Raw genomic sequence first — 72,089 nt, 5'->3', positions numbered from 1 at the left:
TTCACCGTAAACTGTAGAACCACGTCTAATGTTGTCTGCGTGACTAAACGAATACCGCAATGTTTTCACAAGCAGAGCCATTATGACTACATAGGGACAGAAAATTATTTATACTCGACAAATTCTTAATTAATCTCTCAGTTGAAATAACGGTGCTTAATATCTTATTATAAATTCATTATACAAAGAAAACTTTCTATAATCAGCAACTTTAATAACATCAATAATAATAATCGATATCTACAATATAATAAAGCCGTATACGTGTGTTTAATTTAAAAACAGTTAAAATATGTTGGCAAGCAATTTTCAATTATTATCAAAACGTAACTATTTTAGGAATGCCTACGTTTCGGTTTAGGAGGAAAGCATTGGTTCACAGAATTTTGAATACCGAAAAAGCTAGTTAGATTAACTAAAATGTGTTTAAATGAGTCCCAAAATAAAGTCCGAATAGCAGAATCCTTGCCCATAAGCCTTAACGCCGATAATGGCCTGAAACAACTAGATACGTTGTCGCTGTTATTATTCAACTTTGTTTTGGAGTACACTATAAGAAAAATCAATGATAGCAACTAGGGCCAAGAATTGAATTGTATTCACTAGATTATGGCGTATTCCGATGTAAATCTAATAGGGGATGATAACAGAACAATAGAAGGAAGTACAGAAGACTTAGGCGCAGATGGAAAGACAATATTAAGATGGATATTGCAGAAATACAAAGTAGATGCTGGATCAAGTTGGCTAAGGACAGAAGTCAGCGGAGAGTTTTTGTGAACGTAGCATTGAACCTCTGGGTTGCACAAGCCATAGAGTGAGTTAGTTAGTTTTACTTGTTGTAGAAATGCTGCATTTCACATTAAACTACAATTATGTACTCCTTTTGAATGGAATAAAAATGAAAGTGAATATATTAATATTCGGTGACAATAGCAGACTGACTCTATACTTTGAAATGAAAGTTATACATTTTATAATTAATCTTTCTCGCATTTGGCAATGATTTTTAGTCCAGCTGTGTGCTAGAGTTCTCAAGTGGTTATAAGCACAAACGTTTTCTTCCCAGGAGACCCGGGTTAGGTTTCTGGTGGGTGCTCACGTAGTTCAGAAAGCACGTTAAGCTATAGGTCCACGTGTCATATAGCCTCCCTGGTGAATGGCATGGTAAACTTCAATCATACAAACCAGTCCAACAGGGTGCAATGTGGGAATCGTAACAGTTTTCTTTGGAAGTGAATCCAGAAAATTTCTTATTTCTTCAAGTAGTCTGAATATAGTTGGAAAAAATACTTAAATTTAAAAAAATAACGAAAAAGTTGAGGACCAACATATATAATACGTTTATAATTGGATACGTAGACAACGCGACACAAGACGAATATGTTCCATTAGTCGATGAGATTCTATTATTATTATTATTATTATTATTATTATTATTATTATTATTATTATTATTATTATTATTATTATTATTATTAGTAGTAGTAGTAGTAGTAGTAGTAGTAGTAATACGTTACGTTGCGAAAGTGTTAGAAGTATGTTAATTACTATAGACAGAAGCTATGTCTCTACTTATGGAAAATAACATTATACAGTTAAGTCTATGAAAAATGAGAGATGCATTTCCTTACCTCGTATTGAAGATTGTCAGTGCTATTTGAATGTTGACCAAGACAACCAAATGATAACTGAGAATTGATATAATTGAATTTTCTTATAAACAATTAGCCACACTTATCGTAGGAAGTGGAAACATTTTAGGATGTGGCGAAGTTTCCTGTTTCGCATGATTTCAAAGGATCTTTCAGTATTTCTTTTATTTTCCTGTTTATGTATAATGTGCAATTTAATCCGGTAACTACACACTTGAGTCTGTAACACTCGGGCAATATTTTAAACATATACAATTAATTAATATTATCACGCTGATGCATGACAGAATGGAAATTCAGTTTCTAGTCTCTACTACAACAAACATTATTCATAATGTCTGTAACTGATAAAATATTTACAAATTTGGCTCGTTCAGTGCGCAAGGGAATTTTGGATATATTTCACATCTAGGATCTCTATCTTAAGCTCCTTTCCTAACTTAAACGATGTTTGTTCAGATATTGAAAATTACTCTGATATTTAAAAAAGAAAATAAACAACTTTCCGATTTGTTGTACTTAAATGAACCGTATGTCTCATCCTCACAACTTTGGTAATTGGATTTAATTTCCTCATGCTCTGAACGCTTCATAACTGCTGGAATGTTGCGGTCAGCGTGTCTACTTACATATGACTACTGCAATGGAATTGGGTTATATGGAATGGACCAAAATAACAAATCAACTTTGGCAATTATCTTCTACTCCACAAATTCCCATTGCTGTTCTAGAAAGAGCTAACTATTTATTATGTCCATGCATTAATACATATCTAGTCAGATAGTGTTATTAATGACTCCTATAATCTTTCATTTAGAAAATTTGTGTAATTAAAGTAGCTAAAATTCGGTTGCTGGTAACAGAATTACTTTTCCAATATACAGAGTGGACTATTTATGTTGATATACACTTGTAACTCTAAACTAATGGACGCAAAACACTGAAATTTTATACCATGTAAATATTGGCAGAGGGACATTCTTTTGCACTCTTTGTGATACCATAAGATTAACATTGTTGCTATCACTATTCACAGTTTATTATTATTATTTTTTTTTTTACTTAAATCTACGTCTTGTCAATAAGTATTTCAAATATACATGTTTAACCAAAACTTATCATTCTTAAATTTATCATTCAATGTTTCAAACTGAGGGCGCTACAAAATCACAACCATTCACATTTTGAAAGCCTCTTCAACAGTAATAACGGAAATATGGTAGAGGGGGATTATGGACATTCAAAGTGCTTTAGTTTCTACTACTGATGATGATATGGAGGATTCCAAATGGATGTAACCAAAGTTACAAACCAGTGAAATTTTGATTTTTTTCTGCCTTTATTTCGCTAAACTGCTAAGAAAAATACCTTTTTAACTGCTTCAATAATTTCTAATAGATAGGAAGATCACAATGTTGTTTACAGCAATTTGATATGATTCCGAAGATATGCTAAAAACTGCTTAAGTTTGTAACACAAAATTATGTAATTCCACCTAAGGGCTCTATGGAGGTCCCATGTTCACTCTGTCCTTACGCCAGTTCACGGTGTAACTGAATTGCCACAATCATGTAGTATATTGGATATACCCACACCGACAACTGGTCTTCGCCTCATCTTCATTCGCATTCAACACAGGCGTGAGGACTAATTGAACACAGATCTCCACGAAAAGCGACATAACTTTCATGGGTACTTTTATAATAACCATTTGGTGGCTCAACGTTCGTACTTCGAACTTATTCAGTGTCAGTGTGTGTGAATATTTCGCAGAAGCAAAGGCCCAGGGACTGAACGTCAATAGTTATCAGATACTGTCTACGTCAAAACTCCCACAGCCAAAACTTCCACACTCAAGGAATGTCAAGACGTCCACACAATCGGTCATAACTCCCACGCAAATGGACAAATCTCCCAAATGCACGAACGGTCAAAACTCCCACAGCCAAGACTCCTACACTCAAGAAATGTCAAAACGCCTACAGAATCGGTCATAACTCCCACACAAATTGACAAAACAAGATTTGTCCATTTGTATGGGGGTTATGACCGTTTGTGTGGGCGTCTTGCCCTTTTCTGAGTGTGGGAGTTCTTGCTGTGGGAATTTTGACCTGCTCCCATCAGATATACCTTAAATACTAACTAACGTTAATAGTTGAATTTTATGTACACTTTCTCCAAACGTTGTTTACTTCAAGTATTATGGAATCATTTCTCGATCTCCAGTTTAGCTATAACTGAGATCACATTACATCGGTCCAACTGAGTGACACATGACTTACATATTTATAGTTTTTCTTTGTTTTTATACCTAAATTAGCTATCTTCTCAAGTGAGAAAGCTCTTGGAATATCTCACGATACTAACTCAACGACAAAATTCAAAGTTTGTTAGGATAGAGCGTGATCCAATACATCTGTTAATATATATATGAAATGACATTCAGGCAAGTAAGTGTGCTCAGAAATATCATTTCTTGTATAAAACTAGCACGGATCACTTAATTCATGCACTGCATCTACTGAAATGCAACGACTTCATTGTATGTTATAACAATTGTCATAATAGTACGTAATAATTGAAGCATGTAGTATTATTACATACTAAATATATTCTTGAACCTGTTTATCTGTTCATCCATTACATTTTAACTTTCGTAAAAAAAAAAAAAAAAAAAAAAACAAACAAAAAAAAACAAAACAAACAAACAAAAAAAACGATTTTAATGAAACTTGAGGAGTGCTTTGTCCATTTCACTCTTAAGAATTAAGTGGTTTGCTTAGGAATGAAATATTGTAACAGAGTTATTGAACCTTTATTAAATATGAATATTTTGTAGTATTTTAATTTATGTCACTGTTTAAGGTTGAAGTCTGTTAAGAATGCCGTAAATTTATTTTTCAAAACTATTTGACTCGTAAATATAACATGATTTCTGTAAGGCTTGAGAATTATCCCATCCCTCTTGGTTAAAATTGAAATTAATCCAAGGCAACAAAAAGAATTTACCTGTCTTTCTAATGAATGACGTTTAATATTTTCCCTAAAAGCTATCAATTTTTTGTAAAATATAACAAGTTTTTTTCATATTTTTTCTTGCTTTGTTGAAATTGGAAGTCATAAATTTAGCTATATTGTATCCAGCTTCAATACTGCATCCCAATAAACAATTTTAAAATCAGATTGAATAATAGTTTGGGGACAACGATTGAAGAACGGGACTGTTCTAAACGTTTGGTCATGTTAAATGAATTCCAAGTTCATCGTAGATAGCATAATGCAAAACCAAATTTACTTGTTATAATATTTGATCTTCTGGTATAACACTTAGAGGAAATGCCACATTGTTACGAGACGTTTTATTGTAAGGTAGACGTGATTTCTAAAGAGTAGATATACAGACATTTATTGAAATAGGGTACACATCTAAACGGAACGAAACTTACATGGTTATTATGGAATGGAGTTATTGTTAGATTTCAAAATAGTTGTATTCTTCGTAGGATGGAAGCATACGGTCTATGGACTGTTTCCAAAGAAGCGTTACATCACTCTTCATTCAACGGATCCCTCATTTCCATCGCAGAAGCTGAAAGATGATATCTGCCCCGACATTTGAGCTCCAGTATGAACGACAAGTGTTAAATAATGTTGACGTTTGAGGATAAGGGGGGAAAGAAAGTTTACTAAGGGAGATATTGTGTTTCAGTTCAGAACGAATTTTAATGAAACAATGCGTCAACAGCCTTAAAAGTTGGAATTGGTGCTTTGTCATCTTGGAAAATTGCGCCATAGACTCGAAACAATATCTGGTCCAAACGATGCACGTGGTCTCCAAGAATGTCCACATAGTCACTGGTAGCGATGTATAATATGACCGTAATCGCAGGAGCCACGGCGAAATACCAACAATTACCGCTCAAAATATTACAGAACCGCCGCCGTATTTCACGGTAGGGATAGACAGTTTGAAGCACAAAGTTCTTGGTTGCATCGATCATTTCTGTCAAATTAAACACTGCCTATTCTTTGAAATAAAGTGAAAGATGATTTACCGAACATTATTATGTGGTTCTATTCTTCGATAGACTACTTTGCATCTTCATCGAGCTTAAGCATCTGGAGATTGATGGTTTGGAATATTCAACAAGATAACGTATTATTTGATTATAAAATTAGAATCAGGTTGTGATTTTCTTATTAGCACAATGTTGACTTTACAGTTTAATCTGTCGCGTCCTTTGTTTGGTCCTTAGTGATATTTCTCTTCAATATTCGGTGTTTCTTATAATTGAGGCATCTGTTTTATCTAGTATTACTCTTCGTTGGTGTTACTTTGTTACGAGTTCTACAGGTCATTACCTAGATTACTATTTGTAGCGATACGCTTAACATGCTGTTTTCCTTAAATATGCTTACACCAGCGAAGCATATAACCACAATTTGACCTCTTTCAATTGGCATCTTCATCGACCTCAACGTCCAACATACGTCTTCTACTCTGCCTAATGTAGTGAAGACATTCACATCACTCACGACTAACAACGGCTAGACTATGCAAATTATTAGTGTTTCCACCTTATACATCTTACAACCTTTATGTGTTTACAGTATATTATTTGCATACAAACCACATGGCTATAGACTCCCTCACTGAAATCATATTATATATTTTTCACAGAGGGCATGTTAGCATGTTATTCGACCAAGAAGTTTGCTTTACCACAGTCGTACTTAAATGGTAATTTTACGTTCTTAGAGATTTGATATGGTATTCGTTATGCTTATTTCGATGAATGGGGCCAGTGGGAAGTAACAGCATGATAACGTTTAAAGGTGACCAGCAAAACAACACGAGCGTCATCTTCGCAGTTTCTGCCTCTGTAAAAGATCACTTTCATGGCAATTAATGCTGTGTCAGGCCTTCCTGTAGAAATTTCAAAATAAGGAGCGTTAAGTAAACTCTGTCGGTGATCATGGTTGAATTCAATTCGTTAGCAACTCTGAATCGTCAGGAGTTTATCATTGGATTGTTTTACAAAGAAGCTTTTCTTTGTATCCGGATGATTCCTTCGATAAATACAACTTTTAGATAGTTGAATTGGTTCTAAATACGAGGATCATACTGAAAGTCGTGAGCAACATGTTTTCACAACCGTAATCTTTAGTTGTAAGTGAAACCGAGTATATGATCTCAATCTACAGACCTTTCTTTCTTTCTTTCCAGATGTTGAGGCTGTTTGTTGCTAGCACGTGACTACAGGCAGAATTTCCAAAATGGTGGGCAGCGATGTTTCGTTTTGACAGCGTGCTGTGATTGAATTCCTTTCTAAAGAGGACCAATCTGCTTCTGAAATTCAACGCAGACTGCAGCGTGCCTATGGAGATGTGTGCCAGCAGTGTTAGGAGGTGTGTGAAACATTTTAAGGATGGAAACATGAGTATCGAAGATGAGCCTCACAGCGGGCGTCCTCGAACTAACAAGGGACATCTCCCAATTGTCGGGCTCCGATTTCAATGAAATTCTTTTTGCTGATAGAGGACATTTATGTATTATTTGTGATGACAGAAATTTCTGCCATGGTGCATGTTTTCTATTTTTTATAATTTTTAAGAATTGTGATGTGCTTATTAGAGATTATTGTAAAAGTCCCTTACTACCCTTTGTAAACGGAGTGTTAATGAAAGAACAAACATGTAGATACATATAAGGCATAGGGAGAAGTCGTATGGTAGGTATGACCTTGGCGGCAACCATCTTTAATTAAGGTCAAGTTTTCTAAATGGGAATAGGGTAATATGATATATAATTCCGGGCTTACAGGCATATTAATTGTTTATACTTACTACGTGCGTAAATCCCTTACCTCCGCTTCTAACCGTTCGTTCAGAAAGATTGCTGGATGCTTATCCCAAAACTATTCATGAACTGACAAATTGCAACTCTTAAAAAAATGTAATAAGTTTAGAAAACATGAGCCATGGCAACAATTGCAAAGTGCCAGTTGGAATTTTAAAACATGCGGTAAAAATTAGGAGTGTTACAAATTTGAAAGATCGAATAATGGACGTTTGGTGCACATTAGAAGCAGGCCCGTATCCAGGGAGGGACAAGAGGGGGCCGCCCCCCTAAATTTTTCTTGGCCCCCCTAAAATTTTCATGGAAGGCTTACAAAAAAAACTCGATTAATTCGATGTGTAAACACTAAGAATAAAGTGCTGTATAAAAGAGATTATTCCAAGAATTTTTTCCATTTTAACTATTTGATGAACACTTCTAAACATATTTTAACGGAGTTAAAGTAAAGTTTATCAGTCTTCTCGAATGTCGATATGAAATGACAATACATATTGAAGCAACTTTTTACGAGAAGAAGGAATATGTTCATAATACTTCATGCCACAGTTGTAATAGCGATCTGGAAGGTAAGAGACGAAGTGTGAAGTGCTTGCTGCAAGCCAAATCATAAAAACAGGAGCAAGAACACAGCGTTTATCTTTTGTCGATTGCAGTAACGGTGGTAGGTTATTGTTATTCTATTGTGTAGTTGTAGTACATACATGCATTGCAAAATCCTCGTGAACAGCAAACCTTAAATTAACTATGGAACAATTAGTTGTGAATTGAATTAAGAGCTCCGAGTTCCGTTAAAGGCGATTGATTCTAGTAGGGTCCAAATTATTGTGGTGTTATATGTTAAACAAGAACTGTGGTGGAACATTCACCGAATAAGTAATGGTTGCAAAGACTTTCATGTGTTTGTAGAAGAATAAAGTTAAGCTAAATTACCTTAATTAGATGAGTAACTGAGCAATTGAACATATTTAACGTTTAAGAATTAAATTCCGGGTTGGGGACCCAGGACTAGTAAAAATTTGCAAGATTTAGAGGATGAATTAAGTAGCAAAATGTTTTGTATTGTACTTGAGGTGGGGGATCCCGTGGAAGTAGCTAGTTTTCATATAAAAACGTTGTAAATTGGAACTATTTCTTAGTCGCGTACGCGTAATAATATGGTAATTTAACACGAAAGAAGCAGTGATGCTTTTACTCGATACTAGATTGGTGTAGCGTTTTACTTACATTGAGAAAAATCCGTTCTCCGGACAATGATATATTGTACAAATATAGGGAATCCTCTTGCTTACTACAAAAATCAGAACGGAGCATACGTTATCCATATGCTACATATGCACTGCCCTTAGGTGTTACATCATGCCGTTGCAAGATGTTTGATGTCTAACAGTACATACATATATGTATTTATCTTCGTCAGCTATATGTTATATACGTCCGTTTGTATGTGAGATCCTGACCACCTATATTGTTTTATACGGAAAGTATGGATGGATGGAGCACTTATACAGAAAGTATTATAAAAAATGCGTTTTCAGTTATACGATTCCTGTACGTTAAGTCCAGAAACTACAGAATTTAAAAACGTAATCTACGATATTACGTATGCCACATACATTTTTTCTCATTGTAGCTTTGAATAACATTATAGTATTTTTAAGCTGTTTTGGTATGTGTCTTCTTGGTATAGTGTGCAGGTGGTTCATTTATATAAAACGATTTTAATATAAGATTTTAAACAAGAACTTAGTATAAATATTAAAAAAAATACAACTGTAATTGTAAACAAGTGAATTACTTCAAAGTTACCCGTCTACCTAATTTTCAACAAAAACCATAATAAAATCTACAATCATCAATTTCTACTTAAACTTTACTCATTTTATGTTCTGTTAAGTTACTTCGAGGGTGTGAGTACGGGGAGGAACCACAATTACATATGGAAATTATTTGTTAACCTAAAGGGGAGACTGGCGCGCCGCGCGGAGCAAGACTGTGTGTAGTTAATGGCGAGTGCGGAGTTGAGAGGGAAGAACGAGCGAAGCGAGAAGCCGAAGTAAGGCGGGATAACGCACTACTAGGTTACTTAGGTTAGGTTATGTCTACTTCGCACTTACCATAGTACGTACTTAGGTTTGCAGAGCTCTCCTATCTCAAGCAGAAACTCGTGAACGATTGTTGGTGGTCTTTGTTCTTTCATTCATTAAGCCATGAATATTCAAAAGATTAACACTTGTCCGGGCAAGATATTTTTGTAACGTAGACGGGCAACTGGGGCCTAACCAACTCTATTACCCTTACTAACTCGATATGTTCATGACTTTAACTTCGACAAAAGATAGAAGAATTCAGAATTTTGTGTCATCGAAATATTTATGGTTATTGAGAAATTGAAAACAAAAAATATATGAAGCTACTGGGCCTGGGAGGCCCCGCTTGCTCGGATAACACCATGTTTTACAAATACTAGTACTGCAATTCACATCCAGCGCAAAGAACCTGTACACTTGCAGGCATATTTACTCGAAAATTATCCACAATCCAACCGTTCTGAACCTAGAGACAAGTAATTCCCTCTACTTGCGAATTGGTCCCGTCTTTATAACCGCTCATTAAAAGGTATTACACATAAATTACGCTTTACTTACATGTTATCAAGCACACAAGCAATCAAATTATCAAATTCTTCTAGGTAAATTTTCAAAATTTTGATAAAAACGGAAGGGCAACTTCACAAGTTAATCCTAAACAAGAACCTAAGTAAAGTTGAATTTCCTTATTTCACAGTAGATCATCTCTCGTTCATGATCTTAATTTTAGTATTACATGTGGAACTATTAAAATATTTATATTTTAATTCTAATTCGTGTAGTCAGTAATAAACATTTAATACCCATTTAATAAAACGTGTATTGCTATTCATATGTGTGTAGAGGGGATAATAGAATTAAGTAGAAGCAAAATACTTAAACATTCAAGAGCAGATATGATGAATTGCTGATGTTACTATTTGATGAACTATAATATGGTTGGCTCGCCCCCCCCCAACTTCTACCGGGCCTCCTCTATATTTTTGGGCTGGCTACGGGCCTGATTAGAAACAGTCCTAAATTCATACTGGCTAACTATAGAACAAAAATAAGCATGTCATTGGCAATTTGGAAAAATTTACTATTAAAATGAGGTGTCACATGCTATGGTTTTCATTTTTCAAACTTCACATTAATTAAAAATGGCGGATTTCAAAATGGCTCCCGTCAAGGATACCCTTACCATATCACTTCCCTCTAGGCATAATATGTATTACCGAAGCTTTTATCCATTTATTATCATTAATACACGAGTTAGAAGCAGAGGTAAGGGACTTAAGCACGTAGTAAGTATAAACAATTAATATGCTTTTTAACTTTTCCAAAATGAGCGAATCTTAAAAGTAACTTCACCATTGTCTTTCTGATTAAATTCTAGCCAGAAATTGTGTATCATATTACCCTATTCCTATTTAAAAAACTTGACCTTAATTCAAAATGGCGGATTTCAACATGGCTGCCGCCAAGGTCATACCTACCATACGACTTCCCCCTAGGGCTTATATGTATCTACATGGTTGTTCTTTCATTAACACTCCGTTTACAAAGGGTAGTAAGGGACTTTTACAATAATCTCTAATAAGCACATCACAATTCTTAAAAAAATATAAAAATATAGAAAACATGAACCATGGCAAAAAATTTCTGTCATCACAAATAAAAGATACATGTCCTGTATCAGCAAAAAAAAAAAAAAAAAAATCATTGAAATCGGAGCCGAACTATTCGGTGATGTCCCATGTAAAGCTGCCAGATTTGTAAAATCAAAAAGGAAGACATTTTGACTTTTAAAAAGCCACTAAAAAATTGCTTTTACCGAAATTAAAGTTTTGTTCCAGATTATATCAAACAGCATATTTTAAAGAAAAAGGAAAAATATTATAGAAATTAATACATTATTAAAGTAATCTAATAGAAAAAGTACAAAATAATGACTTAGTAGCAGGCAGCAATACTAATGATACTTTAAGTCATGGTATGTAATAAAGTCGTGGTACTAACAACTGAATTGTCCTATTTCCATTCTGGCAATATTTTATACATCTTGAAACTTTGTTGACCTGTTTCATAAATTAGTCTCCAAACTCGAAAACTAGGACAAAAGCGCGTCTGGTTTGGGTACAAAGCCGGACATCAATTTTTATGTCCAAAAGCCGGATGGTCTGGCTAAAAGCCGGACGTCTGGCAACCCTACCTCGAACTGCCTTCACGGTACGCGACAAGGTAAGGGTTGATGAGCTGATTAGGGGAGATAGGCGTATCACTGTGAATGAAATCGCTGCAAAACTTGGTGTTGGACGTACTGCGGTGCAGGAAATTATTCACAGGTTAGGTTATCGGAAGGTTTGTGCCCGTTGGGTCCCACGTTTATTAACGGAAGACCATAAACATCAGAGACTAACCATAGCCCAAATCCTTCTTCAGAGAATTCGACATGAAAGTGATGACTTTCTGACGAATACTGTGACTGGAGATGAAATCTGGTTCCATCATTATGAACCTGAAACAAAACGACAGAGTATGGAATGGCACCACTTGAATTCGCCACCGAAGAAGAAAGGAGAGACACTGCAATCGGTAGGGAAAGTTATATAGAACGTCTTCTGCGATGCACAGGGTTGCATTCTGGTTGACTTTCTTGAGCATGGGCAAACCATAAATTCTGCCCGCTACATCCAGACACTTTTGAAGCTCTGTCGTTCTTTGCCTGACAAACGTCCAAGAAAGAAGATCATGCATCAACAGGATAATGCGCGTTCACTTACTGCACGTGCCACTATGGAGCAGATCAGGAGATTTCGGTGGGAGACACTTCCACATCCTCCCTACAGTCCCAACATGGCACTCTCCGATTACCATCTTCTCGGTTTTGAGAAGGAAAAGATGCAAGGCCATCGCTACTAGACACTAGAGGATATTCGGATTGCAGAACGATGGGAAACAAGTGAAAAAAAAATAAAAAAATAAAAAACGGAGACTATATGGAAAAGTGAAAGAAAGGTCTGTAGATTGAGATGATATATTTGATTTGATGTACAAATAAAGATTACAGTTGTGAAAAAGTGTTGCTCACGACTTTCAGTATGCTCCTCTTACAAAAAGTTGGTAAATGTGGTACATACTATCTAAATTTAAGGTACTATTCTATCTCCGGTTCCTAAATGTTACAATATAAATCTTAACCATTCCGATTGGTTCTTATTATTAACATTTCAACATTACAACTTTAAATTACCGTAATTTCAATCTATAAATAAAAAATATAAAAAATGAGTTTAGTAAATGTATGTAGGGTGTTTCAAAACAACACCGAGAGCATTTCGGAGGTGATTCCTGACACCAACATAAGACAAAAAGTATAGACCAACCTGGGTGCACAAATGCTTCCTTTCGGAGTTTTAGGATGCCGAAAACATGAAAAAAATGAACCTGTCCATAGCTCCAATACTATGATACCTACCGTTGTCGGGTCAAGACTTCACTTAGGAACTAGTACGTATCCTACCCAAACACCTATGTTTCAGAATCCTGCGGTACTTCCGCAAGAGTTTTTAAACAGAGAGTTTTGCTACGTGCATATAATTTGAAATACTTAGCAGCTACCTCTATAAAATCTGTTACGGGAGTATCACAGGATTCTGAAGCTTGGATATTTGGATAGGGTACATACTAGTTCCTAAATGAAGTCTTGTCCCGACACTGGTATGTCCCATAGTATTGGAGCTATGGATCTTTCAAAGTTCATTTTTTCATGTTTTCGGCAGCCTATAACTCCGAAAAGAAGCATTTGTGCACCCAGGCTGGTCTATACATTTTGTCTTATTTTGCTGTCAGGAATTACCTCCCAAACGTTGCCGGTGTTGTTTTGAAACACCCTATATATATAGCTATCACATAATATAATTATATGATTTATTTCATTATGTAATATAATTATTTTATATATAGTTTTCTGAGCATTGTCGGCAACTGTGAGATTAAGCCCATCACGTGTGAGGAATGACGTCCGTCGTCGAGCATACTGTCCTGGAAAGGAGGAAGGAAGGATGTGTCCCGCGGTTATGCCAGTTAGGCTAAAGGAGACGGTGATGATGAGTGATGAATGAAATGGTGGAATGAAGAAAGTGGGAGGAAACGGGAGAACCCCGAGCAAACCCACGCACACGGTGTTTGTCCACCACAAAGTTCACTTATCGGGGGCTGGGATCGAACCCGGGACCCCAAGCACCAGAGGTGAACGCTCTACCACTGAGCCACCGCGGCCCCCTGTATGTTAGGTACTATTACGGCATATGACTGGTGTGAATAAGGAATAGCTATTCTGGAAAAATTCTCACCCAGCATAATTAACCTGAAAATGATGTTACATATTAACGACCGAGCGTCTCCATCGGGAATCGAATCCGGAACCGCTCGAACCCAGCATTAGCGAGTACGCTACGCGGGGTCACAGTATATAGATTAAGGTTCCTTTCTATCTTTAATATAGTATATATGATATTATATAGGAGAAGGACTTTATTTGATTGCATAACTCATTTACTTATGACAGATCATACCTAATGCATAATGTATTACCAAATAAAATGCATGATGTGTTGAATTTATTGGAAAATTTTTAGCTGGAGCTATGAAAGCATGTTTTAATGTTTGAACCTAAGGATGGCAAGTGAAACGCCATTTCGAAACAACTCTCGTAGTAGTATTTCCCTGCTCAAATCTTAACAAAAGCTCAGTGAGAATGGCCGGCAGCAGGGTTTTACACGCAGGGATTTCCCGATAGAGAAACAAGAAAACTAACTGTTCAAATATTGCGCCGGGATTTTTGTTGACTATATCATTATCGTAATTTGTTTCCATAAATAAATACGATTATGTCATAGACGGGATGTGGTGGTACACTTATCCCGTTGTTTATGTGTCATTATGAGATGCAGGAACTCGATATCAGTTTATTTGTTTAACCAACGATCTTCATAAAAGAAAGGAAATGGTATCGAGATGAAAAGAATACTGTTCCTTGTTTAGAAGGATTCCCTTCTTTTCAACATGTTTTGGTTAACGACAAATTTATTCAAAATTATAAACGTTAGGAGTATCCAAGAAAATAAATGTAAAGAAAATAAAGATTATATTCCACAAACAAGAACCATGAAATGAAGCAGTAAAGATAGAGATAAACCAAACTTTCAATTATAATCGGTCGCGTAGAGAATTTGATTTTGTTTTGAGTTTAGCGTCCCATTCAGCAGCGAGCTATATGAGACGTGGATGTATAGCTTAACGTGGGATCCCAATCAAATGAGCTCCCACCCGAATCCCGGTCTTCCACATCAAAAGCGCGTATGCTTAACCGCTTAGCTGCGTCGAATCATTTTTAGTGATGAATAAATTTCAAACAGAAGAGTCCAGTTTCAACTGGTTTTCAGTTACCCGGAGGCTACTCTAGGAAAAAGTGATACAAAAATCAACTTATCTAATGATGAGAAAATAGAATCGGCGAAAAAGTAAAGACACAGCGTGTGTCAACCTCATTTAAAGTTTTCGAAATGCTATAAAATTTTAATAAAATCTACTGAACGTGAGTCAAATGTAGAATAATAAATAACGTCGTCATTGCCAGATATTCCAGTAGGACCACTAGGCGCTGTCCTACTTGGAGTATATGTTAGACGAAACTTTAATAAGCAATAGAAAACAATGGAAATGTTGAATAACAATAATAATAATAATAAATAATAATAATAATAATAATAATAATAATAATAATAATAATAATAATAATAAGACATGATTCAAGAGTAAACTACTAACAAAATGATAACTCTAGAAGTATCTAGAAGATGATCACTCTCTTTAACAACTTCTTGGCTTTTTCATTGGTGGTCACAAATGCTGCGATGTACTGTATATATATATATATATATATATATATATATATATATATATATATATATATATATATATATACATCTTTAAGATATACAAGTATTACAGATGAACTACATCTAGTGCAAAGGAAAAATGAAATGAAAGCTTTAAGTCCCACACTTATGCCGGTTAGGCTAAAGGAGACGGTGATTATGAGAAATGAATGAAATGGTAGAATGAAGAAAGTGGGAGAAAACGATTGAACCCCAAGAAACTCACGTGCACGGTGTTTGTCCACCACAAAATCCACACGGCGCGAGCAGAGATCGAACCAGGGACCCCGATCACCGGAGGTGAATGCTCTACCACTGAACACCGCGCCCCCGTATTGCAAAGGAATAAGTGTCTATCAAGGGGACTCCTAGATCAAATTGAAATTCAATTCTAAAACTACACTTCCTTGCCTTCAGCTCATATAAAATGTTTTTTTTTTTTTTCCTAATTGGGATGTAACTAGTCAATTCCGCTTTGTGAGCACTCTTTAAAGAGAATTGAACGGTACGTGTACTATGGAAAATGCTACTAGATATATATTTAAGGAAATCCATTTAATATATTAGAATATAATAGAATGATTGACAAATGATAAAAAACTAAAAGGGCTCAATTTATGTTTTATGTCTAAATGAAAATTTCACTGGCATTCGTCTTATAGTAATGTACGGTATAAAACTGGTAACACTTTTCAATAGGGATCCAGAAGTAATGGTATCCAAACATGTAGAATCAGCAAACCTGCGAAGTTAAGCTAGAATTCGCATTTTGTTACAATGACAACCAATTCTAAACCTTCCACTTCCCAGCTTCGCACAACGCCTTAAATGAAGCCTTTATCGTATACCTCTAAAGGTTTGGATCTAAAGTAGTGGAGGGATTAATGGTGTTAGTAGTATTAAGAACTAAATGATTGATTTTATGTAACGAGTATTCGGTGGCAAAAGAATGGCTCAAAGTCAATATGAGAACTACTATATATTTTGAATATTATTGTATTTTTATAATAATAATAATAATAATAATAATAATAATAATAATAATAATAATAATAATAATAATATAAAAATATAAATAAACAATTTCATTCTTTTCAGAAATGGTATGATTTGGCGAATCAATCGCGTCAATATAAGACTGCCACTTTTTTTATAAATGCATTTTTCTTTATATAATTCGAACAATTTTCGTATCCTCATGGACTTCGAAGAAAAAAAATAAGACTCTGCTCTACGTACTATGGATTCTGTATCCCAAAGAATTGATTCATTTCTGCAATTATTCCTCTACCATTCAGACTTAGTATGAGTGTATTTCTGGGCATTTTTCGTTACGTGTTTCTACACATGTGAATCACCCTGCCAAATCTGTTGTTCTCTGCCGACACTCTAGATGTCTTTCTACAACATTTGAGTACAAATTCGCTACTTAATACTCAGAACGTCACTGTTGGCCAGCATCCGTACCTGGCGATTATGCAACCACACACAACAGGCATGAAGGTGTCCGCCATTTTGTATTTGTTCCAGATATCGACTTAATACAAACGAATTATTTTTACCTGGTAGAAACCCTATCAATTCATATCCATTTAGACCAATATTTTCATTTGGCAGATTATCCGGGGCTCCCTTTGGGGAATCCCTTGCGCGTGCCTGATAGGATTGTGAAACATGCAAAATTCAATACAGCAGCTATGACTTCTTTTGTGAATTTTTTACCCGCCCTCTTCACCTTGGATAGTTTCCGAACTATTGGAGTCCGAAAGTCATTTTCTCACGCTTTCGGCACCTTGTAGATCCGAAACTATGTACGATAGCTGAAAGTTCAAGAGAACTTTTTTTCTTGTCTCAGTGGCAGGAGTTACCTCGCAAGAGTTTGTAACACTTATTTTGCTACACCCGATATGTAATAAAAAGTATAGCAATTAACCATTATTGCAGTTTAATCGAATTTTTGTTGAACCGAAGCACTATTAGTCATATCAAATTTAGTTGTAAAGGAGTACAGTGTATTTATTCAGAAAATAGGTTTACAGATGCTTTTCAGTAATATATAATGGAAAGTCAGTCACAGAGAAAATATGGATATACAACTCGAAGATTTCTATAACTGCATTCACTTTTCAGGAATATCTATTTTATAAGGTATCTTAATATAAAAGATTGTATTTGATTTTTGTTCAAATGATAAAGTGTAGAGTTTATAAGAAGATATAATTTCCGAGGGTACTTCTATGTTAGTGTATATTACAATACAAATCTTTCACAGAAGAGTATTGCTGCTGTTAAAATGTACTTCACGAAAATTATTGAAATTTATCGTTATTCGTTACTGAGTTCTGGATGGGATATTATTCACAGCATATAAAGACTATAATAGAATAACATGTGAGAAAGTCGTGTGGCCCGAAGGCTGTTTCTGACTAGTTTTTGCTATTGCTTTACGTAATGACAATTGTGCATCATTTAGCTTCCTAAGAATGTAGTTACTGACCTGCTTAAGACTTAGACTCAAACCATCCTTCCCTTTCCGCAGTTCCTGTGATTCCCTTGGCTCCATTACCATGAACATTTTTTTAAGTAGTTTTATAACCTGTGACTAAATTAGTAGTCGTTCTGAGATTTGAGAAAGAAAACTTTAGGCTGATCGAGGTGAGGTCTCAAACAGAATAAATAAAAAAATAAATAAAAAATAAAAACAAAATAAAAATTTTAAAAACAAAACAAAACAAAAACTGGTTTTATTTAACAAACTTTAATTTTTGGAAACATCAAGTTGTTTTATAGGTGTTGGGAAACACCTTGGAGTGCCCGGAGGTTTCTTCCAAAGTGAAACAGAGTATAGACAGACAAGCGTAGTATTGAATATACGCAAATGAATTCCTACTCTTCATATTTTATGTAAACAACATTTGCGCAGATTGCATTATTTTATTAAATAATTTAAATATGATATAATATTAAAACAGCAATTCTCAAACTGTGATTGCACAACCAGAAGTAATCCTGCAGATCTGTCCTTGTGGCCTTCTTCTATAGTATTATAACAACATTTCTCAAAGTGTGGTTCGAGGACCACAAGTGGTCATCCAGATCTGTCCTTGTCATCTTTTTAGGAATGAAAAAAAACACAAGTAAATTGCATTGCATAGACTATAGTTGAAAATTTCAAAAAGTCAATGATAATTACGCTCGCAGGGTGTACCGAAAATTTTGTGACTGAATATATCATTCAAAATCTCCAGCTCAGTACTTTAGTGCCATACAAAGTCATTACAGAAGCCTATAATCTTAAACTTTCATAATTCTTTCCATTGATACTGTGCATTGTTATGGCGAACATTTCTCCCTCTCTTTCACTAATTTCAACTCCTTACTACAGGAGTAAGTCCCTAATTTAAATCAAAACGTAAATTATGTTTTACAAAAATAGAATGGTTTAACATTTTACAGGGAAATATATTATCTACGTAAGTAAAGTTATTCTTCAATTTAACGTCCCACGATTGTATCCTTTAGGCTCAGGGAGATGGACAATTAAGACAAGTGAATGATGGAAGAAAAGTTGGTGGAATAAAATTGTGGGAGGAAAAGGAAATACCCCGAAAAACTTACGGACACGAAGTTGTCCACCAGAAAGTTACTTTTAGGTAGATTGAACCAGAGACCCCACGCACCAGAGGTAAAACTCTACCACTGAGCCACCGTGGCCCTCCTTGGTGATATCGATGTGGATTAACTCCATTGTTATTGACTCATTTTAGTCTCATCAGTAAATAACATTGGGACACTTCGGAAAAATTTAAGACCCATGACGGAAATTTTTATTATATTTTATGAAAGTTAATTTTCAGACATTTTTTTTAAATATGTAATGTGAATATTGGCGAGATGAGAATAAAGTGATTCCTCATTGTCCATCGACTTCAACGCCAAGCATTCGTGATTGGCAGCCTTGTACAATTAGTAGGCCTATCATTTACAAACCTTCAAAAATACAGTATTCAACATATTGATTGAAAATCTAATATATTTCTTTTTAAAATGAAAGTAATCGTATAACCTAGCTTTTACAATTGTCTCCACTTTTCATCGCTTGGTAAATTGACCGCCTATTTCTGACTGGTTTTACTCTTAAGAACTAGAGACTAGTTGGGAAATCCTAACATAAAGTATAATATTCTTTCAAAATCTTGCCGGGAAGACTGAGTTTCGATTCCCGTCGAGAACTCATGAGATTTGAAATAATGAAATGAAATGAAATCTTTCAGTTTTACGTCTCACGATTATGCCGATTAGGCTAAAGGAGACAGTGATGATGAGGAATTAATGAAATGGGTGAATGAAGGAAGTGGAACGGAACGGAGGAACTCCTAGAAATGCCACGAGCACGGTGTTTGTCCACCACAAAGTCCACACGGTGCGAGCTGGGACTCATGTGATTTGGATCCCACGTTTAGCTGTAGGTCCTCGTTTCATACAGCCTCTGAAAGGGACACTAGACTCAAAATCAAATCAAAATCAAGCTTAATCGATTTTCTTTTTACCAAACCGTGAAGTTTCTATTATAATATCAAGGGGGTTAGGCCACTCTTTAAAGTGTCTTTGGTCCGTGCTGAGTGTATGATTCGCAATCGTACGATGAATGCCACAAACATCGGAAGGTGATGAAAACTATTTTTAAAAAACGTTAAAAACTTGAAGCTGTTGTGTCATTGTTCATAGACGAATGGGAATGTTAATTACCAAGCTGGGTGGAAATGTATTGCTATGAAACTAGAACGACTTGAAACCCAACGCATCTATCCACGGCCTTTTGCTTGAGATATTTTAATTTTAAAAAAATCAAGTTTAGTGGGTATTTAACAGTATGTTCCACGTTCGTTTTCCCTTTATAACACGAGGGATCATTTTGAAGGGAACATTATGAGACAATACAGGATGAAACTCGTCGTTCGGTAGAACAGTAAAAGTGCAAATCGGAGGATGCACTTTATGTGCACCGATTTGTTTCTAGAGCTATTGGGTTAACGTTGAATGTCAAAAAATGTTTTACTAAAAGATTTAATAGTGATAGAAATAGATATTCTGAAAATGTATAAATAAACTAAAGCATCATTACAACTATAAAAGCTATTTATTAAGACCGCTACAGAGAACATATGGAACACTACCCACTAATTTCTCACTTCAAACATGCTGAGACAATATAATAATAAACAAAGAAGGAAGTCGCAGTAAAGATGTTAACCTAACATAATATCAAAAAGGACAATTTATGCTTCTAGTTTTGTGAATGAGATGTCAGCAAGACGAGACGTGAATTTTTGGCCAGCTGGGGAGTAGAATGTTGATGACCTCTTTTCTCACTTATTGACGGGTAATGAAATCTGGATATTGTACGCCATTGAGGAGTTAAAGTAGCTGTTAATGTAATGGCGGCGCTGTGATTCTGCCAAAGCGAAGAAATTCAGTCATACACCATCAGATCACAAAACCCAGGCAACTGTGCTTTCGTGTTTTAGGACGAAAATGATATGATTCTTGTATAATTCTTGGAACCAGGACGAACACTTATAGCAGATGTGTATTGCCGAACATTGACTAATCTGCGACGTGCCATCCAAAATTGGCGAAGAGGAATGCTAAGAGGAATCTGGAATTATTCTAATCCACGAAAACGTTCAGGCACACACATCTGGCCGTACGTGCAGACAATTTAAATATTTTGATGGGAAATATTCATTCATGCACCATGCAACCTCTATTTTGTACCCAGCGATTTCTTTCTCTTTCCCCATCTGAAACAGTTGCTTGCATTGAAGAATTTCAACGACAGAAAGTTCTGGAGGCATGATTTCTGGACTGGCTTCACTGTCAGCAGGAAGATTGTTTTACACAAATGGTATATGGAAGCTTGTTTCATGCTACCACAAATATCTTTAAGTTCATGGTGACTACGTTCGAAAATAACCAAGATATGTATTTGCACAATCAATTTCTTCTCCTATGATCTCTAAAATGATCGGTCCATTATCTTGACGAGCATCTGGTATTTTATCTCTCATAACAAACAGGATTCGTTCCTGATTGAAACTTGAGCACAAAACTTCGCAAGTTAGAAATAAATGAGAGTACAATACAGTATGTAGAAATTCCATTCCAAATGGTTCAAGTGATTATGTCATTGGCAACGTTAATTTGAAAATAGAGAAGAGAACTATAGAAGTTGATCTCTTCCACTCCTAAAAGTTGAATTTTCAAAATCTGTATGACATGTTGTCCGTGGCTTTTTACCTGTCTAACCACTCTCTCTTTACGCCTCTGTTTAAAACCAGGACTTCAATACAACATTACTTCATAGACTACACAGAGATGAAGAAAGACGTATGTGGCACTCACGAAGCAATTTTTATAAAGGGAGTTCGGCTATGGGCATATAATTTGAAATACTCTCCAACTACCTCCATAAAAATTGTTGCGGAAGCGCCATAGGATTCTGAAACTTGGATATTTGGATATTGCAGGTAGCAGTTGCTAAGTGAAGTCTTGAGCCGACTACATTAGGTTCCATAGCTTTGGAGCTAAGTTCAATATTACATGTTTTCGGCAGCCAATAATTCCAAAAGGAAGCATTTATGCACCCAGGTTGGTCTATACTTTTAGTCTTATCTTGTTGTCAGGAATCATCTCCCAAACGATGAAACACCCGTATGTATATATATATAGACGGTCAGGATTTCATATACAGATGGACGTATATAACATATAGCTGAGGTATAACACATACATATACACATGGAATATATGAAAGACAGTTAAATGGCAGACATTCTACAGCGGGATGATGTAACATCTTAGCGGGGAAAATGCAGTATGAATGCAGTACGTGGAGAACATATTCTACGTACAGATTTCCGTTGTAAACATATGGATTCCGTATATTTGTACAGTTTACTGCTGTCCGGATAACTGATTTTTTCAGTGTATATGTTAACGTCTTGAAACGAGCTTACTATTAACGTCCTAAATTAGTAGACACATTGTAATTGCATTTGGAACACCCACAAGGACACTGCGCACTTCGATCATGGGTTGCGGGAAGCCCTTGTTGATAATAACCAGTCGCCTTTATCGTCCGACAACGAGAAGAATATAAGAATTTTCCTATTAATTGCATTTTAAAGAATTGCCATTACATCGTTATTATTGTTAAAATTAATTATGTATTACATTTCCAAGGTGAAACATTAACTAAAAATGATTTTTGACTAAATAAAGCAAGAATGCTAAACATTATTCACTTTATTGTGCTCTTTATGTGCTACGGACCCAAATTTTGATGGTAGTTCACTGCAATATCACTTGACAATATTTATGCGCCGCACTGTCGCCCTTCAGCGGAAAGACACGTAGTGTAGTTGCAATTGCTATTAGTCCGCACTGTAAAAAATTTCATGGGTAGATTTACAAAAACACATTGGCAATCTTTTTGTCATACCTCTATGTAAATCTATTTACACCTATAATGTAAAATTACTAACACGAAATTGTGTAAAATTACATTTTTATCAATAAAAGTATCATATTTTCCTATTAATTTACTGTAAACTTGTAAAAAGAGCAGTAAAGTTTATAATTTAATCTAAGGAAATGCATATCAACTTACGAAATGAAGGGTAAGTGATTTTACGTTAATATTTGGTAATTTAAAGTATAGAATTTTTTTCAGTGCAGTAAATAAACGTCAAAAAGTTCATATGAACATAAGAGTTTGGAGAGAGTTTCCTTATGATGTTGTAATCATTATACCAAAAGTTCCCGAAAATTAATGCTGTGCATCTTTGAAACTGGGACATTCCTTTAAAAATGTAAAAAAAAAAAAAAAAAAAAAGTTAATTGATGTACTATCATGAAACTTCCATGAAATTATAGAGAAACGAATTCAAAGTATGATTAAAATAACCTTATTACAATATTTTGTTTTATTAAATAAAAATAATTACATTAATAATTTTTTGAAACGTACGAAAGATATATTGTGATAAAGTGGAAAATACAAGGATTCAATACGTAAAATAAAATCAAGATGAATACTGTTCTTTCCTTTGGCACAAGATTGATTGCAACATGGCAAATTTTAAGTAAGATATAATCAATTTTCTAAAACCTAGTGAATATTGCTTTGCAGGTTGCATAACGACATGTTACAATGTCCTTTATAAATAAAATATTTTGATGAAAATTACTTTGCGAACTTGAAATTCAGACTTATTTGTTACTGATTATGTTATGTAAATAATTATAGTTTTACAATACTTGTTGTAAATGCTTTTCGCAAAATAACTAGAAACCTGTATTATTTTTTTTTTTAATTAAAGGCATTACATCTAGGTAGAGAATATATCGTTTGGGATAACCTTTGGATGAGTATACGACACATTATACAGGTATTTTCTGTGTAAGTAGAATTGTTCAAGTACCCTTCTTTAACTTAGACCATAATAATTTGGATATATTGTGCTTAACTTTAAATTTTGTAGCGCGTCTGTACTGTTGGAGGATAAGAATTGATCAACCACTGCATATGAAGTTATCTGAAATCGTAGCAAAAGCCGACCACACGAGCTAGTTACCTTCCGTCTTAGTAAGGCTAGGTGGGTTACATCTCATAGAATTTTTGAAGCTACAGAATGGATAATGAGAAGTTTTGATCAGAAAGTTATTAAGATACCATAAACCCAAAAATCACAATTGTTCATATGATATCTAGACATGCTTTCTCTCGAGCAGTGTATGATCATACCTTAAACGACAACCACATTCTTATCAGTTCTCCCAAATGATTTTGAGGGTCTTCAAGAAGAAAGTTAAGAACTTGTGAGATTATTCCAGAGCAGTGGTTCTCAACCTAATTCCCATCACGACCTCCATTTTATCACTTCTTTTCAGCGAACCCCTTTTAATTTCTGGTATGTAATAAGCTTGTGTGGGATTTTAAATATATCTATTGCAGAGATCTCACGATATCCATCTGTTTCAATAATAGTAGAATCCATTTCCTGTATATAGTGGATGTAGTAACTTCCCTAAAAGCGAATTGATTAAAACCAAATTTGGTCAGTTCATTCGTATTACAAATATACAAATACGATCCGTCATACTGTTTCAAAATTGAGGGCGTTTGAAAATTTGAAAACTTCAAAATTCCCTTAATTTTGAGTCAAATAATTAAAAATAAAGTGATTTCTAATTTGATTTAGAAAACTTAGACAAATGTTTAAAAAAGTTATTGAGTATTTTAACTGACATGATAATGTGCGTCACGAAGATTGAACCACTGGTGAAATGACATCATGCTCAGGTATCTCATTATCTTTCAATTTTAGTTGTATTTCAATATGCAGATTTTGTTGCATTTGTATTTATATGGTATTTCTAAATGCAGTTCTCATTAGTTTCATATCGTACCTCTTTCATTTACATTGATTTTTAAACAACTCCGCACCTGCTAAAAATGTTTATTAGATCTATTTCTTGTTCTTCTTAACAGTATGTATAAAAATAAAAATATGGCTATCAGAACAAAATTCAAAATAATATTTAAAAATATTTTCAGGTATTAGATTCAAATTATATTTCTCGACTCCACTTATCTACGCGAGCTTCATTAAACCCTCTCGCCACCCCCACAGGGGTCGCTACCTAAAGATTGAGAAACCTTGTTTTAGAGGATGCCTGCGAATGAACTATCACCTGATGAAGCAGTCCTGACATATTCTTTGAATTGTTTTATTCATATACTCGAACTTGTTTACAAATAGTATTATACGTATTGGTATTGTCTTTTAACTCCTGAGCGCTCATGTATACACGGCTGTATTAATGTGTGAGTTAATTCTACTGTAGTGTTCATAAGCAAATTATTAGTTCTTGTATACGACAATTAATATGAATTAGCGGTTGACATAGTTAGACGGTATTTCAATAGATTTATTTTTCATTTCTACTAGTACACTATTATCTTTAGCAGGTTTTTTCGTAGGCTAAGACAACTTTGGAGATTCTGGACTCACATTTGCGGACATCCTGAACCAAAATTAGCATTCTTGTGTCCACGTGATTCTGAGAGATTAGTTTAATGGAATGTCTGTCTATGGCTTTGAGAATAGATGTCTTATGGAGAAAAGCCGCAATAGAATGCCTCAGTTTAAGTTGGTAAAGAAAAATTACAATTGTGTGTTTTCCATGGTACGCTTTCATACGATGTATTCAACAACACACTGCCTCCTTTTTTTCTTGGTACCTCATCCCGTTTGCTATACGGATACAGAGTTCCTGACGTTAGATACGTGAACTTATTACATCCATGTACTGTGTTGCTGAGATTCGTGTCCCATAAGACATCAAAACAAACATTGTATTCACAACAACATAATACTTTCACCCTTAGACTACTCTCCACAAATGTAAGTTCAGTGGTTTTAACAAAAGTAAAATTATGACAACTTTTGACTTTAGGCGACGCATTACAAACGTAAAATTATAACTACCGTCAGCCTTGGGCAGTGATTTACAAATATGAAAATAGATCTTTGGTATCCTTAGAAATCCATTACAAAGATTCCTAGATTACAAATATAACTGAACTACTATTTGCCAATGTACTGTTAAATATACTATACAACAATGTGGGATTTATAACGTCGTTAATTTAAGACAAAAGAACACATTAGAAATCATATAACATGTGACTTCGATTATTTATGTAATATTGAGTGTTGCATAGCACTTTTATAGTAGGGGGAAAGCATTTAGAATAGAATATTTACTTAAGATTCCTTATTATAAGTAGAACGAAGTAAATAAAAAACGAGATATTTTGTTATTATTTGCATATTAATTTTAAATTTTATTAGCTAGAGAAGTTTGCAAGTTACAATATCTTATTTCCACACTAATCGATCAAGAAATTGATCACAAATTTTAAATTAAATTTCACCACTTACCGAAAAATTATTGTTAATTAGGAAATATTAAAAACAAAACGATTTTCGAGAAATGATTTTTATTTTAACAGAAAATATTTTACAATAATCTAAATACATTGTTATATTTTCTGTAAAAGTTATGTCTCCACTTTAAATATTGAGTTGGTGAAATTAAAATATAAAACAGCTTTATGCCACTTTTAAAAGTCAATAAATATAAAAGTAAAATCTATAATCCCCAACTAGTCAAAGTAGTGAGTCTATCAGATTCTTTTAGATCAATCAGCCAACATTTGGATTTCATGACTGAAATACTTTGGAGTCAGCTATCTGAAGAAGTCTTCAACCGCAGATTGTTCTGCTTAGATATGTTCTTCTACGCCAGGAAGTGATTTACGTACCGCAAGAGGTGATAGTTCCTAGATGGCAAAGGGTTCATATTGCAACTCATATACATTTTGCATAATCCTTCGAGCAACATTTAGTTGTGTGTTATTGTGAAATTTGCTGACATCATGTGTCTGGACTATTTCGCATGATTACAGAAATTTATGGTGTATTCCGTGAAATTCGCCACCGTCACGTTCCACACCAGTTTTTTTTTTTTTTTTTTTTTTTTTTTTTTTTATCTCAGAGAAGAAAATTAGATTGAAATTTTGTCCGATGATTTGCCTTTGCAGTGTTTCTGAAAAGTTCTGAATAACATATTGTGGATTGGTAGCAAGGGCTCCATTTCCAATATTGTGATATCAGCATGAAATTGTATAAACAAATGATGTATGATGTGGTAATTCACCACCCAAGGCTGAGGTGCACTGCTGATAGTTTTCGCGGCTTGAAGTACAGAATTTCCAAGGTAGAATTCGTACAGAAAAATAATTAACGAATTAAATATTTTTCCTTGTACATTTTCATATGATCGTGTTGAACAACACACTATTCCTCTGGTGACTAGTCACTCTGGTCTATTTGCTCAAAAACACGAATCTCTGAGGGCGTGCAAGTACCTTCGATCTATTCAGTTTTTGAATTACGAAGGATGATTTCTAACAGACATAAAATACCTGCATTTTAATCACACCAGCTCAATATAAACGTAACGTAATTATGTAGCACATTTATAATCAAAACTTCAAAATTGTTATAGTTTACATCTTTTCATTTTATTCTCATCCCCCAAAATCAATTGTTAATTGTTTTTAAATCACTCATACATATAAAAATATACTTTGATATAACAGAATCATTGATATCCAGAGTTGCTTATATACATATGTATTTCTAGTGAACTAATTACTTACTTTTATGTGTACGTAAGTTACTGACTGAACGTAAAAAGCAAGAGTATGTTATTTTGTTTCATACTTTGTATTCTGATTAAGTACAGCTCAGATCTCCTTATGGACACAGCATTATAGTGGCCCAAAAGTAGGTATACACCCCAGCTTTGATCAAGTACAACATTCTAGTTTATGGGTTTATTTGCTTTGGCTCTTCCAAGCTTAAGGTGTAAGTAAAAACACATTAAGAACAAATAATAAAGAAACTAAGTCTACCTGATGGATAACAATAAGAAATTATATAAAATGCAGTAAGGTACTGTATATCTAATTTGGGCCACCCAATATACATACGCATCGGGTTATTGAAAAAGAAAGAGCAGATTTCCATTATTTATTTCCAAGGAACAACAATAGATAGGCACATACGATAGATCACTAGATAGAGGAAAGTTTAAAGTTTTAAACCTAAAGCGACGCTGTCATTTACGAGAAAATGGCGACGCCGAAACATAAGCTATTTTGTGAGCTGCAATATGCAAAGGGTGAATCCATTGTTACAATGCAGCGCATTCCTCACTTCGTATGCGTAAACCACAAAAAAATTCTGAAATATTTTACGATAGAACAGTTTATAAGCCTTAGCTGATAACATATCGCTTCAGCGCAAAGACTAATAGTTTTGGAGATATTTACCTCCGAAGTTCATTTTCCTGCTCTTTCGGCAGCCTGTGATTCTGAAATGTATACTGGAAGTTTTCTCTTGATTTTACTTGTAGAATTTCCTCCCAATTGTTGGTGTAACGGGTATTTTTCAACACCTCATATTGCATGTGTATGGACATGCTTATTACAGTAAACACAACCCTACCAGTGATAGTTGTTCGAGAGCCCAATCCTCAGTCTCTTCTAAAAAATTTCCATTCACAGAATCCGGAGATTCACACATTAAACTACTTTCTGAAATATTTGCTACACTTGACTCCTCTTGGATTATTGTGACATCACTTTGATGGAATCTCATTACATTAATTATATTACAATCACAATGCATTGACTTGGTGTTAATAAACAACTGAACATTATATTCTGTTTCTTTAGTCACAGGTTGCAAATATCTATCCTTTAACGTTATATGTCGAATGTTATTATACCTGAGATCTATATGCAGATGTTGAGAAGCATACAGGAAATCTAATGGCGAAAGCTCTGCTATATTATTAACAGATACATTGAGTACATGTAGATTCTCCCACTCTCTCCATAAAGGATTTAAAACAGTAAGATTATTGTTTGAAATGTCAAACGTGTTATCAATTGTTAGGCTGTAATGAATAGTTTCAACGCCCAGACAGTGGTCAATTCGGTTGTTTCTTAGATTGAGAAATCTTAATCTCTTATGTGGATTCATCATTGAAGTCATTTCACAACTCGTAATTTCGTTAAACGACAAATCAAGTATTTGAATATTATTTGGGATAAAGAACACATATATTTTGCCAATGAAGTCTCTAAAATTCACTAAGAGCTTACAAGTGTTGCTGCCTATTTCGGAAGATAATGCACGAATGGAGTTATAACTCAAATTCAAATAAATGAGACTGTTGTGATTACACAGAGCTGGTGAATACTCAAGTTTATTGTTACTTAAGTCTAAATACATTAAATCTTGTAAAGTATCAAATGAAAACTCTTTCATGTTATGTATTATATTGTTCTGTAACTCCAGTTTCTCAAGAGAAGTTAAATTCTCAAATATTCTTTCGTCTATTGAAGTATAGTTGTTGTAGCTTAAGTTCAGAATGCGAAGCTTTGGAAGATTAAATGCAATGGGATGGCCTTCTGATAGTCTGTTGTGATCAAGATAGAGAGTTTCAAGATTCTTTTTGTGTAAGAAGAAGCTATCGGGAAGGTCGTGGATTAAATTTTCACCTAAATCAAGGTCTTTTAAGTGATCCACACCTTTCAGAAATTCAGACGAAACGTACTTAATTTCACATTTTCTCATTTTTATCCCTTGAAGAAGTTCTCTGTCATTTACCTTGATATTGTTTGCAATATTAGGAGCATAATTATACGAAACATCAAGATTTACAACATATTCAAATGTAAGATTGGATAAAGTTAAATTATTATTTGATACGTTAAAGGAACCAAACGAGTAATAAACAAAATCAGATAACCAGTTATCTTTACTCAAATACAACTGAGTAAAACTGAGGTTTAAAATTGCCAAATACCTGTGACTGCTAAGAGCATTCCCAGAAAATGTTATAAGTGGATTGTTGTTTAAATACAATTCTCTTAATTCTAGGAGAGAATTAAAACTATTATTTGGAACTGATGTTATTTCATTGAAAGCTAAATCCAGTTTTAGTAATCGAGTAAGATTTTTGAACCAATTTTGATTAATTCCCTGTAGTTTGTTTTCACGTAAACTTAAAATTTTAAGACTAGTAACATTTCCGAATAGAGATGAAGGCAAGTTTTTGAGTTGATTATGATTAACAATACTTAAATCCTCTAAATTTGTAAGTTCACTTAATAAATTCTCTGGGATTTCCTGTAGATGTGAATCCCCAAGATATAGTCTCGAGAGTGTCTTGGGTAAAATACCACCTCGAAGTTTAGTCTGGAAATTAATGTGTGGATATGATATCCTTAAATAATCCATCCGAACAGAATTACTTTCACAATTAAAGATATTAGTTATTTTCTTCTCTCCAAATTCTAATATCTGATTATTACTAGCATTTAGATACAAATCCAGAGTTAGATTACGATATGATTCTAAAAGACAATTGGTAGATTTAGCAAATTCTTCTGTGAAATTACTATTTATATTACAATCCTTAATTAGTATTAATTTCTGTCTTGAACCTGAATTTATGATATCTTTGAACGGTAGAAAAACGTTTGTAGGAATATGGGCCACAGAGCTATTTAAACAAAAGAATTTTAACACCGGACTAGTGTATTTCATAGACATTCCTGCTGTGAAATTATTGCCACAATTAATTCTGGTGTAACTAAAAGAGTGCACTACATCACACTTTTGATCTTGGTGCTTCAAAATCGCAGTGACGTCCCGTGATGCGTTGTTAATTATACAGAACAAAAGTAACCACACCAAACTACCAATTACGGTCTTCATAATGATATTTTAGGCTAACAGTTTATTTGATAGTCTAATTTAATTCATGTTCCTTTAAACACTGACACACAACACAGTAATTATCTCCAAGTTCACTGAGAAATATTCATGATCTGAAAAAAAAGAAAAAGAAAAATGAAAATTAATTTACGTAATGTAGACAAACTATCATTCTCGACTGGGTATTAATAAACCTACAATTACTTAATTTAAATGTTGCATTATATTGATAATATTTACAATGGATTTATGAAATTTTAATGGTTGAGAACAAGACGTATATCAATTGATTGATTGATTTGAGTTTAGCGTCCGTTTAAGCATCGAGGCTATATATGACGTGTGCTTACCGCTTAACGAGGGATACGAAGCACATGAACTTCCGCCAGGAATCGAACCAGGACTCAAACGCCAAAGGTATGTATGCTAGCGAAGAAATTCTAATACATATATTAAATTTAGAACAAGCTATATAATAGGATATTAAATTGAGTTGAACAATGGAAATGCGTTTACTATTATCACAAGCATTCGTTTAGTGAACACTAAAACTCATCGTATTAAGTGCATAAGGAAGTAACTGCAGTGAATTTAAGTTGTTAATGCAGGCATACGGGATGCCTTTGCTACTATTACTTCTCAACGATATATCCATGAAGACATGTTTCATTTCAAATGAAAATATATATGTGTATACAAACCAACAAGTTATGTTTCAATTTTCAAAAACGTAATCTAATCCATTTGAGCAAATAGGATAAGTGTTATTAGTAATTAATAAAGATGCCGTTTTTTTTTAAGTTATCTTTGGGTGTAGTTCTACATGCAGCACTACGGAAAACCGAGTCAGTATAAAATAATTTCTCACATCTTTGGATGAACTTTTACAAACTTTCACGATCTTAGATAGTTACCTTACATGACCTATAACGTTAGATGGTCTGAAGTCAAATAACCTGTCATTAGTTAAGTAAGATTATTTATACTCATGGTTTAGATTTTCAGTAAATATCGTATGATGTAAATGGATGCGTTAGAAAAAGGGTTTAGTAATTATTAGATGGACGTTAACCCTAGATTGCGATCTAAGATCTTCTGACTAGATATAATCAAAAGGATGATTATTGTATTTGGTTTGTGGTAATGTAAACATTTTATGAGGTAAGGCTATTCCAGGCCTAATAATTAAGTTCACGAACTCGCCGCCGTGGGACCACTATACAAGAAGTTTTGTATTTTTGTGAGAAGCCTATTATGTCAGTGTCTTATGGTAGTGTTTACGTTACGCCTGACGGTTTTATGCTGAGTGGCCTGTATTGTTGTTTGTGCTTCTGCATATGTTGTGTTGTGAAAATATCTGAACTGGAATTTAAGTAAACGAACAAACGTGAAATTTTGAGTGAAGCTGAGAAAGAGGGGCAGCGAAATATAGGAAACGTTAGAAGAGGCATACGGCGAGAATATCACGAAGAAAATATCAGTGTACAAGTGGATTAAATTATTTCCGGAGGGCAAGGAACAAATAATTGACGAGAGTGTAGGACGGTCTGTAACAAGGCGAACAGATGAGAACATTTTCAGTCAGTCAAATTGTGTGCCCGAATCGGCGACTGACTACGACTCATAGCAGACAAAGTGAATATTGACAGAGAAACAGTGAAGAAAAAAGTAACTGAAGACCTTTGTATATGCAACGTGTGTATGAAAATGTGCTCCTCCTCCCCCGGACCTCATCGATGAAGAAAACCAAAGGAAGATGGAAGTGTGAACAGACGTGTTGGAGAGGTAGGACGAAGTTTTGGAGCGAAAAATCGTAGAGGATTAAACCTGGGACTTCGCCTATGAGTCTGAATCAAAGTGACAAAGTGCGAAATGAAGGAGAGTCGATTCTTCACGGCTACAAATGTTTCTGCAATCAAAATCACATATCAAATCCGTACTGATAATTCTTTTGATATCCGTAGAACCGTATAAAACGAATTTGTATCTCGAGGTCAAACAGTGAATTAAGATACTGCTGTAAAGATTAAGTAGTACTGCTGTAAAGATTAAGAGAGAAGTGAGAAATAAATGTCCAAGACTTTTGACGAGCAACTCATAGTTTCTTCATCATGAGAATATACCTGCTCACACGACACTGTCCATACTAGTGCCTTCAAATGTTTGTGACATTTGCGGTTTTCGGGTTTTGAGAAAACCGGTTTTCTTTAAACCGAAAACCGCAAATGCGGTTTCTGAAATCGAAACGTAACACATTGTATATGTACTGCTTTGTCCTTGGGTTCGTTTCCTTTAATTAACCATACCCAATAAAGAGAGCTAGAGTTAGTACTTCGATTTTCATTGAATTTGATAACTGTTATAAGAAGTTTCATCTGCTGCTATTATGCTGGTCTGTCAGTCACTTGAACAGTGGTCCTGAAACTATATTTTTTATTCTTTCGCAGTATACGTAATTAAGTGACCAACATACTGTATAACCCGAGTTCCATTCAACTGTCTTTTCTATAGCCAGCAAATTCCATGCCACACTGATTCTATTAAGGCCTAACTCATTTACCAGACAATATATTTCGATAGTACATATATTTTTGTCATCAATTGGTCATATAGGGTTCTATTCACATGTTGTTTTTCTAATTGTTCTCATAAGATAATGTATCTTCACTTGTAAACTCCTTACATTTATCAAGGGGTCCCGTGTTCAATTCACGAGTGATAACTTATCATCCTCAGGGAAATTGGGGAGCTACTTAAACTGAAGAAGCAAAAGAATTTGCTTCTGGTAATATTTGAAACTAAACACACATAAGATCGAAACACTTATACAAATGTTAATATTACAGAAGTGCTGTATAAAGGAGATTGCAAACAGCAATAACGTTTTGAAAAACAACAAACTGCATTGCGGTTTTCAAAAGAACAATTTTGGTTTACTTGTTTTCGGTTTTTCTAAAAACCGATTTTGACGGCATTACAACCCACAAGTTACCAGTCATAATTTGCGGCCGTAGGCTTTGCACCATGACTTCCTCCTCAATAATTACAGGAACGGAGCTTAGAAATTTTCATGTGTGGACGGAACATGTATAATTATAATATAGGGAGGGCGATCTTACATGTAATTTCTTCTCATCTTGCTAAGAGAGAGAGAGAGAGAGAGAGTCGCTGAGGTACCTTAGATGAGATATGAAATATATTTTAGAACTCGAAGGCCAAAAATACGTCCTTGTTGCACCTTTAAAACATCGGCAAGGGGACGACACCGTTTGGCGTACTAGATAATGTCACCAGACTAACAGTGTTGACAGCCAGTAGCGTACCCAGGAATTTATTTCGGGGGGGGGGTCCAAACTAAATATAAAGGTATTTTATATTAAAATTCCTAAAATTGCCCCTAAATATAGGCTAAATTTTAAAAAAGTCGAAATTTCGGGGGGGGGGGGGTCCGGACCCCCAGGTCTCCCCCCCTGCGTACGTCCCTGTTGACAGCCTAATATAAAGTTATATTTTTTCAAATAACACTACGTCAGGTTATTATAAATTTCAAATCTACATATAAAACGAAAACGTACAATACCGCACTTAATATTCAGTGTTGGTAACTAAGCATGCTAGAGTTTCACACATATCCAAAACATCACAGTTTTGAAGGCATATACAACGATAACAATGCAGGTCAAACGGATGCAGCAATACACATCGGAAGTACGTTAGTATAGACTACTACGATCAGAATATGACGTTACAGGGAAATCAAAATTTGTCTTTTTACGAAGGGCTTTATTTCGAGAAAGTGCGTAGATAGTATCACATCAAATTACACAGATTCTTTTCAAAATATGTAAAGACCATAATGCCGTTCACAGCAATTTTATATTTCTAATCGTTATTGAGATACGATAAATATTGTTAAAGTTGGCAATACTGCTAAAATTATGAAATCGCAAGAACTTGTAGTAATCATCACAACTGCCAAAAGCTATTGACCAAGTGTCAAAGAAACGAGGAAAAGCAACGCTCATTTTAAAACATTTACGCAGCTACGTGATTTTAAGCAGTATTGCCACATTTAACAAAAATAATCATATCTCCGGAATGGTTTAAAATATCAAATTGCTGTAAACGGCATTATGATCATCACGAATTTTTGTAAAGAAGCTATGTAATTAGATGTTATTTTTATCTCAACCCTTTTTCGAAATAAAGCCCTTTGTAAAAAGTCAAATTTTTACATCCTTGTAACTTTGTTTTTGCTAATTAGAAATACGTCATATCCTGATCGTAATATTCTACGCTAACGTACTACCGATGTGCACTGCCCCATCCATTTCACTTGCACAGTTACTGTTCTAGAGGCCTTCAAAATTGGTATGTTTTTGAATATCTGTGACGCTGTAGCATCCTTAGTTTGCAACACTAAACAATAAGTGCGGTATTGTTTGTTTTCGTTTTGTATGTAGCTCTGAACTTTGTAATAAGCTGACGTAGTGCTATTCGAAAAAATATAACTTTATGCCGCGTTGGCAATACTGTTAGTCTGGTGGTATTAGCTAGTATGTCAAACTGTGCCCCCCTTCTAATATTTCAAGGGTGCAAAATTTCAGCGATTTTGTCTATTAGTTTAGAAGTTAAAAGAGCGTAACAAGATAAATGGACAACCCTGTATGTTAGGATTAGAGGTTGGTTCAAAAAATACATTTCTTTTATTCTTTTAACGCTTCTATACGAAAGTTGCCATTGGTATAGACAATGAAAAACTCAAAAAAGAATTTTTTTATTAACAGGTCTTCCGGGCGCGCATCGCCATTGAAATTTAAAAAAAATTCGGCAAAAAAATTACAATATTTTTTTAAACGATTAAAGAAGATAGGATGGCGACAATGCCTATATGGCCTAAAGGTTTCTTCAGGTACAAGGGTCGTTCAAGGTTGACCAGGATTTTCGTACGTAAGTAATCAATAAATAACCAGATCATGATTAAACTTGCGGGTGACGTAATGTATTCCTTCTCAAGTAACTAGCACCCGACGTATTTGGCACACGCACAGCAGTTGCAGCGAACATGACGGCAAGCAGTGTGTCTGTGGCTGTGGAGCAGCAGTGTGTAATCAAATTTCTTGTGAAGAAGAAAGTTTAACCAGCTGAGATTTTCAGAAGATTGCAAGCACAGTATGGTGAACAAACGGTGTCACGGGCAAGAGTGTACGAATGGTGTGAACAGTTTCGCGAAGGACGGGAGTTGATGACAAATGATGCGCATGGACACATTCGCCCGACTGCAGTCACACCGGTGAATATCGCACGTGTTGAGCAAATGATTCTTGAGAACCGGCGAGTAACAGTGCGGGATGTTTGCTGCCTAGGTGAATCATGTACTCATTCAATGTCAATTCAGCCAAGTATTTCGAGGTGGCTCAGTGGTAGAGCGTTCACCTCTCGTGCGTGTGGTCCCTGGTTCGATCCCAGCTCGCGCCAAGTGGGCTTTGTGCTGGATAAACACCGTGTGCGTGAGTTTTTCGGGGTTCTCCCGTTCCCTCCCACTTCCTTCATTCCACTTTTTATTCATTTCTCGTCATCACCGTCTCCCTTAGCCTTGGTGCATTTTCCTCTGTCATTGCAGATGAATGCTGGAATTGCACCTTGAATGAAGGCAACAGACGCTTAATTTCATTTCACTATACAGTTCATTTTTCTTGGTTTATCCTTTCATTTTCCTCTACATGGTTAATCTAACGGTATAAATACGCGACGGTAATTATTCAGAATCGTCTTTTCTCTCTCTCTCTACCATTTAAAACAAAACGCATTAATGCCTGCAGAGGAATCTACATATATTTTATTATTCGTGTTTTAAAACGCAGAAATGTCTTGTCATAAATCGCGTTACCAGACGTTTTTGCAAGGTATGGTATGTTCAGTTGAATATTGATAATAATTTCCTCTTCTTCACGTATCACATTTGCAAGCAGGCACGTAGCCGAGGGGGGTCCGGGGAGTCCGGATCCCCCCACCTTCGAGACCAGAAATGAAAAATTAAGGAAGGAAAAAACAAAATGAAATGAGAAAAAGAAGAATCAGCGTTAAAAATACATTAAAAAACTGCAGGAAGCTGTTGGTTACTCTTATGAGATGATTTGTATTAGTTACAATATATGGTGGCGAGGTGAGCGAGATATCCTGGAAGAGTCAGGGAATTTGAAATTTCTAGAAAAGTTACGGAATTTTCAGAATTGCTGCTACTAGTCAGGGAGATTTCAAGCTTCCGAAAGCATAGTGTCGTTCTGTAACAGCGTGGACATTTTTTATCATAATTTTTTGTCATCGCATCCTTGCAGTGTCAAACATGTTATTTCAAAAACAATTTTCTACTGCTCCTTTAACCTGTCATTTGGAACCGACAGTAGTTGACGGAATAATAAAAACAAAAATGTATGTGGAACGAAAGTTCTGTTAACATTTGATTCAACAGAGAAAGGAACGCAGATATTGTAAAATATTTTACAAGACATTTTTGAATATATACTTTTTATAATAGTGAATATGTACTTTTTATAATAGTTGAGGTCATAATGAAAGGAAAATTGTTATATCTGAATAAACAGAGGAAGGATGTAAATATTGTAAAATCTTCTTCAATACTTTTTTTCTTTTCTTTCTTTCTTTCTTTTTTCTTTTTCTTTTTTTTTTTTTTTTTTTGTATTTTACTAGAGGTTTGTTCATAGTTTGTTATTAAAATACTTGCCAACATATCCTCATTTTCTTGTCCTAACAAACTAATATAATACAAACTAATGTTGATATTAAAGTAGTTTAGATGACCAGGCTCTTGAGCCTTCAGAATTTCATGTCACGCCGCTCCTCCCCCCTCCCCAAACGGTTACGAAATCCTGGCTAAACGAACCAATATATGTTCAGGTAAAATAGTTTAGATTAATCGAGCCCCTGGTGTGATGACCACAGTATTTCATGTTACGGATCCCCCCCCTTCACGAGATCGGCTACGTGCCTGGTGCGAGTGACCATTTGTTTGCAATTTACAATTTTTACGATGTTCTTGAAACATTAGAGTAACAAGGCATTTTCTTTTTAAAACGACAGTAAATGAATACTAATATGCTACTTTGAAATCCAAAAACACCCTCTTAATAGCTGAACGGCAAACACACTCTGAAAATCGAACGTGGCAAAGCACGTTCGGAAATTATAATGCGGTTTTGAAGCAGGAAAACCCAATAGCTGTTTTCTAAACCGACGCAAAAACGGTTTCTGACGAAACCGCACAAGCAATCTTGTGGATTTTGGAAAACGAAGTCACAGACGTTGAAAAGTAAACCGGAAAAGCTGTTTTCAAAACCAAAACCTTAAAAGCGGTTTCCGGTTTTCAAAACCGACATTTTGGTTCTATGGAATTTCAATTATTTCAAAAATCGGTTTTCCGTTTCTTCAAAAACCGATTTCGACAGCACTAGTCCATACAAGTTTTTTTGAACTGCAATAGGCCACCCGCCGTACTCAACAGATCACGCTCCAAATGACTCTTATTTTCACCCAAGGAGCAAAACAGATTTGAAAAGAATGTATTCTGATGATAGTTTTGAAATTAAAACTAACACAACGGTGGCTGTGAGTGCCATTCCAGGAATACAGTTTATAAATACCTCTAAGGGTGGAGTAGACGCTAGGATCAGTATATAACTTTCCAATTGGAATACTTTGAAGATGATCCCACTAATATGCAGGAATAAAGTATATAGAACATGTTATAGAATGAGTTCTCGATGTTAATTTTCGCACCTAGTATATTGAAAAATTAGTTCAGCTGATGATCAAACTGTATTATGCTTTGGTTGTGATCTAAGATAACCTAACTTGCCATAAGGAAAGATAAGGTCGTTATGCTTCTATCTTAGAAAATTAAAACATATTAGAGTTTAGCTTTTTGCGATGCTTTTATGAGTAGTGTAGTAATGTACATTTTTTTTTACTGTAATGTTATGAGAAAGTAATCTTGATTTAAAATATTGATTGTTTCAGTACCGTGACTCACATTGATATGAATGATACGAGGATGAAGTAAATACATATGTAAATTTCGGATGAAATATGAACTTGAATCAGGCAGCAACTAACAGTAAGGGACAAACTAGTAAGGACGCCAATAAATGGGCCAATTGTTATGAGTATCAGTTACCAATAACTAATTAAGTGCTGAGAATGTAACTCACCTGCCTCTGGACGGAATAGATCTTCTCAACTAATGCAGTCTGTTAATTCGTAATTTACTCGAGTACATAGTAAAGAACATGCAGATACAGAGTAAGGCATCTCTCTTTTAACTGAGTTAATTACTCAAAGAAAAAATGACAGAATGTATTACGAGTCTTCATCCTGGCGAAATTAAAATACCGCTAATTTTACACTAATTATGTGATATCTTTAAATAGATAAAAATATAATCGAAATGTGGAACAAGAGCGCCCTAGGCAATATCATTTTACATGAGAAGCCGTTATCACGACTCACTTATCTGCTTTCGATTTCAGTCATTTTGAAAATCGGCATTTATTTTCGCGTTTCTAAACAGCTGAAAACATAAAGACTTGTGATAACGGTACTTCACGCAAAATAATATTGTCTAGGGCGCTCTTGTTCCATATTTCAATTATCTTTTATTTATTTGAAGATATCACATAATTACTGTAAAATTAGCGGTATATTAATTTCGCCGGGATGAAGACTTAAATAAAGCTTGAAATACGGGGCAAACAGGAGGTGCTCTTGTTTTCATCATTGTCCATATATAGGGAGGACAATTTATCTTGATCATCCACTATAACGGACAAACCAAAAGAGAAAGGAAAGCGAAACTTCACACGAAGCAACTATAAGGAGGGGGACATCAATGTATATATTAAACAGAAGTCCAAACGAACAGTGTTGCCAGCCCAATATAATGTTATATTTTTTTCAAATATTATTGCGTCAAGTTGTTATATATTTCAAATGAGCATGTTAAACATAAACTTAAATACCACTTTTATTATTCAGTGCTACAAACTAAGGATGATATAGTATCATAAACATCTAGAGTTTGGAAGCCTCTAACGCGCATACAGCACAACGGAGATGCACAGGATAATGCACGTCGAAAGTACTTTAGTGTTGTATACCATGGTGATGGTATGACTTTTTTCGAATGAATAGGAACAAAGCTACCACGGATTGAAACTTTTATTTTTAAAAGCCTTTATTTCTAACAAATGCTGGGGTAAGTATCGTATCTAGTTACTTATATGGTTTGTAATGAATGTGTAAATTATTTTGCCGTTTACAGCACTTCGTTATCTCAAACCGTTCCAGAGATATGATAAACATTGCTGAAGTTTGCAACACTGCTTAAACGGTGGAATTGCGAGAACTTGTTGTAATTACAGCTACTAAGAGCTGTTGCTTTAATGATTCAAAAGGGAAGGAAAACAACAATCATTTTAAATATTCTCCGAAAATACGCCATTTTCAGGAGTGTTGCGAACTTTACTAATATTTATCATATCTCCGAAACGGTTAGAGGTATCAAAGTGATGTAAACTGCAAAATAATTGACACATCCATTACAAACCGAACTAGATGTGATACTCATCATTCTTTTTTTTTATATAGAAATAAAGGCTTTCAAAAAAATTAAAATTTTCAAGGCCTGTTAACTCCGTTCCTGCTCATTCGAAAAACGTTATACCGTGACCATGGAATCAAACTCTAAAGTACTTTCGATGTGCATTACTCTATGCATCTCCGTTGTGCTGTATGCGCGTTAGAGGCTTAAGAACTTTGGATGTTTGTGATACTATAACATCCTTAGTTTGCAACACTGAATAATAAAAGTGGTATTTTACTTTTACGTTTGACATATAGATTTGAAGTGTCTAATAATTTTACGTGGTGCCATTTGAAAAAAAAAACTCTATATTGGGTTGGCAACACTGTTTCTTAGGACTTTCTGTTTAGTTGAGTTCATTTTGAGTTTAATGTCCCTTTCAGTAGCGAGGCTATATGAGACGGGACCTACTGATTAACGTGAAATGCGAACCATATGAGCTCCAGCCGGGAATCGAACCCGGGTCTCCCACGCTAAAAACTTTCTGTCCAATATATACAAATATGTTACCCCCCCTCTTAGTTATTTCATGCAAAGTTTTGTTTTCCATCTCTTTTGGTTTGTCTGTTATAACGGATGATCAAGATAAATTGTCCACCCTAAATAAAAAAAATTGGAGTTTCGTAAACGTAATGAAAAGCAAAAGTAAAAACAAAAACAAAATGTGCAGGTTTTTTGCTCAGTTTCAACGAAAAGTTTAGTAGAATTATGTTTATAGCCAAATGTGACTTCATAAAGAATGCCTCTTATGTCTCTGTTAAGACTGCTGAACGGATTAAAAAATGTAAATAGTTTATTGGTTTCGTCGTAGACTTCTTCACGAGCTTGCAAAACCGCCTTGTTCCATCTTTAGATTTACCTTTATAATTAACGCTCATTTCCGAAGGCAGGTTGAACTATTGGGAAAATTACCACTGGAGACGTCCCGAGTTTTACACAAAATTTGATCGCGTATCTTTGTTCGAGTGATCACTTCATTGGATTTGTACCAGGGACGAAGGATAGATATAGCAAATCACTCGTTCTTCATCTCCGAGAGCTTTTAGACAACTGAGCAAGGACTCGCTCGGTAGTCGACTTACACTACTATCGGTCCTAAAGCACTGGAAAAAGATGAAGTATTCCGCTATGAATGTGAAATTTGATATTCTTATGGTAAAATGTCTGAATGTTTCAAATTTTAAAAGTAAATAAGATAAAATTACTATTTAGCTCTCTTTTGAGGGAGTAAACACAGAATCTCATTTTCCTTATAGGAGATTAAGTGTTAATTTTGGAAGTAGTTTTCTCCAGTATTTATTGGTAAGGAGTTTGGGGGAAATTAGTATTATTTGTTACAAAATACAATAACACTCATGCGTAATACTAGTACAATCATGTCCAACATTATTTTAATAATAATAATAATAATAATAATAATAATAATAATAGTTATTATTATTATTATTATTATTATTATTATTATTATTATTATTATTATTATTATTATTATTATATGTGATGAGTTTTGAAGGCAGTGGTTAAGTAAACATTCATTTAAAAATGTAGCTAATTAAGGCATTCAGTGCACATAGGTGCAGGTCCATTACTGTTTACTTTTGACATATTGAATATTTAAGATCCCAACCGGAAGCTCATTTGAGAGCTTAAAAATTCGATGTCCAGATTTCCAAACTAATACTTATAAATTACCGTTTCCATGTACTTAAATGTATCGTACAGATTTTATGTCTCTGTTTCTATAACTGTCGTAATTGCAATTCATTTCTTTTCGCTCTGAACAACCCAATTGTTTCAAATACCTAAATAATCGAAAAGTTCAAGAAAATTATATTCAATGTTTATTTAATGATATATTTATATACTTCCTCCTTACTAGATGTTGTCTATATATATATATATATATATATATATATATATATATATATATATATTGAAATAGAGATTCTATTAACTTACCAAGGCTGAAGTAACTTTTGAAGATCAGATTTGTTTACTGAATTAAAGAGCTGGATGTATAACAGAAATCTGAAATTAAATAGAAGTATTTTTTAATATTAATTATATGTCTGCACTAAACAAGAGATCCATGTTTCGTGCTGTGTTGAGTTCCTGATCTAAAATATACAGGGTGAACTTCAAATATGTGATTCGTGACATCAAAAGAAGACATAAAACCCTCTTGCATATTGTCGAAATCCGCATCGTCTAGAAGTGACAGGCATGCCAACTTGGAGCCGGATATCGATTGTTTTGACAATTGCAACAGAACAGAAAGATGTGCAACATACTTCAGGAAGTGATTCGTTGCACCAAAAGAAGACAAAATGTCCTATTGCATGTTGTCGAATTTTGTGTCGTGTACGAGTGACTGTGGTGCGAATTTGGAATTGAAACTCTAATCGTGACAATACATCGTTTCGATTCCAAGTTGTCACCCATGTCACTCGTACACGACGAGGAATTCTACAACATGCAATAGAAATGCATATCTTTCAGGTTTAGCTTGTATATCTTGATCTTTGGGAACGCTCGCACCAAAGACATACACATGTTAGTTATAATACTAGCAGAATGAGACTCTACCATATAAGGTTCAAGATTCTCTTTTTGATTTTACTGTATGTAGAGAAACAACTCATTTAGTAGATTTGTTTTCCAGTACTTGGTAAGTTCGACTTGGAGCTATAATTCCACTTGATCAACCAAAATATCAGTCGTCAGAGATGTTACAGCTATTCAAATCAAGCATTAGGCATTCAAATCTTAATTTCCACCAAGTGGTACTATATATATATATATATATATATATATATATATATATATATGAAAGTCTTCCTAACTTAATTGTTACCTTTGATGATAATTATTGGAATCCAAAGTAAAGTTCGTCAGTTTTTGGCACAGCTAGACATAATGATTTGGGTTGTTTCTATCCGTACCAGATAGTTAATAAAGCACCAAACATGTTTTGGGAAATAACATTAACTTTCCATGTTTGTATCTACAGGACAGAGGCAATAGCGAGTAGGTCTGAGGAAGCATAACATTATCAAATCTTTAAACGAAAGTTGTTATTCTTTTCTTAATAGGAAGAAAATGAGGTCAATCACAGAAACACTACAGTTAACACAGGTCTGCAAAAATAAGACAATGCTAAGCTTTTTCGGTATAGTTAACTGATTCGTTTGCGTTGGGGTGCGCTGAATCCAGGAATGACAACCGTTTTGTCCTGGGACGCCTGGGTTTCAAACAAACGGGTGGTCATTGTTGAACAAAAATATGAACACAAATATGAGATTTACAGAAACATTGTTAACAGCGTAACACAAATTAATGTACAGAAACACACACACACGTTAACACAAAAAAGTAATACTACCCTCAATCAGGTTGGTTGTGAAATCGTCTTTTCTTAAATGTCAAACTTCGTTTGGAGCTTGTCCTTTTGTAGGTGGCTGCCAGAAAATCCCTAAACAAGGTCCAGGAGTAGTCTGCCATCATCGTAACACTCCAGTTCCTCTAATACCTTCGTTCCATGTCTTTGATATCTTGATGAAAACGCTCTCCCTGCTCTTCATTCACTGCTCGGACATTGTCAGGAAAGTAGTCAAGGTGGGAGTTGAGAAAATGGATTTTTAAGCTCATGGAGCAACCAAGCTTTCGGAACGCGTGTAACATATTTTCCACCATTTTCTTGTACTGCGGATCCTTCCGGTTTCCCAAAAACTTTTTGATGACTACAGTAAAGGCAACCCAAGCCTCTTTTTGAGTTGGTGTCATTGAACTGATGAAGTCTTTGTCGGATATGAGTTTTCTAATATCAGGGCCAACAAAAGCCCACCTCTTTCAATTTTTCCTTCGATAAACTTGGAAACTTTTATACCAAGTACTTGAAGCATTCTCTATCTTTGGGAAGTGCCTTAACAAATTGATTCATTAGGCGTAATTTTATATGTAACGGTGGTAATAAAACCTTTTCCGGGGCACCAATGCTTTCCTGACGACATTCGTTTCACCAATAACTATATTTCTTGGTGGCCAATGTTTTACCTTAGTGATTTTCGCGGTTTCGACTGTCCCATAAACAGAGGAAACAAGGGTATTTGGTGTACCCAGCCTGCTGTCCTAGCACCATACACAATGCTTTTAAATCCTCGCATACCAGCTAGTTGTGGTTTTGGTAACCCACTTTCGTGAGTACCAAGGCCAAGTTCTCATACGTCTCCTTCAAGCACACCGAATAAGCAACAGGAATTGACGCATAGCAGCTACCATTGCGTAGTAACCCTGCTTTTAAGCTTTGTTTGGACGAGTCAATGAAAAGCCGCCATTCAGCATCATCAGAACAAAATACCAAATTGCCCTTATGAACAACGTACAACAAAAAGTCTTTTTCACGATGTCTGTACCATGAAAACGATGTACCTTTCTTCAACAATGTTTGGTTTTTAGTCGAGAACCAAGTAATTCAGCAGATTGCTTAGGTAGATCTAGGTCTCTCACCAAATCATTGAGTTCCTCTTGCGACAAAGGTTGTGGTTCGTCAACGTTGCTATCTGAATAACTGGAGTCATTTTCAGGCTGCGGTACAGTTTTGTCCTCGCCAGACAAATTGATGTCATCCAGGTTTGTCGGTGGGTCGGACACAGAAACGTCTGGAACATGGGGAATGGGACGACTAGCAGAAGCAAGGTTGGGATACTTGGTAGTGCACTTCCACTTTGCATTGTACCCCTTCACATTAGAGGAACAGAAATAACAATCATCGCATCACAATAACACTATGATTTCGCTGTTCGCGCCACCGCATCGGAATGCCAAATCACAAAGCTTTTATCTTTCTTTTGACCAATTACGAAGATCTTCGACGCAACGCTTACATACTTTATGTGGAGCCCAAACTTTATCTTGGTCACAATGTTTCATGTTAAAATAACTGAAATATACTTTCCTAACAAACTCCGTAATGTTCAACTGCTGCTTTTTCACTATGAATTCACAAATGTAACAGAAACTATCAGGTGAATTTCTATACTTTCTTGGAGGCACTGCACTTATTTTGCATCACACAGACAAGTGAGTGATAGGTCTATCAAGCAGACTCAACACTGCAGAGCTTTATTTAGTCCTCGCCCCTATAGTTTATCCTAGATTTCACACAGACTCGATGCCCTAGCAAAATAACACTGGGCATTCTAGAAAATTTACACTACAAACACCACGTTCAACAACCGATTCACCACAGTAAAAACAAGTACTTAATGCAAACAACGTCCAGAATCAACGCGTGTTTACCCCAATTGCATTCGTGACACTACATGACGTTCTTTTGCTCAGTTACTACCACCAGCGTATCGAGCACTACAATAAATCGTGTCGCGTTCTCGTAGTATTTGAGCAACAAATAGTGTAGCCAGAACTACTTACCAACATTTTACAAATCTAAGATGCAATCTTACTAAATTCGTTTTATTGTTCTTCTTAATAATATTTAAAATTGTCATTTTTTCCACCACCATTTCTAACACACACTCATTCGTTTTCACTTGCATAGTTAATTCTCTCCATTCTTTTCTACATCTACATTTCGAAAGCTTCCAGTCCTTTTCCATCATTTTTGTGCAATGCCCATGCTTCTGACCCATACAGTACAATACTGGATGACTAAACAATGCAAGAAAAATAACTATTTTTTTCATCCGTCTATTGTGACCACTCCTATCAACATGAATCAGCCGGAATATTTATTTATCCTTAATGAGGGTGCCCATATTATTATGCACTAATTATATGAATACAAGTAGCAAGACTGCTTGCTAAAAAAATTAATTCGTGCAACGTTCGGAGAAGTATGGACAGAACACTCATTTGGTGTTTAATCACAAAAGTTAGATAAATGTGAACGTATGCTTAGAGAGAGTAGTTTCCATGATAACTTTCGTTGAGTTGAGTTTGAGTTTAATGTCCCTTTCAGCAGCGAGGCTATATGAGACGGGACCTACTGAATAACATGAAATCCGATCCACATGAGCTCCCACCGGGAAAAGAGCCTGTGTCTCCCATGCCAAAGGCACATACGCTAACCACTTAGTGACGAAGGAGGCGCTGATAATTTTCGTGCACACACACACACACACACACACACACACACACACACACACACACACACACACACACATATATATATATATATATATATATATATATATATATATATATATATATATATGTGTGTGTGTGTGTGTGTGTGTGTGTCTGTAATACGTTACTTCTGATGCTTGACAATTATCACTATAGTTTGGGTTTAAATTTGTCAAGAATGAAGGAGTGAATATAGTTCACAATAACAGTTTTGGACTAGGGCCGCGGTGGCTCAGTGGTAGAGCGTTCACCTCTGGTGCTAGGGGTCCAGGGTTCGATCCCAGCCCCCGCCATGTGAACTTTGTGATGGACAAACACCGTGTGCGTGGGTTTTCTCGGGGTTCTCCCGTTCCTCCCACTTTCTTCATTCAACCATTCATTACTCATCATCACCGTCTCCTTTAGCCTAACCGGCATAACCGTGAGATGTAAACTCAAACAGTTTTGGACTTTGTTGGATATGGAATATATACTTTGATAGGGGATTTAACGCCCACCACATAAATATATGGTTCAAGGTGAGTTTTGCAAAACAAGAAAAATGATTTTTGTTCAACATGAATAATACAGAGAAGTGACATTAAAAATTTAAACTTTTTCATTGAAAGGCACAGAAGATTTTCTTTTTATCTAATGTACTAATTGCCGTATCCAACATTCTAAACCTGTGTTTTTTCTTCCCTTAAGTTTGAAACGCTAAAATCTAGTTGATTCCTCAAGAGACGCCACTACTCTTGTGTTTAAGTTATTATTATTTTCATGAAATAAAGTTTTCTCTGTAAAGAGTGATTGCTGTTCCTGTTGGTTGGTATGACAAAAGCTGAACGGTAATGATATGTAAATATCAAATAATAAAAGAGAAGCAATTTTCCCCCCTCTATTACATATGCTTTCGAGGCAGAACCTTAAAGGACTAACTCTAAAATTTAAATGAAATAAAATGAAAAGACAAAGTATCTATGGCTTATATTTCTGACATTAAGGCAAGGAAAATGATAATAATGGTTTAATATCCAACACTACGGCCAAGTGACTATCATGATAAGCGGCTTTGCGATTATTATTATTATTATTATTATTATTATTATTATTATTATTATTATTATTACTTTGAAATTCTACTGTTAAATCCAAATTGTGGTAATAATTACAGATGAGATAATTCAGTTTCCGAGGATGGGCCATATACATTAATTGGGATCCTGCACCCCTATGTTTCTTGCCTTAATAGAAATAAAAGGATAGGTACGGACATTAGACACTGGCGGTCAACTACTACCTGTCCTGTACATGGATTCTAATTCACTTTCCAGACTGGTTTATAGTTAACAATTGACCACATACACTTTTAACTTATTCTGGATTTTAAAAAAATAAACAAAAAAAAACTATCGGTAAGGAAATTGTTCACTTTCTACAAATTTTAGCTTATTCCTAGCACAAACAAATTCTGCTGAGTCGGAAGTATCCTATTTAGGTAGCGATAACTATCTTTCATCAAGGCAAGTTGACTAATATATATATATATATATATATATATATATATATATATATATATATATATGTGTGTGTGTGTGTGTGTGTTCTATATGCACAATCGGTAAATATATTCCCTTCTCGAAAAGAAAAATATTTCCATTGGGAAGATACTGTACCTTCATCATTTTAATGACATGCCTATCATGAAAATAGAAACAATAACTTCAGTGGTCACTATCTAATACCAGATTAATGTGTTCCAGTTAGTCGATCCGATCCTATCACAGATTATTATTATTATTATTATTATTATTATTATTATTATTATTATTATTATTATTATTTATTACTATTATTATTAGTAGTAGTATTATAGATTTCGAAGGTGTCAGATTTAAATTATTAAAAGATTCAGAAATTATGTTTCTATTTATGAAAGCTAACCTAATCTATATTCTTTATGGGTAGAATGAGAAAAATGGATACTTACTTTCTACTGGAGATTCTTATTGTTTGTTAGTTGAAGCAGCCAGATCGTAAATGACAGTTGATAACAATTCCATCTTCTTATGTCTAAATAGCTGCTCTTATCTTAAAAAGAGGAAGTAAAGGATGTAGTGAAGTTTCCTGTTCTCCTTGGTTTCGCAGCATCATTCCCTATTTTGTCACTGTATAGTTGATGTGTAATATTCAATTGGAATTTTATTTATAGTTGTTAACATATTTATTTACATTGTAAGCTTCCAAACTATTCTATGCATAGGCCTGAATGTCATAAACTTATGAAATGTCTATGTCCGTCTGTCTATCTGTCGACAGCTATCAGAGGAGAAAAAGTAATAGATATCGAGAAATCTATTTTCCAATCGATACAGTGTCCCAAGAATAGGTTGTTTCCCACCCGTTCGTTCCCTATTCCAATCGGAAATGATTCAAATAAATCATTTAAAGTTTCAACATTGGTCTTCAAAGAACAGAAACCATAATATGTAAGGATAAACAGTTTTCTACAATCGATTCAACGTCTCTAGGGAACATTTTGTTACAAGCAAAACTTTATCAAAATGAGAAGTGGTTTGAAATTTGTTACTATTTTCGGTTTCAGTCCTGATACCCATAAAGCAAACACGGTACAATATATCGAGAATCGTTTTGTTTTGCAGTGGATTGAGCGTTCTAAGAATAGGTTTCGTTTGTTACGTTAACGTTTTATTCCAATCGGAAGTGGTAGAAAGCTAGAAACCAACCATTTCTGGTTTCAACATTGACATTGTAGAACAGAACCAGTAACAGATAGCGAAACACGTGTTTTGAAACCTATTCAGCGTCTTAGGAAAACATACCATCACCACCTACAACACTCTACGGAATTCGGAAATAATTGGAATTCTCCACTACTTTAGGTTTTATTAATGATTTCCATAGAACAGGAACGGTAAGATATAACAAGAAGTAATTATTTGGAAACAATTGAGCGTCTCAAGAAGAGGTTTCCCCTCCTTACTTAGACTTTTGTTCAAACCAGAAGTACTAGAAACCAACCGTTTTCAGGTTCATCACTATAGAATAGAAACGGTAATAAATAGCGAAAAGCGTATATATATACAGGGTGGTAGGTAACTCTATCGAGAAACTTTGCTGGTGATTCCTTACATGAAATGAAAGAAAAAAGTTCTAAAAAACATAGGTCGAAAAACGTCTCCTTTCAGAGTTATGAACCGCCAAAAATTCGAAAAATCGCGTTTCGAAACGCCCTGCCTCAGAAACTATAGGACCTATGTCAAGCGGTTTAAGGAACTACACAGAAACTAGTATACGATGTATCTAAATATCCATGTTTTACCATCCTCCCTTACCGGCGAAACGAACGCGCCATTAGTGCTTGAAGGAGTATCCCTGTACCTTAACTTCCTTTCTACAGTTCATTTCGCCAATAACGGACCATGGTAGAACATAGATATTTAGATAGAGCGCATACTACTGTAGTTCCTTAAACCGCTTGAGATAGGTCCTATAGTTTCTGAGGCAGGGCGTTTCGAAACGCGATTTTTCGAATTTTGGGCGGTTCATAACTCTGAAAATAGACGTTTTTCGACCTATGTTTATTAGAACTTTTTTCTTTCATTTGATGTAAGGAATCGCATCCCAAAGTTTGTCGGTAGAGTTACCTACCTCCCTGTATATATATATATATATATATATATATATATATATATATATATATATATATATATATATATATATATTGTAATTGCTTTACCATATTAGAAAGCATATCATCATCACCCAAACCACTATCAAAAGCGCAAGCTGTTGAAATTTACTCGCATTTCAAGTTTCAATACTTATTTGTATAGATTGAAAACGGCAGACCATTATGAAAAGCGTTTATTTTATTTGTTTTTATTTATGTTTGCTATTTGACGTCCCAAGTTTGAGTCCCAAGATGTCGACTTTCGTCTATCTATTGAAACTTAAAATGGTGAAAAAAACTACGATGGTTTGCTTACAACAGTGATCGTATAATGGAGAAATCAAAAATAGATAGCGATAACAGGTTGTTAGTAAAAGAATTCAAAATCACAAGAATATCTTCTACCTCTGATTTTATTCCTCCATTGCAGCAGGTAATGATAGACATCAAGTAGAACTTTAGGTATAAAATGTTTAGCTCCAAAGGCCCAAAACTCTAAGAGATAAACAAGTAATGGCTTTTTGTTAATTATTTAGTGTCCGAGAAACAGGATTTATCTTTGATCTTATTCCTTTAGTGTATATAGTAGTCACGGATTTATTACTTCAAGTTTTAGTATTGAATTCTTTAGTTTGGAAGCCTACCTTAGTTTAACACTGTGAAACGAAACCCACTTGCTTAGGTGTTATTAACATTCCTGATAATGATATAATATCAGGCACATAAAAACAAAATATAATAAAATTTTGTGATGTTAATCTATCATATAAAGCGTCTATGTATACATATCTTGTTTTTCCGTTACTTATTACCTTGGTACATATCATATCTAATTTACTAAGTCAGTCGTTTGAATAATTTAAGAGATCATCAAATGTATTAAGTATCACTCCTGATACCCACTTCACAGATGTAGTGGCCGTCAAAGGTACTAGTTACGGGATTTGTTCCCCACTTTTAAACGCTTCTTTTCACTTGACATTAAACTAAATTTTAACACCCATGAAGAGATATGAATAGCCTTGAGTCATTCCATCACTTTCACCGGAGTCGCAGAATGTTTATAAGCAGTGGCGTATTTAAGGCGGACTTCCGAGCTTAAGCCCCCCGAAATTTTATTAACTATTTTAAAGTAAATGAAATATCTTCCAGAATTTTCACATTTCCAGGAATAATGTTAACAAAGCCCCTTCCAAAGCAAAATTGTAAATACGCCACTGGTTATAAGTGACATTCTATTGGAAAGTTCAGCGTGACGTGTTACTGAGGGTTTTCTTCCAACCGTTGTTGTTCTACAACGATGTGATTTTGTGGTGAGATTTTAGGTCGCCACCACCTTTTAAGCTGCCTCTCGCGGCACATTTAACATGATTGCAATTTCGTTGCATTCTTACAATTGTGACCCAACCATTTAACCTCTTTGGAAATCAGAAAGTTTGTCCAAATTACACTGTCTGCACAGTTCACTACACCCATCCATTTTACTGCTAGTCACTATTACAAAGTTTGTAATAACATACCACCACATACCAGTTTGTCCTAACATACCACTATACACCAGTTTGTCCTAACATACTCAGCCGAGAAATGCGGTCGCCGCTTGACGTTTTTCAATCAATCTGTTTGACGTATTATCTGCTCCATATGTTTCCATTAAGTTCATAAAGTACTGTAAATGCCCAGTATTATTATTTCTGGGCAAAATCCCTAGTACTTCGAGGTCGATGGGTTTTCTAAGGATACACCTGTTTCCTCTCACATACTCATTCTATTAATTATCAATCATTTTTCATTTGCCTTAAACATCTGCCTCCCTTAGGCTAACGGGCGTAATCGTAATACGTTAAACTGAAAGATTTCATTTTCTTTAAGGTCTGGTTGAACGTATCTTTTGTAAAATAATGTGTTTTGACAGTAAACCTTTTTTGCTTATTCTTCTGCGAATTCTCAATAATAAAATAAATTAATTCAGATTTATTTATGTAGCTTTATATTTATGACACGCACGCTCTCTCTATTCTTAAGGTGAAGCTTAACGCGAATATTAATATAGATTAAAATACCGGAAATTAGTATTATTTTCTACAGTTCCAGCTCGTTTCCACCTTAAAGAGACGAAGCTTTTTAGAATTGTACAAAATGTTAAGAAAGAAATATTGTTCTCAATTTGTTATGGCTAAATATAGAAGATGTTTCTGAAATCACTGCAATCAGTTAATTAAATAACATTTTTGCATAGTGTCATGAATTTTATTAATGTTTTATTATTTCCTCTTCCTTTAGAACTGCTCTAGTAATTCTAAGCCGCCAAGTCCATATTAGACAAGAAGAATAATCTGCTTTTAATACTGTTAGAGTAGTCCCGGGTCTCGTAGATGCTAAAGCCTTCTCCTTAGATGTGAGCAGTTCCGGGTTCGATTCCCTGTGTGGACACTCGGTCGAAAAGGTGTCACAGCTTCTAAAGGCCAGCCAACTATGAGTTAAGTTTCTTCAGACCTTTCCTTATTCACCTTGTTATATGCCTGGATGGTGCTTAACATAAAAAATAAAGGTCTCAGGCCGCTTCGAACCTTCACCGTTCCTTTCTTCTTGTCCTTTCTTTAGATAGTGTGCTCACCGAGAAACGTCATACTTCATACGTTACTAACTTAAGGTCATAGAGGCCAGCAATGCCCGGAAATATATACATTGTACAGTATAGTTGGTGTATAGAGTAATTCGGTATAACGACTCTTTGGAAAGCGTCGTAAACCTGGTTCGCATATTAAAGTATAAGTTATGAAGCGATAATTATTTGTCTCTATGCAGAAATCAACTCCGATATTTAAAGATCATGAATCTCACCTTTATTGCTTGAGATGTCTAGAATATTCTTTTTTTCAAACCGTGAAATACATAAAATTCACTTGACTAGATCAACACATAACATGTACATAATCACAACTATCCCATAATAATCATTTACATATATTAAAGACATTCTTCCTTTTTTTAATAATTTTAAATGAACATTCTATTAAGTATATTGCATATTTATGAGCATTTTTTGCCCTCGGTACAGGTAAATATTATACAAACTAAAGTATTTCGTTGTAGAAAATGTCGCCCGACAAGGGACTGAATATAAAAGTCATGAGTAGGCTTGGCTTTTATATACAAGAACCACTGGTCTGGTTACCTTAATGTTCTTTACATCACCTATGTTCTTTATATAATGAACACACCTCGTATATCTCTTTATTACATTTTGGTTAACCCTCGTATATATATAAAATATTAGTTATTATCATTCACATAAATACATTCACAAGAAATCTTTAATTTCATTAATATTTATCTTTTATTACATTATTACATTTATTTCATTATTATTAAAAACATCGTTGCTTATGAATATAATTAATGAGGGTGAAACACAGATTATCAAGATTACTAGTTTTGATCATTATTACAAACGGTGACGTTACAAATAATATTGGCTCTTTTCGGACGCATTTGATAACAAATAAGTTAGATGTTGCAATATTAATGTATACATAGTAGCATTAAGATGTCATGAAAATAAAGAAGAATTTCCTTCAAGGTGTTCATTGAATAATTGATTTTATAGAATGGATCTTATTGTTAACATAATCTTTGACGATTAAACATAAATCAATCTAATATAAATAATCTTTGCCTTTACTTAATTGTAAATTGAATTATGATTCTTCACATTAACAAGAAAGAATGAAAATTAAATATAACCTACGTTTGAATAATTAAATGGAAGTAAATAAATTTATTTTACAGAACAAAAGACACCCTTTTGTTATTATATTAACACATTTTTCATTATTATTATTATTCTTTTTCATTCTTATTTATTTGGTCAAGAAAGTTGGGTGCTACTAACTCTTTAACTAGATGCATTTCAAATATTTATAACAATCGTTTTCATTATTGATATTAACACATAAACATTAAAACGAAAATTCACAAGAATCTATAATCAACATGGATTTAACCTAATTTCCATTAACGGTAATCATGTTACATTCGGACTTGTATATGAATCTAATAAAGTGCACTGTACCGCACAATCATGGTTAGGTTCTACATTAGGTTGTACATGTCTTTCATCGAGATTTGAATTTTGATACGGAGTACCATCTCGTGAACAATGATTATGTCTATACATAGGATTTGTAGCATCTCTAGGATTTCGACATGTATTTCTATTATTTTTGTGTCTACTTCGATTGATTAGGTTAGGGGGATTCCTTACATAACTTTGTCTATTTGGATCATTTTGATTGCTAGAGTATACTCGTCTTAGGTTCGGTTCAGTATTATTCCCACTTCGGATATTTAAATTACGAACAGGGACCAAATGATCTGAATTATTCTTATTTTTACCCATTCCTGATTGTGTTAGATTCATAGCATGGTATTGGGTTTCGTAGCATTGTACAAGCATTAATAAATGACTGAAACTCATACACTGTGTGGAAAATAAGATCTGTTGTAATTTAAATGGAAGCAAATTACGAATCGATGCTATTATTCTTGATTCTGATTGTAATGGATTAACGACCTTTAATTCGTTATAGAAATTTACAACAAACTCTACAATAGATTTGTGCAATCGGGGATTGAAATGTTGATTTCTAAGGGTGGCATCTCTGTTTGCCAGCAAAAAGTCATTTTCGTAATTCGCAATCAATGCCGCTTTAAATTCCTCATATGTACTAATGTGATCACGTATTGCCTTAAACCATAAGGAACAAGGTGGGAGTAATACATGGGGTATTAATTTCATATATTGTGATCGGTCGATAGACATGATATTGCATTCATCTTGGAATTTCTCTAAGAAAGAAGTAGCATTTTCATTACACTTACCACTAAATTTGCTCATGGCTTTAATTTCGCTCATTTTGACACTTAACTTTACCTTTCTTTTCTCATTCCTTGTTCTTGTGGTGTGATAATTCCGGTCTATGGCGTGTTGTGTCATGATACCATCGATATTTCGTTCATCAGTGATCTTCGGACAATTTTCCTCTAATATAATATCTTCCTCTGATTCCGGCGAAGGCGTATTCATCTCCGGTGATTGGGGAAATTCAAAGTGATTGCTACCCAGGTTATTACGGTAGACGTTGCCTTTAGCCTGTAACGTTTTAATTTCTTCCTGAATAGTGGCCAACAACTGAGTATTTGCACGTATATTATTAGAGTTGTTGCCGACCTGGATCTTTTGCTGTGTAATGGAAGATTCAATTACTGCTAAATCCTTTTTTACAGCACAGATTTGTTGATTTTGGTAATCGTGCTTTTCTTGACACTCATCAGATATCCTTTTTAACTTCTCTTCAAACTGTGAGGATATGTCATTCATCACTTGGACAATTGTTTGTTTCGTATCATCTGATTTCAGTTCTATCCGTTCTATCCGTCTACTTAATTCTTCATATTGCTTGCTAGCTTCGTTAAATTTCAGTTCTATCTTCTGTTCCATGGTCTGGTTAGATTCGTTGAATTTCAGTTCTATCTTCTGCTCCATGGTCTGGTTAGCTTCATAGAACTTCTGTTCCAGGTTTGTGTTAGTTTCATTGAGCTTCTGTTCCATGGTTTGTTTTATCTCGGTCGTCATCAGCACAATTTGTCGCTGTACGGCTAATAAGAGTCGATCCTCAACTGATAAACTTGGTGTTGCACTAATTTCACCTTGATTACTGATGTTTGATTCCTGCTGCACTATTTCACTATCCATTTTCCTTATAATGACCTTACCGCTTCGTAATACGGTTAAGTTCGTATTCATAAATGGTAATATCAAAGTAAATTCAGCCCTACTTTCCTTCTTCGGGAACTGAATTTTCAAAAGTCCCGGGTTTGGTAAACCAAATTTTTATAACGACTCTTTGGAAAGCGTCGTAAACCTGGTTCGCATATTAAAGTATAAGTTATGAAGCGATAATTATTTGTCTCTATGCAGAAATCAACTCCGATATTTAAAGATCATGAATCTCACCTTTATTGCTTGAGATGTCTAGAATATTCTTTTTTTCAAACCGTGAAATATATAAAATTCACTTGACTAGATCAACACATAACATGTACATAATCACAACTATCCCATAATAATCATTTACATATATTAAAGACATTCTTCCTTTTTTTAATAATTTTAAATGAACATTCTATTAAGTATATTGCATATTTATGAGCATTTTTTGCCCTCGGTACAGGTAAATATTATACAAACTAAAGTATTTCGTTGTATCGGGGAGAAGTGACCATAGGGGTGAATTGAATAGAGTTAAGGTTAATGATATGTGACAACAAAGCATGATCTGCACTGACCTTGCAAAGCTCCTGTATGTTTAGTATTGAGTCTGGGGTTGACGAAGAATGTAGTGTACAGAGAAAAGAAGCGAACTATCGAATACAACGAGCATGGACAACAGGGAAGGTGAGTAGATTTCTAGTATTTTTTGTTGCTATTGTAATATGGAACAGTAAGAAACTAGGGCATTTTTTTCCTGAAGAAATCGTGAAGTAATACTCCCACAGTAGCATGAGGCGATTATTAGGTAAGCATGTATATAGATATGCCCAATATGTTGCGAACATAAAGATGCAAAACACTTTTGAAAAAGAGACGACGAGGTGAAGTAAAATGACTACCATTTTTTGGGGTGATGTGAATAGTCCTGTTAATCATTCCATGTATCATTAACCATTCCATGTATACAATGTGGACCAAAGAACATATTTACATTTAACTCTGTCCTCCAAACAACAGTCTCGTATAGGAGAAACCTGGGTTCAAGACCTTTTGGAAATTCAAATATTGTGCCCTTTCTTGTAAGGTCAAAGAACTCAATGCTCCCCAGACGGTACTTTGGACACGATCTCGGGTTGGTATATCTATTTCCTTCTTAAGCATTTCCACAACAATAGTTTATGTACCTTTACATCATTTAGGTGTTCTTCGTTAGCTGTTTACTCATTATTTAGCAGTTTATATCTAGTTATTTACATTATGTCAAAGACACATCTTCTCACCATTTCACCCCATATGTATAATCACTTCATCACCATGAGTGGGATGAAGTGGATAATTTACCTTATTTTCGGAATGCAGAAGATCTGTGCTATTAATATATAATTAATTGTCAATCAGCTGTGCTGCCATTTCTGTGTAAGATTTTTTCACTTTCATGCTTACTTTTCACTTCCCCCCGAATTACTCTACTTAATATTGTTAGTGAACGACTACAAACCCTTATCCTTAAGAATAACAGCGAAAACAACAGGTTATTGTCTGTAGTCAAAAATTTAGTGACTCTTACAATCTGAAGGCGATATTCCTGGAAAAGTAAATGTGTAAAAGCTCCTAAATTGCATATATTAAAATCTTATTTGCAAGAAATTTTATTTCAACAATTGAACGTGATATTGATCTCACAATGTAAGTGGCTCGCGGCGGCTAAGTGGTAAAGAGTTCACCTTTGGTGCGTGGGGTACCTGGTTCGATTCCAGCTGGCGCCAAGTTGGCTTTGTGGTGGACAAACACCGTGTGCTTCAGTTTTCTAAATAGTTCTCTCTTTTCCTCCCACTGTCTTCATTCTACCATTTTACTCATTTATTATCATTACAATCTCCTTTAGTCTACACGGCATAATCGTGGGACGTAAAACTCAAAAATTTCCACGATCTAATTATTTTAGAAAACATTCTACGCAATGTTATTTCCAAAACGGGAATAAAGTTAACAACACAAATGTATCAAAACGAGGACGCCATTATCCAGGGATGACGAAAAGAAGCCACGGCATAAAGAATATCAGTGTTATTTTACATGAGCATCAGGTGGAATGAGTTGAAACTAACAGGAAGCTACAATAATTTTTAAGAAACACATTAAAAAAATGAAATCTGTGAGTTTTACGTCCCACGGTTATGCCGGTTATGCTAAAGGAGACGGTGATGATGAGTAATGAATAAATGGTGGAATGAAGAAAGTGGGAGGAAACGGGAGAACCCCGAGAAAACCCACGCACACGGTGTTTGTCCACCACAAAGTTCACTTGGCGGGGGCTGGGATCGAACCCGGGACCCCAAGCACGAGAGGTGAGCGCTCTACCACTGAGCCACCGCAGCCCCATTGAGTTTATATAAGAGAAGAACATCACTCTCCCTTTTAATCTGGGCTATGTCCAAGATTTTTGTAATTAATTGGGCACAGAAACGTTGAATAAGACTATATTTCTGGGTATGGGTGGTTCTCAGGTGAAATTACAGAATGTACCATGGATTGAGAGGGGATGAGTATTTCCGTATGAGAAATGGAATTTGAACTTAGGTCGATTATTCCTAAATGACAGCAAAAATCGATTTCCATTAGTGTATAACCGATATTAGTAATATTTTGTTAAAATCTTCGTGTTTCTCAGTATATCTGAGGTACTGATATAACTTAGAATTCTTATTAGGTCACAAAACTGAAACAAGTCCTTAATTACAAATAGTGATATTTGTTAACACACACACATTCAGTCGAACACTCTCCAAATAATAACGCAGGACACACACACACACACACACACACACACACACACACACACATATATATATATAGCTATCAATTTAAAACAAACATATGTTAAAAGAGCAAAATATCAGAAGTATATGTCGTTGAATTACCGCTCGTCCTCAGCACAGATCTTTTGCAACGTAAAATTGTCTTAGAAGTCATGAATTATATCTAATGGAATATTACATACAATTCCCCATGCAGTGCATCTCTCAGGTATGTGATGGAGAAGATTGTAGACGGCTATCTCAGTCAGACTCGTATTTCAAAACTGGACTAGGTTTCTTAAATTATGTTCAGATCCGGATAATGGGCGGGGAGGGGAGGTTTTCAGTTTCATCCTAATGTTCCCCAAACCACGTGGCGATACCCCTGGCTGTGAGAATAGGCTCCTTATCATCCTAGAATATGGCGTCATTACCTGGAAACAACAGCTGAACCCTAGGATGCGCACGATCCCCTAGAATATTAACATAATTACGGCCCCACTGAAAGCCAACATCACAGAGTATCTGTAATGTTTCACGATTTGGGGGCGAACACTGCGGATCATACGATTTTATGGGCATCCGTTACACATAAAGACGAGATGTAGTTTCAAATAATGTGAGCGATGGCCATGTAACGTTCCAGTCACCTGCTGTCCATGTTGCATGTTCGCGACAGCATTGGGGCTGAGTTAATTTGCTATCGTCCCTTATTAGCGGTTTCGTCCGTACTACAAGACCCCGAATGTATATTTATATCATGTAAGTCGCGGCGGACTGCGCTTGTCAAAACAGGCTGTGAGAAGTGTTGCTTGAATATCTTCACCATTTGCACCACAGTCGTATGATGATTTGCGTTTTCTGATAATATCTTGTGTTATACATTTAAAAATTCATTAAATTATAATACGTTTCTATTACATGAAATTTTATATAGTAACTTACGTTATATTTGCATCATATACAATCAAAGCGTCTTTTAATTATCCGCGAATATTAACTTATTATTTACATCTTCCAGGAACAATTAATATTACAACGAATATATTTGGTGTGCCAATCGAAATCTAAGCTATTGAGTCACTAATATCACATCTTTCCAAATCTGAAGGATGAGTTTAGACTGGGTACCAAACACAAAACAAGATTTATTATCAGTCTATATTTATTGAAGTAAAACATTTACATACGAGTCAGTAGGGTGATTACTCAAATACAAAATGAACAAAACGACATTAATAGTCGGAATATAAAGCATTCTTCATTTTAATGAATTTTTGAAACTCCATCAATACATTATTAACATTTACATACACATAGGTACAGATTCAGATATACAATCATACCATTTACTTTTTACTTTTGTTTTACAACGTTATCTCAGTGTTGCTTTGCGCAACACTTTAACAATGGAATTACACTCATGCAAACACTTAAGTTAATTTTTCTCATTATTAGGGGTAACTCAGAAAAATTAAAAGGTTAATTATTTCATCTTAACTGACGTAATGAATACTTTTTACCTTATACAGTCCTCTATAAAAACGAGATCGACTATTTTCAGTTTGGTGATGCTCTACAAAGACCAAGTTAATGGTCTAGAGAGGATAACTTGAGTGTATTTTCAATATTAGAAGATATAACAGTATAGTCATAATCATTTTCACTCATCATCTTAAAAGTTTAGGTAATGATACCTTTCATTCTTAGGGAATTCTGTACAAAGCTAAATTTATGACTACGCTGAACCTTATATGATATTCTACAAAAATAGTTTTCTTGTTATTTTTAACTGTAACTGAACTTAATTGAATTTCATTTGATCTCTACTAAGATGAGGTAATATTTGTCTCCTATCATAGATGATACTCTTAGAATACGAAGTTGAGTTCGTTCGATCTTAGTCAATGCTTTACAAAGGAGAAGTAGTAAGTATTTTCAACCTTAAGCGACGCTTTAGAAACGTAAGATAGATCACTTTAAAAATTAAAAAAAAAAAAAAGATTCACCTAGCTGTAATAAGGTCTGCTTCCAAACATAGGCGGTACAATAGATGGCATACTTGTAATCAGTGGCGTAGTGAAGGGGGACCAGAGGGGCCGGCCCCCCCTTAAAGAGGTCCGACAATGTGCTTTGGTACTTTGATGTTTGTAAATTTTTATATATTTTTTGTTTGTAATTTTTCTATATGTATCTATAACAGCACTTGCCCCCCCCCCTAAACACAAATCCTGGCTACGCTACTGCTTGTAATTATATTTACCTTAAACCTCAAATAATCATCTACTTTTAGTATTACACGATGGACTACAATTTTAAAGTTGTTTTTATGTTCAGTCTTAGGTTAGTTTACTTTCAACTTCAGGTGGTGTACTATAAATACGTAGTCCATTTACTTCGAAGTTATGAGATGCTTTACGGAAGTGAGGATATGATTAATTGCAAAATATTGCGATGAACTACAAAGGTAAAGTTATTATTACTTTTAGCACTAGATGAAATCAACAAAGACGATTATGATTACTTAAATGCTCAACAACGGAGAAACTATGATCATTTTTAATATTTGGCGTAAGAAAAGTTACAATTATGAATATCTTTTATCCTCTTAGACCTATTGTCTAAGCAAGCAATTTAGCTCTTTTATAGATAAAAAAGTAGACTTGTTTTCCGCAGTCTTTTTTACCAGTGAATAGTTTTGCTATCTATATAAATAAAATCGATTTTAATTGAGAGATAACCGATTTGTTTTTCAATTTTAACACGAACATAATTAATTACTTAATTCAAAGGAAATTAAATTTTGAAAAAGTTCAAGAATTAAAGAACTCAATCATGTGATAAGATAGATAAAATATACAAATAATTAAAAATTCTGAGTTTTCTATTTCCAACAAACTCTTTGTTCAGCGGTTAGATTAATATTCAAAACTGTTCTAGTAAAACATTTAATGGTGTTAGTAATAACGGTTCTTAAAATATAATAAGTTCACTGGATCATTTTCGTTTTAAGTTTATGAATAAACTAAAAGTTAATTAAAAATTCACACCATTTATTGCTAAAATTTTAGAGGGAAAACTTTAAAACTCTATCCAGAAGATTTTTCTTTTTAAAATCTTGACAAAATGTAACAGTAAAGGGAGAGAGAATTCTTTAAATAATGATGTTATGTTAATGTAACATTAGAAACAGCCATTTGTGATTTTACTTTTGTAGATTGAATTGTATAAACCAAAGAACAAAATAACTTGTTTCCCCGGGCGGAAGACAAGATTTTATTCCAAAACGAATCTATTTTGTGTCTATTTCTTAGTTTAGGGTATGTTTCCTCGCCTAACACAGTGAATTTAATCAACCACTGAAACACAAATGACATTTGGGACTTAGGGGTTGCAAACTTTATACATGCATATGACAACTACAATGCCAGTTTAAAATCAATCAAGGCAGCTGGTCCAGACAGCATTTAATTCACAAGTACTGAATTTTTTAAACGAACTACATGAAAAATTCACTACAGTGAAACAAAAAGTAGGAGTTGAATAAGAAATTCATAAAAAGTCCAAGTTTTCATTTTTTTCGAAACCAAGCTTTAACGAAAATAATCTTTCTCCCCCAAAATGCCAACGTTTACCTTACAGTAAACACAAACCAATATTTGACAATAGCTCTAGTGTCCAATCCTCAGACACCTCTACACATTTTCCACTGACAGCGTAAGGAGATTCACACATTAAACTACTTTCTGAAATATTTGCTACGCTTGATCTTTCATGAACTATCGTAACATCGCTTTGATGGAATCTCATTACATTAATTATATTACAGTCACAATGCAGTGATTTAGTGTTTAAATATAACTGAATATTATAATCATTTTCGTGAGTTACAGGTTTCAAATCTCGATCTTTAAAAGTTATGTGTCTTATGTTGTTGTATCTAAGATCTATTTCTAAATATCGTGAAGAATATACGAAATCTAATGTTTTCAGCTCTCTTATGTTATTATTAGATACATTAAGTAAACGGAGATTCTTCAAAAGTCTCCATGAATGGTGTAATGCAGTAAGATCATTATTGGAAATTTCAAATGTGTTCTCAATTTCTATTCCTTTTTTCCTACCTGTCAGGAAAAACGAGCAGTAGTCTATTCGATTGTTTCTGAGATTAAAAACCTCAATTGAAATATAACCTGAAATAATTTCGACATAACAGCTAGATATATCATTAAACGATAAATCTAGTATTTCAATATTAGATGGAACACATAACTCGTTAGATGTAAACCCGTTACTGTTGCGGGGTTCTAAATACGAGATTGGCATTAATCGTAGTACATGAATGTTGTTATGACTTAAGTTCAAATGCTCAATGCTCTTGTGCTTACACAAATATGAAAAACACTCAAGTTGATTGTTACTGAGGTCCAAAAGATTTAACATTCCAAGGACTCAAATAAAAAAATATTATATCTATTAATTGCATTGTTCCCTAACAGAAGTATTTGAAGAGAAATTAAATTTTCAAACATTTCTTTGTATACTGAAGTATCTATAGTTGTTGGAGCTTAAAACAAGAGTATGAAGTTTTGGAAGATTAAACGCGATTGGATAATTTTCTGAAAGTCTATTATGATCAAGATAGAGGACTTGAAGACTTCTTAAATTCAAGAATAAATCGTCTGGAAGGTCGTAGATTAAATTTTCTCCTAAATCAAGTTCACGTAAATAATTTTCACCTTTCAGGAATTCGGATGAAACATATTCAATTCCACAGTTTCTTATCTCTATTGTCCGAACCATATATATGAATTCAAACTTTATATTACTTGTAATCTCGGAAGCATAATTGTGCGAAATACAAATACTTTCAACTTGTCCTTTAAATGTCGGGTTGGTGAAAGTTAAATTGTTATTTGATATATTAAGATTAGAAGGAGTATCATTAACAACAACGGATAACCAGTTATCTGTACTAAAAGATAACTGAGTAAAACTGAGATCTAAACGGGAAGAGAGATATTCTCTGTTACGGATATTCCCAGGGAATGTTGTAAGTGGATTATTATTTAAATACAATTCCCTCAAATAATCAAGAGTAGTGAAACATTTGTGTGGAATTGATTTTATTTCGTTATGAGATAAATCTAGTATCTCTAGACATTTCAATGTTCTAAACCAATTTGGATTAACATTTTGTAGTTTGGTTTTACGTAAAATTAGATATATTAGATTATCGACACCTTTAAATACAAACGAAGGTAAATCTTTAATTTAGTGATTATCAATTTGTAAAATTTGTAATATGGTAAGCCTAAGAAATAAATCCTCTGGTAGTATTGATAGATCTGAATTCATAAGATATAGATTAGAGATTGTTTTGGGAAAAGTATCTCTGTGGAGATTGCTAATGTGTGGATACGATATGCTAATAGTATCTATTGGACTAGAGTTAAATTTACAATTAAAGAGATTAGATAGAAATTTGTTACCAAAATCTAATGACTCATCATTATTGGCTTCGAGATACAGGTCTACTTGTCTATTATAAGGCAATGTTAGAAGGCAATTGGTAGAATTACTAAATTCTTCAATGAAATTACTATTTATTTTACAATTCTTAATTGTTATTGTTGTTGGTAAAGTTATTTCTGTATTTATAATATCTTTCAGTGGTTGTAAAGCGTTTGTTGGAATATGAATAATAGAGTTAGTGAAACACATATATGTGAACACTTGATCATAAACTCTTTGAAGAACACTTGTTGTGAAATTATGATCACAGTCAACCCTTGCGTAACTGGGGGAATACATTAGGTCGCACTTTTGAGATCCGTTTTCTACAATCGCTGTAATTTCACTTGTTATAGTAGAAATCGCACAGATTGAAAGAAGACAATCTAAAACATTCATAGTGTTCTTCATATTGACAATATTACTATTTATTTCATATCCTCGTTTAACTCAGTTTCTTCTATATGGTATCATACAAAACATTATCTTGAAATTCTCTGAGAAATTGTCATGACCTGAAATAAACAGAAACATAATCAACTTAAACAATTGTATCCTTAGTAAAATATGAACGAACAATAAAACAATTTGATCCAATTGTTGCATATTTTTCTAAAAATTTAACAACTTAAATATTATAGTTTTCTTTTTTTTTTTGCTCGTATCTACTTACAGTACGTTAGAAAGTAGAAATGAAATTTTGTTTTTTTGTGAAAGCAGGCCTTTAATATGTACGAAAATAATGTCACGAACAGTATAAAAGCAAATAACTTGTCTAAAGGTAAAAGCTAATACTAATATGCCTAATAGTATTTTTCTAAATGTCATATATAAATAATTTGTCGATTAGATATATACGATATGCAGAGCCGGCTCTACCATACCTGTAACACGTGCATTTGCATGGAGAGGCAAGTTTAGAGGGTCCGGCAAAATCTGTTATAAGTAGAGACCGGATAGTTAGGCATTAAAACTTGGAAAATAGGCAGGCAAATAGGCACTAAAAATTTTAAAAAATAAGCAGTATAGTGGGCACTAAAATGTAACTCGAAATAATGAAGATAAATAATCAATACAATTTAAAAAATAGATTCGTCATAAATAGTGTTCAAAGAATATAGCAACATACCTGTTTGTTAATGTCTTCTTTCATTCTATATGTAAAAAACGAAGCTTCATATATATATAAAGAGAGAGAGAGAGAGAGAGAGAGAGAGAGATTGTAATGTACCATGTGCTTGTGTTATTCACAGTATATAAATTATACTATATATTTTCCAGTTAAATCTTATTTCAAAGAAAATGCATAGAATACGCAACATTAGGCACTAAAGCAATTATTTAGGCAGTGGGGGACAAAATAGGCAAAATAAAGTTGGCTTAAATCGAAACTATAATCCCCGATATAAACCTTAAAACGTTAATTTTGATCATATCTTTAGCATTAAAGAATAGGCATTTTGCCTAACATCCGGTCTCTAGTTATACCTGTAAGTATATTATTTAAATTAAATATTTCTTGTTGGAAACAGACTTCATGATGATTGTAGTTACATTTACTAAGCTGGCCTATTTCAATACTATATTCATAAATTATGTTTAGGTTGCATTAGTTAGAGGTCACATGGACAATGCTAAAGCAAATGGTCGAATCAATCCGAGCACAAATTGCTTGTTTTCAAATGCAGGAATTCAATTCTCGAATAGTAGCGAATATCTGTTCCATTTAGTAAGTTATCACAATTTTGATATGACAACTAGTCTTGTTTTTGTCAGAAACAAGTTCCTCATCATTGAAGATAGAAACAAGTTTTTGAAAAGAATGTTAATAGATGTAGAAGAAAAATCAAGAAATAAAGATAAAAGAACTATTTGCACTGGAATTGAGATTGAAGCTCAATATTGAATTCTATAAAAAGGATTACCATCTTTCCTCTGCACGTGTGTTTGCTTTATCTTTCACTAACATAATAGATTAATATTTAAAGAAAAAAACAGACACAATGGGATTGTATTTTTAGTAAGTATTTAAGTCTTTCTGAGTGCGACTGCACTTACCCTCCCCTTCGTTGTTCATGCTGGAGTAGCATACTTAAAATCACGACTTTTAAGATTTGTTCTTTCTGGAGAAAGGTTGGGGAGGCATATAATGCAATTGCACGGGGCGACAAATTGCCTAGGGCCAGCCCTGATGATATGTATATACATGACATGAATATACGATGACTCAATTTGAAGTAATGCAGGGTGTTTGAAAATTAATATTAGGGTATTGAAACTTTGTAGTATCTATTACAATTAATTTACAATTATAAATATTGCATCAAATGAAAGAGCAACTCAAACAGTTTTGTACGCAAGCATGTACATGCATTGTTTCTTCTGTCTGCCGTTAGAAAGATCAAGTAGCAAAGATGGAGACAGAGAGCAGAAAGCTTTTTGTGTTTTAATAAAGACTGAATCTGTACGTCTACAGTGCAACCGTCTGTGTGAAGAATATTAAGGAGACGCTTGCAACTCGTTCTTATGGTTTGCAGTTGCTACAGGTCTAAAGCCTACAGAGTATGGTTTACGTGCGAATTTCGCAAGTAAAATATCGCTGCATAACAATGAAGATTTTCTAGATCGTGTCGTCTTCAGTGACAAATCGACATTTCACCTAAGAGCTAATGTGAACACTCATAATGTTTGCATCTGGCCATCTGTAAATCCTCAGGAGATGGTACAGTTGAAACGAGACTCCCCTAAATTGAATGTGTTTTGTGCCATATGGCGGAAAGTTTATGGGCCTTTCTCGCCTATCGACTAGATGTGTACCGTATGACGAATGAATCTCACATCGAACACTTGTAGCAAAGACTGTTTGAGGTGCTCTTTTACTTGATGCATTGCTTATAATTGTACGTAAAATGTAATAAGTACTACGAAGACTTAAAACCCCGATATTCCTTTTTAAACACCCTGCATTTCTCACCAACAGTGTTGGAACTAAGATGTAAAAAGGAGGAAAATATTCCTCATAAAGTTATTGTTTACAACAACGATATTATTATTAGTCGAGACTATAACTACAATACCAACACGGGTTAGTAGTCAAAAAACTGTAATCAAATGTACACCAGGTGGCCAAAGTGGCAGGTGGCCAAAGTGACACACACGGGTGTGTCACTTTTTTAATCCGCTCCTGTGTGGACACTAATTAAGATATCGGGATATTATTCTTGCCAAATATGGTTGGCCCATAGTTTATCATATTAATTTCTTTTTCTTCTGGTGTCGAATTTTCTTCTCAAATTTCACCCCAGTCAAAAATTCGAGAATTTTCTAATTTCAAATTTCCTTTGCTTTTTTCCCTGTAGCTTCCTTCGTTGTAGAAAGACCTCCTTAAGACTTGCCAGATAGATACCTCGCATGGATACCTAACTGTTGACATCAATTGGACGGGCCTGCGCGTAGTGTTACTAATTAGGGAAATTAAAAATTCCCTAAATTTGGTCAAAAAATTCGAGATTTTTGTTTATAAATCCGTACCTATACGTACGAGTGCAAGTCAACTTACGCCAATAGAAATTTGTCCTTACTTAACAAACCCAAGTACAGATCGTTACAATGGGGTAATTAGGGGGTGCACGAAAAATTCGTATTTAGGTTCTAACCCTTGATTTTTTCTAGTTTTCCCCTTTTATGTTAACCGTAATATATTTTTGGTAATTAGAAGCTTTGTTCCTTAAATATCGCCATAATACTTGTAGGATATATTAGTGGTGTACCAATGTTTAATTTAAGATAGTTTGCGTCTGTCTGCTAGCAGTGTTGCCAGCTACAGAAAATTGTAATTCCAGATTTTAGGGGGAAAGTTTGAGAAAATTATCTGTTTTGTCTCTATTATTTGCCTCTTGTTGGCTACATCGGAATAAACGTTCCAGTATCTGGAAGTCTCGTTTTTGCCCTACCCAACACACTATAGAAAGTTTCAATAGGATAATTAGGGGAAGTACAGTTGAAGTTTACAGTAGACCTTGTTCTCTAATTGGAAAGATAACTTTGATTTTTTTAAAGGTAACTTAGAATGAGATATTTTTTATTGACATGCTTACTTTATTAGATATCGTCACAATACTTGTAGAATATATTATAAGGATATCAAAGCTTATTTTAAGATAGTTTGTGTGTGTGTGTGTGTGTGTGTCTGATAGCAGTGTTGCCAGCTACAGAAAATTTTAATTCCAGATTTTAGGGGCAAATTTTGAAAAAATCCCTTTTTTGTTTCTGTTATTTCCCTCTTGTTGGCTACACTCGAATAAACGTACCAGTGTTTAAAAGTTTCGTCCTTAGCCTACACAGTACACCATAAAAAGTTTCACTAGAATAATTAGAAGAAGTACAGTTGAGGTTTATAATAAACCATGTTCTCGAAATGGTAAGAAAATTGTGAATTTCTGAGGTACAATGAGATATTTTTTTAAATTTCATGCTTTCTTTGTTAGATACCGCCATGATACTCGTAGGATATATTATTGGAGTACTAAGGTTTATTTTCAGATGGTTTTCGTCTGTCTGATGGCAGTGTTTCCAGCCAAAACAATTAATTCCCGATTTTAGGTCAGAAATTCGGAAAATTTCTCTTTTCCCTTCTATTATTACCCTCTTGCTGGCTACATTGAAACAAACGTAACACTACCTGAAAGATTCCTCTTTGGCCTACAGAACGCAGCATAAAATGTTTCAATAGAATAATTAGAGAAGTTGTAGCCCCGGCATAACTGTTGATTTTTGCTTGTGAGGCGTAAAAGGTATCAAAATTTCAGCCAGCGACTTCAGGATTTCACTGTACCTTGTCAACACACCAAAGAATTTTTAGGTGACTTGAACCCATATTGCAGCAGTGGTGCTAGATACAAAAAAATGAAATTCGGTTAGGGAATTTTTTCTAAATTTTCACCCCTACATTTCCCTCAATAATTTCCGACCCGTTGGCAACACTGCAATGCAACACACCAAAAAATAGCCACATCCATTTTCTAGAAAACAAGGCCTTAATCATATCAATCGAATGAATGTTTTTTGAGCAATAAGTCACAAACTGAAAATGTAGGAAAACGCCAAAAATGACCTGGGTCCGAAAGGAATAATGACTCAATTTTGCTCGTATAGGTACAAAGAAGCAAACGATTTGTAAGTTACGAGAGCTTCGACTCAAGTTCTGTTGATTATTTAAATAATCTGCAATACAAATCAATAAATAATAGTTGCCAGAAAAAAAACAGACATTTGAAAAAAACATGAAAAAGAACGATGTTTTTTATTGAAATAAAAAAAAACTTCACAGAAAAAAACGTTTTTTTACAACACTAGGTTCAGGCGAAGACAATGGTAAGTGCTGCTTCAAGTAAAGTTAAGTTATTGGATGGAATGGGTTAAGATCGAACCACAGAATAGTATATAGGTAGTTTAAGTTTGGAAATAAAACTACAGATGGGAGGAAAAGCATGTTTCTTGAGTGCCATTGGATTGCATTTCATGAGAATATTTACCTTTCTCTTTCAGTTTATTTGATACTTTGAAAATGTTATATAACATTGTTCCTCCGAGATACTCAGCTCTAAACTGCTCTACATCAATAGTGAGCCAGATAGTATTTGCGTGGCTATCGCAATTCTTATTTCATTTCTTCAATTTAGCTCCCTACTGTAAATTATTATTATTATTATCATCAGTACAAATAATGAATATTTCAAACTCGTGTATTAACCTATTGTATATACACATCTAAATTGTACAAAGGCTGGATTATTGGATTATTTTTTTTAGATTGATATCTCATGTTTCTGCAGCGGGTTAAGAGAGATTGTATTGATATGATGAATGATAATGATGGAATGAAGAAAATGGGAGGAAATTGGGCAATCTTAAAATGGAATTCTTTTAATTTTAAAGAACTTCCGCGTTTTAGTAGTCTAATGGAACGATTAATTTTCTGTTCCGATATATTAAGCCTTTTTTCGTCACAGTTCATTTTGCATCAAACGTAACTCAATATTACCGCTATCTTGAATATGTTTCCCATTGATATACATGAGAAACTATTTTACTTTTGCCTCGAAACTAGACGGAATGCTAAGATTATGATTGTACTTGTTTCTTCTGTGTGGTTATTAGATGGTCACTGGAAACTAATGTATTTAGTATTCTATTTATATGTATATAATATTTTTAAAATATCAAAAAAGAAAAAGAAAAGAAATAGTGAACGAAAGAAAGAAAAGAAATAAAAAGAAAAAGGAAAAAGAGTGACATTTGATAATAGTAACTAGCTTGAATGATATTGTTCGCGACTTATATGCAATGAGTTCACTGCAAGAACATCAAAAAAAAAAAAAAAAACTCTATCAATGGAACATTTTCTAAATGAATATGATGCGCGGTATCCCATTTCACAACAGTTAACGTCGACGTAACGCAAAAGCTTACGGTAATGGTAAGAGCCAAAGAAGTAGACTAATATTGATTCTCAAGGTTTGCGTTGCAATACGCTATTCAATTTTTACTAACTCTGGTGAGGAGTAATGCCCTTGTACTACTGGGAGGAGGACATTTAACGTTTTGCAAAAGACTGGAAAACAATAAAAGATTCATGTATTTTATGGATTTATTATCAATGATGTAATCTAAAATGATTAACAGGAAATTCTTGAATAATAATGGTTCTATTGAGATTTATCTGAGCAGTACGGACCGGTCTTAGTTGCAATGGAACTGGTACTAAACCTGGATGTTTCTTGAGACAAGTATCTACAGTTTCAGCAGGATATACAGTATCTACAGTTGTAAATGCTTACTTTTGAACTGAACTTAGCTCAGCTCAAACCCAGAGTGTAAAAAGTGTGTTAAATCACTCTTAAACAAAATCTTTTCAAAAGAAGAGAACTCAACTCCGCTCAATTTACTTGAACCAAGCTCAATGTCACGCTCAACATAAGGAACACGCTCCGATGATTGAAAGTAAAAATATTTATAATGGTGTAGATTGAGAACAGTCCAAATTACAATAGCAAATATTAGGGTAAAATATATTAATTCAAACAAAGAATATTGTCTAAGAAACTCATTTATACAACCGACAAATCTGTAACAACTGTAACAAGGTAGAGTATGACCTAGACCTCAATATGTGCTTCCACAAGGAAAGCACTCCGCACATCTTATATATCCGACAAATAATAAGCAGTTGCATGAAGTATTGTAAATCGATCTCGAGGTGTTGTCGATGGAAGTATGTTGAGACTTCGAAATATAACCGCCCCTGCGAATTCGGTGTCTTTACATTAAGCTACTTGCTTGCATTTGCTCCTTCAGCCCTTGCACCTTCCTGTGTGTTACGTATATTCTTGCCCAGTAAGTGTAACAAATTCGCAATTTTCTCACATAACAAATGTATTTAAAGCAGCAATATTTTTGTATGACCAAAAGTTAACACTATTTTGCAGCCATATTTTGTACGTTGGGCAATTCTAACCCTGTGTAAAAAGATTAAATCCGTCTATATTATGCAGTATTTTGAAGTATCAGAAT

General features: G+C 34.4%; 1 protein-coding gene across 1 annotated transcript; it reads right to left on the bottom strand.

The window, feature by feature from the left end:
• Positions 1-26,498: 26,498 nt before the first annotated feature.
• LOC145686677 (uncharacterized) lies at positions 26,499-48,766 on the bottom strand. The gene is made up of 3 exons (XM_081760196.1): positions 48,726-48,766; positions 42,572-42,640; positions 26,499-31,067 (listed from the first exon to the last, which is right to left on the bottom strand). The coding sequence occupies exon 3, from the start codon at positions 30,952-30,954 to the stop codon at positions 28,651-28,653; it is 2,304 nt and encodes a 767-aa protein (XP_081616322.1). The 5' UTR covers positions 30,955-31,067; positions 42,572-42,640; positions 48,726-48,766; the 3' UTR covers positions 26,499-28,650.
• Positions 48,767-72,089: the final 23,323 nt, after the last annotated feature.

This window comes from Thermobia domestica, chromosome 5 (genome assembly GCF_964235325.1).
Source record: "Thermobia domestica chromosome 5, izTheDome1.hap1.1, whole genome shotgun sequence".
Classification (NCBI taxonomy): Eukaryota; Metazoa; Arthropoda; class Insecta; order Zygentoma; family Lepismatidae; genus Thermobia; species Thermobia domestica.
This window is presented reverse-complemented; position numbering and strand designations above follow the sequence as displayed.

Bases quoted from the DNA above. Each gene is read 5' to 3' on its own strand.
- LOC145686677 (XM_081760196.1), bottom strand. From the start codon at position 30,954: ATGAAGACCGTAATTGGTAGTTTGGTGTGGTTACTTTTGTTCTGTATA.